General features: G+C 38.1%; 6 protein-coding genes and 1 long non-coding RNA gene across 9 annotated transcripts; 2 read left to right on the top strand and 5 right to left on the bottom strand.

The window, feature by feature from the left end:
* The first annotated feature begins 9,458 nt into the window (after positions 1–9,458).
* Positions 9,459–12,482, top strand: LOC112188880 (3-dehydroquinate synthase homolog). 2 transcript variants are annotated; one of them, XM_024328112.2, is made up of 10 exons: positions 9,459–9,601; positions 9,695–9,919; positions 10,137–10,303; positions 10,413–10,511; positions 10,594–10,662; positions 10,743–10,883; positions 10,983–11,072; positions 11,195–11,362; positions 11,937–12,015; positions 12,129–12,482. In XM_024328112.2, the coding sequence occupies exons 1-10, from the start codon at positions 9,538–9,540 to the stop codon at positions 12,254–12,256; spliced, it is 1,230 nt and encodes a 409-aa protein (XP_024183880.1). In that variant the 5' UTR covers positions 9,459–9,537; the 3' UTR covers positions 12,257–12,482. The 2 variants fall into 2 exon arrangements, 1 of the variants encoding a protein (XP_024183880.1); XR_002931607.2 differs by lacking the exon at positions 12,129–12,482 and having other exon boundaries at positions 10,966–11,072; positions 11,937–12,014.
* Positions 12,483–13,034: 552 nt separating this feature from the next.
* On the bottom strand, positions 13,035–18,853 carry LOC112190003 (probable serine/threonine-protein kinase PIX7). 2 transcript variants are annotated; one of them, XM_024329418.2, is made up of 6 exons: positions 17,885–18,853; positions 16,142–16,476; positions 15,895–16,030; positions 15,233–15,369; positions 15,034–15,157; positions 13,035–13,892 (listed from the first exon to the last, which is right to left on the bottom strand). In XM_024329418.2, exons 1-6 carry the CDS (start codon positions 18,066–18,068, stop codon positions 13,336–13,338), a joined length of 1,473 nt encoding a protein of 490 aa, XP_024185186.1. In that variant the 5' UTR covers positions 18,069–18,853; the 3' UTR covers positions 13,035–13,335. The 2 variants fall into 2 exon arrangements, with proteins under 2 accessions (XP_024185186.1, XP_024185185.1); XM_024329417.2 differs by having other exon boundaries at positions 16,142–16,479; positions 17,885–18,852.
* Positions 18,854–20,568: 1,715 nt separating this feature from the next.
* LOC112190004 (homeobox-leucine zipper protein HAT7) lies at positions 20,569–22,671 on the bottom strand. Its single transcript, XM_024329419.2, has 3 exons — positions 22,235–22,671; positions 21,739–22,157; positions 20,569–21,171 (listed from the first exon to the last, which is right to left on the bottom strand). Exons 1-3 carry the CDS (start codon positions 22,353–22,355, stop codon positions 20,752–20,754), a joined length of 960 nt encoding a protein of 319 aa, XP_024185187.1. The 5' UTR covers positions 22,356–22,671; the 3' UTR covers positions 20,569–20,751.
* A 6,174-nt stretch (positions 22,672–28,845) lies between these two features.
* On the bottom strand, positions 28,846–30,410 carry LOC121051445. Its single transcript, XR_005805740.1, has 3 exons — positions 30,052–30,410; positions 29,804–29,937; positions 28,846–29,543 (listed from the first exon to the last, which is right to left on the bottom strand). It is a non-coding gene; the product is annotated as an uncharacterized LOC121051445 (long non-coding RNA).
* Positions 30,411–38,344: 7,934 nt separating this feature from the next.
* LOC112190509 (uncharacterized protein At5g39865) lies at positions 38,345–40,827 on the top strand. The gene has a single exon (XM_024329945.2). The coding sequence runs from the start codon at positions 38,995–38,997 to the stop codon at positions 40,483–40,485; it is 1,491 nt and encodes a 496-aa protein (XP_024185713.1). The 5' UTR covers positions 38,345–38,994; the 3' UTR covers positions 40,486–40,827.
* A 2,560-nt stretch (positions 40,828–43,387) lies between these two features.
* On the bottom strand, positions 43,388–46,562 carry LOC112190050 (binding partner of ACD11 1). Its single transcript, XM_024329471.2, has 5 exons — positions 46,322–46,562; positions 45,804–45,956; positions 45,121–45,196; positions 44,310–44,423; positions 43,388–44,043 (listed from the first exon to the last, which is right to left on the bottom strand). Exons 2-5 carry the CDS (start codon positions 45,917–45,919, stop codon positions 43,585–43,587), a joined length of 765 nt encoding a protein of 254 aa, XP_024185239.1. The 5' UTR covers positions 45,920–45,956; positions 46,322–46,562; the 3' UTR covers positions 43,388–43,584.
* Positions 46,563–54,387: 7,825 nt separating this feature from the next.
* Positions 54,388–56,069, bottom strand: LOC112185897 (transcription factor PRE1). Its single transcript, XM_024324231.2, has 2 exons — positions 55,480–56,069; positions 54,388–54,765 (listed from the first exon to the last, which is right to left on the bottom strand). The coding sequence occupies exons 1-2, from the start codon at positions 55,600–55,602 to the stop codon at positions 54,610–54,612; spliced, it is 279 nt and encodes a 92-aa protein (XP_024179999.1). The 5' UTR covers positions 55,603–56,069; the 3' UTR covers positions 54,388–54,609.
* Between the last annotated feature and the right edge of the window lie 15,024 nt (positions 56,070–71,093).

Raw genomic sequence — 71,093 nt, 5'->3', positions numbered from 1 at the left:
CGAAACATGCTATCATTCACTGTATAACTTAAGTTCTCCATATCTTGCTTAGTCATATGAATGTCACAGGTTTATTAACCATGGAATTATCTTTGTGATTTTGATTAAGTGTTTAACGTGAAAGCCATGAGTTTGGAGTCTCTGAGACAACAGTTAGGAGCAATAGAGTCATTTACTTGCTTTTTGTCAAGTCTTTGTTCTGTTTTGGATTTTTTTTTTGTTTTGTTTTGCTAAGGGACTAGCAAAAGCTAAGTGTGGGGGAATTTGATAGGAGCATTTTAATGTGATATTTTAATAGTTAATTCCTCACATTTTGCTTAGTTAATTCCTTAACTGAATCGATTTTTAATTCAATTTCTATTTTTAGGTACATTGGAGTAAATGAAGGTGAAATGAGCGTTAGGTCCATAATTACCTGGAAATGATGGAGAAAAATGGAAATGTACTAAAAGATCAATTTTACACATATTCCTACTCCGGCTAGGAGAAACCAAGCCAAGCAAAGAAGAAGGAGCGGCCGTCTGACCAAATGAACTTCAAATGAGCTGAAACCTTCCAGATCCATTCTAGACACCCAAAGGATCATTTCTTATGAAGAGTGCCAGAGAAAAATATGAGTGGAAGGCCTTCAAACAATCAGCCCAATTTTCTACAGAAGCAAAATCGGAAAACTGGACCTGTAAGAGGTCCAGCAGCATTTCCGGCCCAACCACATGGATTGAAGCTCTGAAAATTTGTCAGGATGATCTACACTCATAGTGGAACATTTCATATGAAGAAGTCGAAGGCATATAATGAAGTCTTGTTGGAGAAATAATTGAAGGAATAAAGGGAAAGAAACTGACCTGAAAACAGCTCAACACCACATATTCATGTTTCCCACCCACATGAAGAAAGCTAGATGCTTTTCTCTTTTTCCTTAGATATATTTTTTCTACAATCTCTTTAATAGATCATCATCACTTCCATGTTGCTGCACCTTCATGCTTTGCTTTCATTTCATCATTTCTCTTTCTTTTCCATATTTTACAAATCACTTTCATACTCCACTTTCATTATTTTTCTTCCACTCATCATTTCACTCTTCTTTTTCTTCCCTATATAAACACCTTCTCCTCTCATTCTAAAAGACATTCCTTCATCCATTTCATCTCCTTGTCTCACCATTTCCTCTCCATTTTCCTTAGTTTTCATTTTCCCACAAATTCCTTCATCCATTTCATCTCCTTGTCTCACCATTTCCTCTCCATTTTCCTTAGTTTTCATTTTCCCACAAATTCCTTCATCCATTTCATCTTCTTTGTCTCTCCATTTCCTTTCCATTTTCCTTCTCCATTCTCTAGCTGCAAAGTTATGCGTTTTCAAGCAAGGAGAGGAAGAAGAAGAAGGAGCCGTGAAGATCATATCCTCCATCATCCACCTTGAAGGCTTGCTTCCGAGATTCAAGATCCAACCATCTAGCTCTCCATCTCCATCTCCCCTCACGGTGTAATTCATTCTTTTTCCTTGTAATGATCTTTTGTTTTCCTTGTTTGAATTCATATGAACTTGTTTCTAGTTAACAATAATGTTTAGGGTAAAGTTTAAACCCAACTTCTATGTTTAAATAAAGTTTTCGAATTCCATAATTGTGATTCTAAGTTGCTTATGTGAGTTTGTTCGATTAAATTTGCTTGATAGAAAACTTTTATATGTTTATCTTATTTGGGTCGACACTTATAGGATTTGCATGTAATTGGTGCTAGGTTTAAGAACATGAAATCGACTTTTCGTTTTGTGTAACTTGAATCAAAAGTAGTAAAGGTTCTGGGCAAGAATCGAATTTAATTGAAGAGGATTGCAATTAGGTGGACTTTTCCATAACTAAGTTGTACACTTGAGTTGATAGCCTTTCTCTATGTCTAATGCGTTGAACATGACATGATTGACTAGCTTTCTAGGGCTTGATTGCATGTTTGATAGGATTAATCTAGGTGCTTTCGATTAGGTTAATTAGCATTGAAAAGTAAAATATGGTAAATCATTTGCTTTCGAATGTTTCACATGATCAACTCCTCTCTCATGACTTGGAAGAACAATTATAGGGTTTGAATCGAATTTGATTACATGGAATTGATTTTGATCTTTGTTCCTTGCGTTCCACCCTTGTATATATGTTTTTACATTTTCTTTATTTTATTTATTTTAATTTTAATTTTAAGAATCCTAAACCCCCCCTTATTTGTGTTTACTTGTATATATTTATTCTTTATTTTATTTTTGTAAATAATACTTTTCTTTATTTGTTTCACAATGACAGGTGTACCCTCAATCCCCGGAATAGAACGATCCATATTTGCTTATACTACTAACGATATTTCAGGGTTAAATTATGCGCTTCCCAAAAGCGACATCACCCGTGTTGTGCACGTTGGAGAATGGACGACCACTGTAAATCAAACGATACCTGTGCAGGTTGCTCGCCAGACTGTGGCAACACCACCTCCTCCTCCGGGCCCAGATTATGTAAGACGTGATGAAGTAGAGGAGATGATCAGGTTGACTAACCCTAGGGCCCAACCAGATGGGGTCTATGAAGGACCTTTCCCGCCACATATCATGCTCGCACCTTTTCCCCTGGGATATAAGAATATCATATTTTCTACTTTTTCAGGGGAAGACACTGAAGATGCGGCGACACATCTGGGCAGGTTTAAGGTACAATGCGGCCAACACCAGAACGATGATGTCCTCAAATGCAGAATTTTTGGCACTTCTCTGTCAGGTGATAGGAGCATTTTTATGTGATATTTTAATAGTTAATTCCTCACATTTTGCTTAGTTAATTCCTTAACTGAATCGATTTTTAATTCAATTTCTATTTTTAGGTACATTGGAGTAGATGAAGGTGAAATGAGTGTTACGTCCATAATTACCTAGAAATGATGGAGAATAATGAAAATGCACTAAAAAGTCAACCTTGAATATTTTCTTACTCCGGCTAGGAGAATCAGAGCCAAGCAAGGAAGAAGGAGCGGCCACCTGACCAAATGAACTCGAAATGAGCTGAAACTCTCCAGATCCATTCTAGACACCCAAAGGATCATTTCTTATGAAGAGTACCAGAGAAAAATATGAGTGGAAGGCCTTCAAACAATCAGCCCAATTTTCTACAGAAGCAAAACTGGAAAACTGGACCTGTAAGAGGTCCAGCAGCATTTCCGGCCCAACCACATGGATTGAAGCTCTGAAAATTTGTCAGGATGATCTACACTCATAGTGGAACATTTCATATGAAGAAGTCGAAGGCATATAATGAAGTCTTGTTGGAGAAATAATTGAAGGAATAAAGGGGAAGAAACTGACCTGAAAACAGCTCAACACCACATATTCATGTTTCCCACCCACATGAAGAAAGCTAGATGCTTTTCTCTTTTTCCTTGGATATATTTTTTCTACAATCTCTTTAATAGATCATCATCACTTCCATGTTGCTGCACCTTCATGCTTTGCTTTCATTTCATCATTTCTCTTTCTTTTCCATATTTTACAAATCACTTTCATACTCCACTTTCATTATTTTTCTTCCACTCATCATTTCACTCTTCTTTTTCTTCCCTATATAAACACCTTCTCCTCTCATTCTAAAAGACATTCCTTCATCCATTTCATCTCCTTGTCTCACCATTTCCTCTCCATTTTCCTTAGTTTTCATTTTCCCACAAATTCCTTCATCCATTTCATCTTCTTTGTCTCTCCATTTCCTTTCCATTTTCCTTCTCCATTCTCTAGTTGCAAAGTTCTGCATTTTCAAGCAAGGAGAGGAAGAAGAAGAAGAAGCCGTGAAGATCATATCCTCCATCATCCACCTTGAAGGCTTGCTTCCAAGATTCAAGATCCAACCATCTAGCTCTCCATCTCCATCTCCACTCACGGTGTAATTCGTTCCTTTTCTTTGTAACCTTTTTGGTTTCCTTGTTTGATTTCGTAGGAACTTGTTTCTAGCTAACAATAATGTTTAGGGCAAAGTTTAAGCCCAATTTCTATGTTTAAATAAAGTTTTCGAATTCTATAATTGTGATTCTAAGTTGCTTATGTGAGTTTGTTCGACTAAATTTGCTTTACAGAAAACTTTTATATGTTTATCTTATTTGGGTCGACACTTATAGGATTTGCATGTAATTGGTGCTAGGTTTAAGAACATGAAATCGACTTTTCGTTTTGTGTAACTTGAATCAAAAGTAGTAAAGGTTTTGGACAAGAATCGAATTTAATTGAAGAGGATTGCATTTAGGTGGACTTTTCCATAACTAAGTTGTACACTTGAGTTGATAGCCTTTCTCTATGTCTAATGCGTTGAACATGTCATGATTGACTAGCTTTCTAGGGCTTGATTGCATGTTTGATAGGATTAATCTAGGTGCTTTCGCTTAGGTTAATTAGCATTGAAAAGTAAAATATGGGAAATCATTTGCTTTCGAATGTTTCACATGATCAACTCCTCTCTCATGACTTGGAAGAACAATTATAGGGTTTGAATCGAATTTGATTACATGGAATTAATTTTGATCTTTGTTCCTTATGTTTCATTCTTGTACATGTGTTATATTTTCTTTATCTTAATTTTCAATTCTATAATTCTTAAACCCCCCCCCCCTTTTATTTTGTTACTTGTATATATTTCTATTCTTTATTTTATTTTTGTAAATAATACTTTATTATTTTAATTCTTTATTTGTTTATACAATTGTATATATTTATATTCTTTATTTTATTTTTGTAAATAATACTTTTCTTTATTTGTTTCACAATTACAAGTGTACCCTCAATCCCCGGATAGAACGATCCCTATTTGCTTATACTACTAACGATATTTCAGGGTTAAATTATGCGCTTGCTTTTGAGCACATCATCAGGCGCTGCCTTCAGATGGTTTTCCAAGCTTCGACCAGGAACAGTGGCGGATTGGCCTGCAATGGAACTGCTCTTCCGTGAAACTTTCGGAACTATCGAGCCTGAAGTGGACCTGGCCTCTCTCACCCAAATGGCCCAGCAGCCTACGGAGTTAGCGGTTGCCTACCTTCAGCGCTTTCAAATCCAGAAGGCCAAGCTAAACGTCATCTTGCCCGAAAAAGAGTTAGTCAAGTTGGCGGTCAAGGGTTTGGAACCACGTCAACGAAAGAAGCAGCATGGCAGCATGATTCAGTCGATGGGAGAACTCATCACGGAAGTAGGCAGTTTCGAGCATCTCCTTAGAGAAACGGATGCAAGGAAGAATGCTTCCAAAGGGACATATGTGCCAGGAAAACATCGTACCGTAACAGCCCTGAGCTGCCAGCCGGCTACCTATGACCCTTATTACCATCATAACACTGAAGACACAGTCCAGGATGACGACGAGGAAGAGGAGAATGATGTCGCTGCCTACGAGTTAACAGGAAAAAAGAACCCAACCTTGAAGCAACTGAAAATCTCTAAGGAACCTGTTCAGCTCAAATCGGTGGCCTTCACTAAACCTGAATTTGCGACATATACATATGATGCCAACAAAGCGCATGAAATTCTCAACGAAATGATTGCCGCGAAGATGGTGAAGACTGATTTTGGACCTTTTCCTCGACCAGAACAGCTGAAAGGGAAGAAGTACTGCAAATTTCATAATTTGTGGAATCATAACACCGCGGACTGCGTGAAACTCAAAGACCAGATTCAGGTATGGCTTAATAATGGCAGTTTGCAAGTGGAAGCTCCAGTCACGGCGGCGGCGCTAGTAGACCTGGATCTCTTTCCAGACACTGGGATTAACATGGTCGATGTGAGCTGGACTAAACAGCAGCAACAGAAACCCACTTTGGATTTGGGCTCGAATGAGCGAGATAAGAAACCCTCCGCGGACGGAACACCCGCGAAGGGCAAAGCTAAATCAATCAGTCAGGCCTCGCCTGTGGTCTTATGCTCGCGATGCAAAGAAGAGTGCAGTATTCAAGTGTCGCCTGAAGAGGTCGAGCAGACATTTCGCTTTAGTTCCCTACCACCGATCAAGTGGGCTTCGTCATCGCGGAATTATCAACCTTCTGGCCCAAGAGAAAAAGAGAAAATGGAGTCACCACCACCCCCAAAAGACTCCAATTTGTTCAGGAGGCTGAGAGTGGCCACGGTTGATCAGAAACATGAGGAGAAGTTCATGAAGAAGGGCAGGGATGTGCTGACCGAACCGTATATCCCGCCAGCGCCAGCCGCCACCATCAAGGAAGGAAGGTGGTACACCAGAGAAAAAGGAAAGGCGGTAGAAATAAGCACCTCCAAAAAGAGGAAATTGCAGCGCAGGTTCGGGGAGGCCAAGCAGTTCCGAAGATGGCTGCAAAGAGTTCGTCGTCCCATTGAGCCCAGCAGTTGACGGAGACCTCCTCCCACCAATCTTCGTATCCTTCTTCAGTCCCGTCGACGGGGTCAATAAATCGAGCCCAGTCGGGGAGATCAACCAGTGCGAGCATACTTTGTGCCGGCACAGGCCCGAGGGGGGGCCCGAATCTGCGCCAAGATGTGTTGTAGTTCTAGGCGTCGTACAGGGGAAATGGTACCAATTGGACAAGGCCGAATTGGCCAGCAAAGTGGTTCGGAGCGTAAAGCTCGTAGCTGAGTTCCTCAGCAGCTATCCTGATGTCTGAGCAGGAGATCGTGCGGCGAAAAGCCAAGAGCGAGCGATCAGTGTAGCGTGGATCGCCAGGAAGGAAGCCATATTCAAGTAGAGGTAGGAATCTTCTATCCATTATTATGTCACAGTACGGCATCTCATCCAGGAGGTACAAATAGGAAAAACATTCGAAATACGGAGGGGATGAGTACCTTTCCTTGTGGCTGAACCACTGACCCAAGAGTTGGTCGGCCGGCGGAAGCAGTGGGATGTCATTGTGGCGGAAGAATGGAAAGTAGGTTTGGATCCAGAAATCCAAAATCCAAAAGGGGCCAGACATGCTAGTCTCAAACGGGTGCATGGTGGCTTGATATAACATGCTGTAGAGGGCTCCCAGTACCGGTTGCCCGAGCCCCAAGTTGCGGCCGTTGTAGAGGGCCGTCGCTAGAAGGGTCCAAGTACCAGTGGGCTTGCAGGAAGAGGTGCAGAATATGAACTTGCAAAGCCAATACTCCAGAAAAGCAATTCCGCCGGTCGCAGTGTGCTCCCGGCTGTAATACACCAACCATCGTGGGTAGGAGCCACTGTGGGTGCTGCGACCATGTTGGGCCATGGTTGAAGTGAAATTGACATAATCAAATTGGCCATGCAGATAGGGCTCTCCATCGATGGGCAAGCCAGTGATGGCAAGAATATCCAGCAAGGTGATACTCATTTGACCGAATCTAAAGTCAAAAGTATTGGTGGCGGTGTTCCAGAAACAAAGGAAGGCAGCGAGCGGCGAGCGATTGCCGCCGTGAGGAAGATGGAAACATAAATCGATGGTGTGTGTGATACCTGCTGCGTTCCAGCGAGCTAGATCTCGCACTCGCGTTTCGCGACACCAAGAAGTCTCTGCTGAACTGATGGAGGACGGCCAGTGCCCTATTTTGGCACGATGGTTCTGGGCGCCCCAGCTACTGAAATCTCCAAGGGTCCTTCGAAGGACCGGAATGGGTCGGCGGACTGGTAGGCCATAGAGAGCGATTGCGTCGGCCGGAATAGCATCTTGTGGCGCCGGCCCCAGTCCGGTTTGGTGGTCGGAGAATCGAAGGAGCAGGGGTCGATGGATAGATGTTTGGAGGAGAATGCGAGCACCTATGTTGGTTCCCCAAGTATGGGCAACCTTTTCGTTTAATTCCTCTTCTTGATCGATGACTATTTTCTTTGGGGGAGCCATTTCTGGGTTTTTGTGAATGAGAGATATCGGAAGAAATGGGTTTTCTCTGGGTTTAAGAGACCGTATGGGTTTCTGATGTGACAGGTCTTGCGGCCATGAGTTTAAATAAGGAATTTTGTGAGGGAAACGATACGACAAAAAGGCGTTTTGCAAACTAAAAGACGCGACCTTCATTAATGACATCGTTTCAAGCAACCGGCGCGTCGTTTTAGTCCCCTTCAATCAGTTACATCTTCATGGGCCTGATCTCGGGGCCTGGGGGGCAATGTTTGAGCCCAAAAGTATTTTTGGCAGGATCCTTTGGTGCGTTTGAGCCAGCGGGCCGATACCTGCAGCCCAAAAATAAGCCTACTCGGGTTTGGGGTATAACTTCGCCCATTCCGTAACCCATAAGGAAAACGAAACCTTATTGGGATCGAGTAGCAGAGATTGAATAGGAAGCGTCAATTAATAATCCTTCTAAGGCAAGGAGCAGTCGAAACCCTAGGTGTATAAATACAGGGTTAAGCGGCAAAGTTAAGGACCTTTTTCCGAATCAATCAATCCCAATGATTACAAAGCCTCCCCGGAGCAAACCTTCAACCTCGTTGAAACCCGGGGACCGTACTTCCAGTCCTATTCTCCTCATGAGCCGACTGCAAGTACTACTGCCACAGATACTACTAGCGAAGCAAGGGTAACGCCCTCGCAACCCAGCGAAGCTAAAGATACGCTTTAGCAAACCTCGTGCTTTCTCAGAACTTCCCAGTGATTGCTCTGCTCAACCTACAACGTTGAGTATCGATTTTGGTGACCGAAGAGATCACACCCAAAGTCCTTATCCGTAAGGCAAAAGTCCTTTTCCGAAAGGCTAGAGAAGAACCCTGTGGCGAGGTTGGTGCTCTCCTCGTCCACAGCGTAAGTCAGGTCAAGGGACTACCCCGCCGACTGCACCTCGCGGTGCTGGCACGCCTGCGCAATCACACATTCAAAAGAGACAGTTTGCACACCAATTGGTTTTGGAGCCAAACATGAACAATACTCATGTAATATGTAGCCTTTACGGGCTTTACCTATAAAGATAAGGAAAAACTAAGGTCCCTAGATCCACTAGGAAAAATTAGTTAAAGTATCGAATACAGAGTAGTGATGTATCAGGATCTCAAGCCTCGTCATCTGAACAGTATGGAGTGAATCAGTAGTAGTCACATCTATGTATCATACAAAGACGATTACTTGGTCTAGTCACCGCCAGTGACCATTAATTTTTTAATAATTTATCAGTAGATTTAAGTTCAATTGTTAGGATTAAATGAAAGTGTTTTAATCAGTTAATGATAAGTAACAATGAAATTCTTGGTCACACATGACGTGAACACTACTCATGTAATATATATAGCCTCAGTCCCGATCACCTGGTCAGCAACTGACCAAGGAACATTAGCTCACTTATCGTCCGATTTCAATCGGACGGTTGACAAATATCTGGATTTTGGGGAGGAGCCGAGGAGATCTGTCAACCGTCCGATTTCACTCGAACGGTAAGTGAGCAAATGATCCATGGTCAGTTGCTGACCAGGTGATCAGGATCGTATATAGCCTTTACCTATGAAGATGAGGAAAAATTAAGGTCCCTAGAACCGACACGTCGTTCTTTGTGGATTCTTGAAACAAAGACACAGCCGAGGTTCCTTGGCGCGTATATCCCCATCGGACAAGGAGAAAGATGGCTCAGTCTCTGCTGCACTCTGCCTCTTTGGCCGGAATCCGCTGCTCCACTCCCCCCTCAGGTTAATTACCGCGCCTCAGTTTTCCCTCCAAAACCAAAAAGTAAATATTTTTTAACCTCTTTTGGTTGTTGATTAAAAGATTAATGCTTGCAGATAAATGGAGTAACATTTGCAGATTGATTTCTTCACATAATAAACACCCAATGGAAACCAAGGCCACCCAGAGTTCATCAGTTGCTTCTTCTACGACGTCGTTTGGGAGCTCGAACAAGACGGTGTGGGTTTGGACGGAGAGCAAGCAGGTCATGACGGCCGCCGTGGAGAGAGGCTGGAACACCTTCGTGTTTCAGAGTCAGAAACTCGCCGATGACTGGTCTTGTAAGTTGTTTCAAACTTTCAGAGTCTATTTTGATCTGGGTTTTTGCTGTAAGTGTGAGATTTTGATAAAGGTGGAATTGCATTTGGGTTTTGTTGGGTTTCTGCTGTAGCATTGAGATTTTGATAAAAGCGAAAGCTTTAGGTGGAATGGCATTTGGGTTTTTGTTATGAATGGAATTTGAGTTTCATTTAAGGGTTGCATTTTGAATTTGAGCAGCAATTGCGTTGATAGATCCTCTTTTGATCAAAGAGGGAGGGATTTTCGATAGCAAGAACTCGAGAGTTGCTACAGTTGTTGAGGTTTCCAATCCCAAAGAGTTGGAAGAGCTTCAACCCGAAAACGGGGTGGCTGAGAATGTTGTTGTTGATTTGCTAGATTGGCAGGTGAGGTTTTAGATGACTGATTAGATAATGTTGCTCCTTGCTGGTGCATTTAGCTTGTTTGCTTCTGTTTTCGGAGTGAAGTTTAGCTTGTGAGGTGTTGTTTCTTTAGGTGATACCGGCGGAGAATATAGTTGCAGTATTTCAAGGGAGTCAGAAAACAGTGTTTGCCATCTCAAAAACCCCTGTCGAAGCACAAGTCTTCTTTGAGGTAGAAATGATATGTGCTGAGATCGAACAAGTGAATAGGCATTTCACTTTTGAACTACTGATTAAGTTCAATGTGCTTATAGGCTCTCGAGCATGGTCTGGGTGGAGTTGTTTTGAAAGTTGAGGATGTTCAAGCAGTTCTTGACCTAAAGGTAGATTAGTTATTGTCTAAGGGCTTCTTGGTTGGTGTAAAAAGGGTTTTTGTTTTTCTTACATTGGTTAATATTATCAGGACTATTTTGACAGAAGGGACGAAGTGGGCAACATATTGAGTTTGACCAAAGCCATTGTTACTGGAGTCCAAGTAGCTGGAATGGGGGATCGGGTCTGTGTTGATCTCTGTAGTCTCATGAGACCTGGTGAAGGACTGCTTGTATGCATCACTCTCATTTCTGATATTACATTGCTCCCTTTATTGATATTGCACAATTAAATGAATGTCACCATTCTTATAGCCCGAGTATCTTTCAAGGTTGGATCATTTGCCAGAGGACTATTTCTGGTTCATTCAGAATGCTTGGAGTCAAATTACATTGCCAGCAGACCTTTCCGTGTCAATGCGGTGAGTTTGGTCCGAAAGTTTCCTGCAAATGCTTAGAAGCACTTATAATATCAGGCCTTTCTGTGTTGATATAATTTTTCTCCAATTAGTGCTCCTTTAAATGCTGTTTGTAAAATGAGCAGGGACCTGTACATGCCTATGTTGCTGTTCCAGGAGGAAAAACAAGCTACCTCTCAGAGTTGAAAGCAGGAAAAGAGGTGATTCTGGTTGATCAGAAAGGTCATCAACGAACAGCAATTGTTGGACGTGTAAAGATAGAGACGAGACCACTAATCCTTGTGGAGGCAAAGGTTTGTACTAAATACAATAACATGATGTGATTAAAAGATCATGTTATAATTGAATTTTCATCGGTGTTAGTTTTCTATGCGGCAGCTGGTAGGTTCATTTGTATTAACAACATTACTAAGTTAGCTAGATTGCAAAAACATTGTGTTATAAAACGGAGGACTTTGATAACATCTGTGGTGATATAAGGTGGTAGCTAGATCGTAGAAACTATAATTTATAGGAATATCAGAATAAAGTAACGATACACAGTTCCAAAGACAGATGCGAAAACAAATGAAATCCTTGTAAAGCTATTGCAGAGTACAAGTTATGAATTTTCTAATGTTTCATTTAAACCACAATGATGGCTTTTACTTGATTAGTTGCTGAAAAAATGGTTTGAGGTTTTTCCAGTGCTTTGCTGCTTAATCTGGAACTAATGAACTAACATGAAGAATCGTTTATAATACATTTCCTTATCTTCATTGCTTCGTACCTTCCATTTTCTAAATGTGTCAAATTTGTTAGAACTGCTTACTTTTGCTCTTTAATGAACTTTTTTATTGATATTGGGGTATCTTTTTCATGCTTCAGAGGGATTCGGATGATCAAACAATCTACAGTATTCTTGTACAAAATGCAGAAACAGTTGCCTTAGTTTGTCCCAAAAAAGGTCTACTCTCGCCATCTGAAACTGGTTTTCTGAATTTTTTTTTAATCATTTTCCTTTTGCCCTCCTACTTTGTCTCATAATCATTGAACTTCGACAATTTATATTTGCTGCAGAAAATGGAGGGCAAAAAACTGCAATCCCTGTGACTTCACTTAAAGTCGGAGATAAAATTATGCTCAGATTACAGGGAGGAGCCCGGCATACAGGAATTGAAATTCAAGAATTCATTGTGGAGAAATAAGAAAGGAAAATCTTGAACTCATGTGGAGAATTGATGGAGTTGAGATGCAAATGTGTGTGGCAACATATCAAACTACAAAACATCTTGAACTCATCGGCCATGTAACTGTTCCATTCTGAATCTCTTTGGCTGTCTAATTTTTGGTAGATAAATCTGTTAGAGCTGACTAAAAAGGAAAGTGTATAATTTGTTTTCTTGGTTGCCTAATTTTGAGAAAGTACTTTATTATAACTATTTTATTTTTTTCAGACGCCTTTTTTATTTTTTTTTGAGAAAAAGAAATTTTCATTAATAATCCATCAGATTACATAACGTTGGATCTATAGTTACAGGACCGTCAACATGAGTGACTTTCATGAGCCAACAAGGCCCAACTCCTAACCAAATTTTACGCTCATATCCCAGAACTACACTGAGTAACAACCAAACCCGAACCGATACAACCCAGCCACCAACCTTACAATGAACTGTTTTCACCCGTTCGGACACCGCAACCCTAAACCGCCAGACGCCTTATTATAACTATTTCGATCAATGAAAAAACAGTGGGTAGCCAAATTTTTCTCCCAAAGCGAGCCCTTATACTATCTAGGTGGTCCATGCAGGAATACAAGTTTTATGTATGTAATACCACATGAAACAGTTCGGATGATCTAAAAAGATTAAGACGTTTCCCCTCGGGCATTCCTGAGTTTTAAGTTTGTTTATAATTTCATTTACCAACTAGAAGAAGCAAAGGAAAAGAAAAAGAAATTAAAATATCGAGGAGAAATGCACAGATCGCAAACTATCTACAAAGATAGGAACCGACAAAAGAAAACGTATAAGACCATCACCTTTACATTACAACATGCAGCTACAAGGTTCTTCTCTGTGATTTTGATTAAAAGGACAATGACATCAAAAAGAAAGCTGTAGTCTGTAGATATTTCTTTGTTAATATTCTATGCTATGCTGTGTATGGATTCCTAAAGTCCAGCTGTAACTGCATGGCGAAAGGCATAACCTAGCTCATAGTATCGCCCCTCCAAAGAACACACCACTCCAACACCGCTTCTACATCTGGCTCAGTCTTACAATCAAGCAGCAGCAGGTTTGAGTGATTTTGGTGTCGATTTGGGGTAGTTGGGAGTAGATGGTTTGGGAGATCGGTGAGGATGGTCAAGGTGATATGGTGAGACATTGGGACCAGTTGGTAAAGAGCGGCTTCTAGATGGCTGTCCATTCCTTGGAAACCCACCCGGCACTCCAAGGCCATTTCTAGAATTGAGATTGGAACCAGGACGCTCTGCGGGCATGATTTGGAGGTGAGATGAAGTGGCTAGGTCCTTGAGGTTGAGCAGAGGCTTCAACACTTCAACAACTTCACTCATAAGAGGTCTAGCCTTTGGGTCGCGACTGAGACAGTGGGCAGCCAACTGAAATGCCTTTTGGGCACCTTTGATGGAGAAGCGACCTTCAAGTCGAGGATCTAGTAGTCGGTAGTATCTTCGCCTATCTCCAAGATGAGGGCGAACCCACTCCACCAAGTTCTGCTCCCCATGGGGTCGGTTTTTGTCCATAGATCTTCGTCCAATCAGAATTTCAAGCAGAACCACCCCAAAGCTATATACATCACTTTTTGAAGTAAGGTGACCTGTAGAAGATGAAGACATAAAATTTGGATTAATTGGAAAATACCCTTGAATCCTAAATTAGTTCAGACTTCAGACGTAACACTTTTATACAAGTATATGGATGTACTGTCATGCTTATGGAGTTGAGAATTATGCACAAGAGCATGGAGATGAGAGGATGATAATTATAAGCTAAGGTTAAAAGACATAATGCTCAGAAGTCAGTATAGTTAATTCAACTTGAACGTGAAAGACTGACCCATACATTATAGATATACCTTCCATAAGCAAAAATGTATCAGCTGCATCAAGGGGAAAAAGACAGTAATTCCAATACTATGGTATGCACGTGGTGTATAGTTATTCTTTCCTTCTCATTCTTCATAGACGGGCGGAGTTAATAGGAGATACATTACCTCCAAAGCAGGTATCTAACATATCTAGCGTGTGTTTACTAGAAGATTAAGGCAGCCATGGACAGACCACAAAGGGGAGGTGATAGTGAATGAAAAAAAAAATGTCACTGCTCCAAGTGATGGACTGCAAAAATCGGGACCCAATTTTTTTATTTTAATGATTCTCTTGGTTTTCTGACTTTGGAAAATCATAAAAAATAAAATAAAATTTTCATGATTTTTATTTTAATGATTCTCTCGGTTTTCCGACTTTGGAAAATCATAAAAAATAAAAAATAAAATAAAATTTTCATGATTTAGGGTTGGGGAGATTTCATTTGAGAAAATAAGAAATGCAATTTTGGCAAAAAAAACCGTTTGCTATATATAGTCCACAGTTTTGGGTAGGAAATCATGGTCTCAGATAATTTTTTTTTTCCAGGGTTGGTTCCCACATGGTTGAAAAAGCGTATGACATCTTTCGGTGTGCTTAAAGGTGTTAAAGATTGTCAAATTGTGTTTTGTTAGGCAACTATGGGGGATAATAGATCAACTGTTCTTTAAGATTAACTTCTCTAAGAGGCTAGGGGACAAATTAACAAAACCAAACTTCCCATTTATGTAGTATATACCTAAGACTGTCAGGTTTATCAGATTTTGGGTGCAAGCAATGCCAATACAAAAGCAACACAGTATTGAAGAACAAGCAGTCAAAACTGTTCAGAACAAGGCAAACAAGACAATACATACAGTTTATAATACCAACCTGTCATAACATACTCGGGGGCAGCATAACCGTAAGTGCCCATCACTCGGGTGGAGACATGAGTTTTATCTCCCTCTGGACCATCTTTAGCAAGCCCAAAATCAGAAAGCTTAGCATTGTAGTCCTGGAATAGTATTAATCATTAGAAAACAGGGTGAGGACAAAACAAAGTATTTGAAAGTTCAGCTTAGTTACGCACCGCATCCAATAATATGTTAGATGTTTTAAAATCTCGAAAAATCACTGGTCTTTCAGATTCCTCGTGAAGATATGCAAGACCCTTTGCAGCATCAAGAGCTATTTTCATTCTGATGGACCAAGGAAGAGGCAAGGACCCTGTAATGGATAACAACACTATTACTGAAACATAATAAATCGTCTACCAGAAAATTGTCAGGTAATCATGATATCACCATCTTAACTTATCACCCTAAGAATAAAAACAATATGAGACAAAACTGTAGGGTGAAACTAACATGTATCTATTTTGATCATCATATTGAAAAGTGGCCATAGTGTAATACAATATGGCCAAAACTGTTCAAATACAACAACAAATGTAAAGGAAAACATAATTCTTCAAGAACAAGAAAATATTAGGCTTATTGAATAGGGGTGGAGAGAACAGAACATTTAAAGTATACTGCAGTGATGCACAAGCAAAGTAACAATATAAAACAGGACACAAATATTACAGATGTACCAGCAGTGATTGCAAAGTGATTTTTGTACCCTCTACTTTCATAGGGTAAATTCAGATTTCATGGTACCTCCCAAAAAAAATTACTAAAAGAAATTGCCACTAGGAAGAGCAAATTACAGATAAACAAATTCCTACGAGAAACAGTTTTATTTGCATACTTCTAAAGAGGTGATTCTCCAAGCTCCCTCGAGGCATAAACTCATACACAAGTAATCTTTGATCATCCTCGATGCCATATCCAACTAATTTGACTAAATTAGGATGAAGTAGTTCACCAAGATAAATAACTTCAGCCTGAAATGTGGACAAGACAGAATATTATCCCTCAATCATGGGAGTGAATTAGAAATACTTTTACTTCTCGATCAGTTGTAATGTAGATAAAATAAAAATGAGACACCATACCATCCATTCTTTGTGACCCTGAAGGCCATCATGGTTCAGAGTCTTTACAGCCACTGGAATCCCAAAACCAGGTTTTGCTGGAGCAGTTCCAGTCTCATTGATCCAGCCTTTGAATACACAGCCAAAACCGCCCTCTCCCAAAAGACTCTCAGGTCTAAAATTCTTTGTTGCTGACTTAAGCTCATTGAAGGTGAATCTTTGAAGCTGAGAAGCAACTTTCAGTTCCTCAGGTGCTTTGGGAGTGGACAAAGTACTTTCTGTGTTACTAGTGGCTGAAGACAAAGCACCTGGAGCTACTGCTTGGTCTTGGATTGTGTCAACTGTAGACTTGCTATCTTCTGGTTCAAAGAAAGATAGTAAATTATATCGTCAAATAAATTTTAAGAAAACCAGCTTAGCCCTATTAAATCAGAATTATTTTAGAATATCTCATCAAAAACAGATATCGCCATCCCAGCCCTCATTTGAGCCTTGTAAATGTTTGCATTTAAATGCTCGAGGTCAAGGGTTCAAAGTATGCTGGTGGTGATGATGAAAGTAATGACGATTCACATATTCGATGAGCTATAAGGAGCAGTCACAGACCCTAAATATGGCATGAATGCACTTAAATTGGCAATAGGATAACACATTTCCTAGTTGAGTATCTTGTTATATTTTTTCTTTTTCAAATCACTATTTTCTTTCAACCATAGCATAATTTGTGTCTGTAAAGATTAACTTTTAGAGATTATCAAAAATATGGAACTACAGTTATAAGTTAGTGACCTACAAGCATGAAACACTGCACAGAGCACATACAGACCGTTACTTTTAAGGAAGAGTTTTGCTGTTGTCAGTTGGCACACTCGCACGTGGGCGACTAACGCTAGCATTTGCCATATGACACATGCATAACGGAAGCATTTCCCTCACGAGTCTCGAAATATGCATACAGCATACATAGAATGCATTGATTGTCAAGACAACTCGTAACAATCTTCCATATAAATTGGAGTCAAAATTACTTCATAGCACATAGCCATAACGTATGGGAGAATAACGCTAGATTTGCCTTTAAGACACGTGCACACGGAACGCATCTCATTGCAGAAGATGCATTAATGCCAACACAACGCTCAATCATTTTCCCCAAGAAATTGGAATCAGAATTACTTCATACAGCACACAGTTGAACCAACAGATGCATGGCATCTATTTAAAATAATCAAAGAAAGAACTGGCTCTGTGTCCATACTTCAGGGAGCATCCAGAAAACACAGATCAAAGTTGAAGCTAAATGCTAGAACATTGTTAAGAACTAGAATCAAACATGCTGGAAACATATATGCAACTAAACGCACATCAGTACAATTCTAATTAAAAAATATATGAGAACACCTCATGGTTGAACTTTGAAAATTCCTAACCATTCTTGATTAGGAAACTACACGAGCTATCAACTAAGCAACTGAAACCAATTCCAAGCAACAGATTATGACCATACAAACAAAGTTATATATGCTAAATAGTTAAACAAAGTACTCTATGAAGATTCATAAGCCATAGCACATAACATGACATGCTTTTCAATAAGCACATATATCTGTGGGGGCAACAAGCATGCGTCAAAAACAGTAACACCATGACATTGTAAAGAATCAATATTGAACACCTAACTCCATATAAAACCATAAAAATCAAGCAGGGGAATAAAAACATCGTAAAATAATACGAAAGTTTAAGGAACAGATTGAATTATACCATATTGTGTGCTATTTCCACTCGTAGAACTATCCACTTTGCTCTTTGAAGACATGCAGCTCCCCATGAACCTAAACTTCATCCAACAACCTCTGATTTCATCTTCCTCCTCAACCTTTTGCTTCCCCTTTGATTTTCCCTTGTTCCAAATCCCAACCCGCAAAGCCTCAGGGCCAACTCCCATGTTTTCAAAACCCTAAATCAAACCCCCCACAAGTTCAAAACACCCTCATTCACCAAAAGAACCTATCTTTTCAATCCCCTTCAACACAGACTCACCAATTCAACAAAAATGAAAATGCACAACAATCTCCCACACAAGGAAACCCACCCAAAAACATCAAAATTCAAAAACAACACATCAGACCCTTTTCACAAACAATTCAACCCAAAACCAACACAAACCCATTTGAGCAATCTAGAACATGAGTCTCAAAGAAACAAGACCCATTTGAGAAAGAAAAAAAGACATGCAGGCAAAAAGAAAACCACACCAACCCCAGAAACAGATTCCCTTCTAGTGATCATATGAAAATGATCAGCTCATTTGCAGCTTATAAACACAAAACACACTCACATTTCACTCGCGGAGAGAGAGAGAGAGAGGGGCCACAGAGAAAGACAAACAACATTAAAGAAAGGGCGTCGAGTCTAAGCTAGACCAGAAACCTAAGAAGCACAACCAATGCGGTTTGGTTTTTTTTTTAGGGAGAAGGGCACCACAAACGTGCGTTAAGCATGAAAAGGAGTGAGGATGAGGAACAAAGGTGGTGTTAAAACCACAGGCAGTGATGTAATGTAATGCCTTCCAAGACTTCCATATTTGCCTCCACCCACTTGGCACTCTAGTCTACTACGTTACTGCTTCTTCTTCTGGCAAATCTAGAGCGCTAAACCTCCCCACTCTCTTCTGCAAAATAGGCATTTCAAAAATGGGTCCTTTGGGGGAAGTGGGTGCCCAAATTTGAGCGTTAAAATTGGTAAAAATGTTCTTTTTTTTCTGGGTTTTGGTTGCTTTTTTATTCATGTTGAGAGGACCTTTTGTGTTTTCTTGTCGGGGTTATTTGCGTGGAACTTGTCAAAGTTCTTCTCGGCTTTGCCAATTTCTATTTGGGCCACCTCCAAAAGGGCCAAGAACAGATCTTTCCTTGGAGACTTTGGCACTTTAGCCCAGATGGTAAGAGAACCTTAAACCTTTTTCCTTTTGCATGCTTGATTCTTTAGATAGAAATGGGTTGCAAATTGAATTTTTTTTTGGGCCAGGGTTGGAAATTCATTTATTTACTTTTTTGGTCAAGATTGGAAATTCATTAGAGTCAACAAATTCTAACTCCATTCAAATTACCAAATAAAGTGGGTAGATAAGGTAGTTTGTTGAGTCCAAAGAAGATATGGTAATTTGTTATTTGTTATATGTGATGAAAAAAGTAGGTTAATAATGTGAGCTAATGAACCAAATTTATTGGATTCGCACTCCTAGGAGACCCATCATTTTGTTTAATTCAATCTTCTCATAAAACGTGTAACATTTCCTCTTTCTGCTTCTCCTATTCAATCTTTCTTAATTTCTTGTCCTATTATGGTGCTCCCCATATTCTAGTTTGATGGGATTCCTCAAATTAAGGTCTTATATATGAGGGTACCTTAGGATCCAGTATATTGGATTCCCTTTGGCCTTTGCTGATGTTATGTAGTGGGAATAGTTGAGGCAGTTTTGACAATTATGATAGTGTTTTGAGAGTGTGAATATTACCCGGCCTATGAATATTCACTCTCTTTTACCTGAAAAGAACTTCGGTACCCTCGGGAGATTTAGTACTCGAGAATGATGATTAACCTTTACAATCCAAGGCGGCGAGAACAAAGTTTAAATCCTCCTCCTAATCGGCGCAACTCTACGATTCTAGCTCCTTAATTAAGTCCAATGCAAATCAAGTCTTAGCAAAAAATATATAAGCCTCCCATAATTTCAATAATATACTTAAACTCTTAAAGCATTGTTATCAATAATGTGATCAAAATAGTAACTCTAGTACGTCCCAACCGCTTGTTCTGTACAGATGATAAAAGGCTTAAAAACTTGCTCGTTTTGTAGAGAGAGAGAGAGTTGGTGTTGGGTAGGGTGGGGTGGGGTGGGGTGGTGTTGAATGATAGGAAAAGGATATGGTGGCAGAAAGGTCACATGGTTATATGTGCTACAGAGGGAGTACGCAGTTGGATACTTTCAGTTGTCAGATGCAAATTTACAAACGTCACCTTCAAGAACCTCAAAAACAATACAGTGACCATTTCCTAACCTTCCTCTTCTATCTGGCTTCTTCTTACTTGGACTGTGTGCTCAGAATCTTACCTCTTTTAATTTCCCCTCCTAATGATACTGGTCCTTTCCTCATATTAGCTACCTCTCCCACTGAGATTTTCCTTACACTTCTCCTCAGTTAATCTTCATCATCACTACTTCTGAATTCTGATGCATGAAGTCAGCTTTTTTCTCTTCTGTACTGTGACAATTACTTCAGCGCCCAATTACTAATTTTGATTCCTAAAATATAAGCACCAACAATGCCAGAGCTGGAAATCCACTCACTGGCACATGTGTATATCTTTCTCCAATATATTAATCTCTAATATGATCTAATCCAACAAAGCAAGAAAATGTAGCATAATATATGCACAAAAGAATGTGATATGGAAATTTTAAGTGTATTATTCAGAGGCAATCATTTCCCCATTACTGATGAAATTAGCAAAAATATTGATCTCTGTACATCAATGTTCTACAACCAAAAACTTAAATTGATAATCGAAAACTCATAGGAATCTGAATCCTAAATGAGCCATGGCCGGGAACTGCGTAATGGGTTTGATCAATGAAAATGGTGTGGCTGCTCAGCAGGCCATGGCCAGAAGCTACCTTGGTGGTCTTGGTCAATGGAGCCATTGTTGAACATGGTGCAGAAAGTTTGGTCATCTTGAATCATCTGGTCAACTTTGAGGCAGTGGAGGTCTGACCTTGATGAGCCTTGGAGGAGTTGGGTTATGCTAGCATGTGGTGGCCTGCATAGGGATGATGGGAAGAGATTCTTTGATCCATTTGTGATCTGGGAATTTGATTGTGGGCTGTTTGCTGCTGGTGTGGTACTTCTTGACATGTCTAAGTTGACATGATCAGAACTGTTGTCATCAGTACTGCCATTACTCCATGAACCCTGATCAATCTCTTTCTTCAAATGATTGTTAAGCCCCCCTTCGAAGTTTGAATCTTTAATACCTTTTACAGCCAATAACTGCATCATCAAGAATTTGAACTCAAGTAATCAAGACGAAGTACGAAAGAATATAAACCAGCGCACGCCCGAATTCACTTAATAAGATGAATAGACACGTAATTGTATACACAAAGCGATGATGTTAGGGAAGGAAGGTCATTAACATAACATAGTATTCAAACAGATAAATATATATTAATTACAGCAATCGAAAGCAACCAAGAGTAAAATCCTCTTGTTGATCATCAGATGCACATCTGACAGACAGACTGATCAGACTAGTTAATTATAAGAGAAATCAGGGAATATTAGTATGACTTTTGGATGTGATTATATATATTTTATACTACATTGGATCAAGAGCTCCAACAACTAGTAGAATTAACATGATCTAGTAATAATAATGCACCATAATCAATACTGATCTTCATCTAATATAGGATAAACTACTTAAAGATTCAAACTTTATCAAACTCCATCAAAGAAAAAATCAATTTCTTCTTTTAGTTTTCATCCAAAACTGATCTGGTTATGCATGGAATATGGGATAGACCCCGTAGTAGTACTAGTAGTAGTGTTAATTACCTCAGCCTGAAGTTTCTTGTTGTGAGCTTGAAGGGCATCATTGTCAGCCTTGAGAGCATCAAATTTCTTCTTGAGGACATCATAGTCTTTCTCCAGCTGCTTTGTCTTCCACCTAGCCCTCCTGTTCTGAAACCATATGGCAACCTGTCTTGGCTGCAGACCAAGAGCCTTAGCAAGCTGCAATTTCCTCTCAGGCTCAAGCTTGTTCCCCATCTCAAAGCTCTTCTCAAGGGTCTTAACCTGCTCAAGGTTCAGCCTTTTCTTCTTCTCCCCAATCAGCTGTGACCCATCATCAGACAAATCATCTTGATCTCCTCCTCCATGCAGATCTTGGTGATCATAGTGATGGTGATTGCACTTATCATCAACCCCAGAAAACGATAGCGATCTCTTCATCATGAAAGGCACTCCCCCACCACCTGCAATTATATACAGAATCAGAACACATAACAGATCGATAATTGAATTATAGAGAAATGAGTGAGAAAAAAAAGACCATGGAAGTGTTGTGGTGGACAAGAGGGAAGATTGTTGAGGGAGGAAGAAGCTGCAGAGAGGTGGAGGTCTGGATCTTCATGGGTTTGAAACATGAAACTATGACAAGGTGGAAAGGCCATGGTTCATGTCAAAAATGCAATTGCTCTCTCTGACTCTCTCAGGGTTGCATGTTATTGCTAAAAGGCTAGGTATGAGTACTGTTCATGCAGCTAAGGATATATAGGATATGTGTCCTTGGTTTGGGTGTTGTTTGTTGCTTTTTTGAAGCAAATTTAAGGGCTTTGGGATTATGGTCTGGCTCTCACTCTCATGCTGACAGAGCTTTCAGAAAGAGAGAAGAGGGTGATGGGTGCTGCAGAGACTGAAAGACAGCGATTTTTAGGTGAAGAGAGAGAAGAAAGAGAAAAAGAAAAGAGAGAGAGATCCATATCCTAGGATGGGTCCAAGAAACCTCTCCAAGCTCTACTCTATATTATACACAACTATACCTCCTCTCTCTCTTGCATACAAATTAATTATACTAACAAATCAGCTGGGTTACTTAAATAAAACAAATTTTCAGCCCAGAAAATCATGTAAAATTAAAATCACACAATTGTAAAAAAATTAGATCCCATATGACATTCCATCAGCCCCCAGTTACAAGACTGTTAATCGTGACGGATTCAAAAATTACATTTTATAGAATAAATTTATTGAGAGTTAACGTAAATCTGGCATTGATCAAGAAATTAACGAGAACAAAGCGAGATGAGAAGTGAAACCCTAAATCAAATTGGCATCACATATTTGCTTCCACATGGATCACATCATGTGTGACGAGGAAACTTGGCAACATGAAAACCCAGAATCCAAGGAGAGGAAAATAATAGACAATATATATATAGAGCAAGCTAATGTGTGTTTTAGCAGAGAACGTCTTCCATGCTCGGAGTTTGGAGTGCTCGGGTTGTTTGGGCCCAGTCACGTGAGCAGTACCATGTAGGTGGGAAAGGCTTAGCCTGTTCCCCGGTAGTCAATAACATCTCTCAATCTCTCATCATCTCGTCTTCTCTCTGCTCTCTCACTTTTTGTTTCAAACTGAGAGATGACGAACGAGGACGAATTGCTTGGGTAACTCATCAAATTGCTTGAGTAAATTCTTCTTCTCTTTGCTTCCTTGAACCAATGTTGCTGTGTTCTAATTCCGGTATTGATAATTGGTTGTGCTTCAAACACAGACCAACATCACAAACGATTCCTCTTTCGAATTCATGGCCTTGGACGCCATAACCAATTCAATCCCAACAAAAAGCAAAAGCACGCAACACAACAGAAGCGCCACTCCTACCCCCGAATCGGTACTGCCCAGCTAGCCCACCGTCTTCATGGCACACCGGCATTCCCCCGAACCAGCACCAAACAAGGTTCATGGATCTGAGAATGACTTTCACGAAAAACCCAGAAATCCAAGTCTTCAAAATTAAACCGAATTCGAAAAAAAATTATACCAAAGTGTATAGCATGATGAGTGTATAGCATGGTGAGTAGAAGAAGTTTCTTGCCTCATGCATCCCCAACGTCACCGGATTCACCGGAAAAAGCTGAAGAAGCTTTCGGCCTTCGATTCTCCCTCTTCGGGACAAACCAGTACCAGAGGAAGGTCGGCGACAATGAGATGAATCGAACGGCACCGGTGTGACACCGTGAAGTGGCCGGACGGAGGATTCCAGCAGGTCGCCGACTCAGGTCGTCGGGTCGCGGGGACCGGGTTGGGAGTCCAATGCTTTGATCTAATTTTTTTTTTTTATTTTTTTTTTAGATGATGCATTGATCTGATATGAGCCACATATATAATCTTCATTTATTTTAATTTAGGGCCCTGATCAAGCAGTGGACAAACATGCGGCTTAGATTGCACCGCATGGATTTTTTTGTTTCTTTAAAATCATTTTCAACATTTCGAAACATTCAAAAAAATGTAATAAATAGCTTGGGAGTCCAAAAAATTCTCTGAAAATTCTTATAAACTCGTCACATCGCTTAGTTTATCATCCAAATATCAGTTTCCCTAATTTCTTATGTCTTGAAGGAGTTGCTCTTTGAATAATGTAATTAACAAATATATGGTTATAAAGGTAAATTCGGTTGACGGAATTGATTGAAGTCAAAACGATAACGAAATTAGCTGAATTTTTTCCAATACGCATAAAATATTTTAACTCTCTCATCCAACGGTTAGTTTTTCCAATTTTGTATGTCTTGATGGGGTTGCTCTTTGAAAATTTTGATAATAAATATAGGTTATAAAGGTAATTATAGTTGACCAAATGGATTGAAGTCGAAACGAATGCGAAACTGGCTGGATTTTTTATAACAACACCAAGAAACATTCCAATCTTCCCATCCAACAATCGGTTTCTCATAAGTATGAACTATATCAACTATTGTAAAAATTTCGAGAAGTTATCTCCTCATGATTTAGCTCCCCTTAGGGAAGTATAAGTATATAAAGGGTTGACCGCTTTGTTTGATGTTGAAATAATGACGGATCGGGTTAATTTTTTTGCACATTAGCTATTATTACACTATAAATAGAGGGATAATGTCAAATTTATCAATTTCAAGTTTCAATTTTTTTGGATCGCGCAAAATCCTTATATGTCTACTAATGTAGTCTAACTTCTTTATTAGTTAAATAAAAAAATATACCTTCCATAAGCAACAAGGTAGATGAAATAGATTTTACCAAAATCGACCGTTGGATGTTATCATAATAAGAAGAAATGGTTATGGTCAAAATTTCAGCTATTATCGTCGTCCTTTGGGTCTCGATCTACTAGGTCAACCCTAAAACCCTAAATACCACAAAGAACTAATATGCTCATAACCGCTCACTCGCAACTTCTTTTTTCGATCTGTCAGCTCTCACACTCTCATGGGTATGACCTATATCAAGTAATGTAAAATTTTCATAAAATTTATCTACTCGTGGTTAAGCTCCCCTTATGGAGTTATTAGTGTCTAAGTAGTTGACCGCTTTATTTGACATCTAAATGATGGCGAATCGGGTTAATTTTTTTACACAATACCTATTAATATGCTATAAATAGATGGGTAATGTCAAATTTATCGATTTTCAGTTTCGATTGTTTAGATCCCACGAAATCCTTATATGCCTACTAATGCGGTTTAACTAGTTTATTAGTTGTATTGAAAAATATATCTTCCATGAGGAACAATGTGGAGGAAATAGACTTTATCAAAATCGACCGTTGGATGTCATCATGATAAGAAGATATAATTATGGTCAAAATTTCAGCTATTTTCGAAGTTGTTTGGGTCTCGATCTAATAGGTCAACTCTAAGCCCTAAATACCACATAGAACTAATATGCTCATAACCGCTCACTCGCAACTTGTTTTTTCAATATTTCAGCTCTCACACTCTCGTGGCTATGACCTGTATCAACTAATGTAAGAATTTCATAAAGTTTATCTACTCGTGGTTAAGCTTCCATTAGGGAGTTATAAGTGTATAAGTGCTTGACCGCTTTATTTGACATCTAAATGATGGCGGATCAGGTTAATTTTTTTACACAATACCTATTGATACACTATAAATAAATGGATAATGTCAAATTTATCAATTTTATGTTTTAGATCGCACAAAATCTTTGCATACCTACAAATTTATTGATTTCCAATTTTGTTTTCATCCGCCCTTTTGCAATTTACCCTTTATATATTAAAATAGTTTGAATCAAAATTAATCTATAAGGATAATAAAGTGATTTTATGAAACAAAAAATATAAAAAAAATAAAAATAATGCAAATGTAGCGGAAACGTGGTGGGTTTCTAACTTTCTACGAGGAACCTTCAAACTATTTTTAATTACCTCCCCACACACTCTTGAAAAAAAAAACAACAACAACAACCACCTTCCTAGGCGCTGTAGGCCGATGCTAGTTTATTTCAAATTTTTTCTTTTCATTCCATTTTTTAACAAATTTTAGGTAACAAATTCAATTTATTATATATTGTGAAAAAGAAAAAAGAACCAAAAAAATAAAAAGGTAATGGGGGTGGCTCGAACCTGTGCTGCCATTCCCCAAAAGGCCAAAACTAGTGCCCTGAGCCACTGCACCATCATTGTGCCCATATTTGTTATCTTCAGTTTAATTTAAGATCTTTTGTCTGAGTATTTCAATCTTCTTCGACCTCCTCTAGAGCCTGTGAAATCTTAATTCAATTGCCCATACTGCACAATTGTCCATCTGTTCACCCATCAAATTCAATCGAAATCTAACTCCTAAGCCCATATATTCTAAATCAAACCCGATCTAACTTCACCCTCGACTTCTTGGCCGAGTCCGCCGATGTGACAACAACGACCGGGAGATGATGGACTGCGAGGGATGGTTTTGTTGCCGGAATCGGAACAAATCCAATTCTTTCAATCGTGGGGTTTAAGGCTTCTTATTCATTGAAGCTTTTTTCAGCATCTTGTCATTTTTCTGTGAATTGGGAACTTGGGTTTGCTGGGTTGAGGGTTATGCATCATAAAGTTTTGAACTTATTGTTAAAGTTTTGTACTTGCAGGATGGAGTTTAGAGGATAAATGGTAATAAGTGGAATGCAGGAAAGGTGTTTGTGAAATGTTCTGCGAATACAAAAATGGAAGAGTTACCATGGGAGATCAAAGTTTAACTGAAAGTGATTTCTGATTAAGAGAAAACATTCTAGCAGGTCAGCCGGTTACATAAATGAGCGATCAGGATTATGACAAAACATCTGACGGTTAGAAAGTGTGGTGATGTGCCCGAGCACTCCATGCTCTGAGCATGGAAGAATTTTCGGTTTTAGCAGCCATTTAACTAAATTAACATTCATCTTGGTGGACCTTGCATTATCGATTAATTAAGTAATCCGAGCCTGTCATTTGCTGGAGAATTTTGGTTATTCTGTGTCAAAGATGTGGATATATTATCCTCAGCTGTGTCTCCTTGGGATTTGAACCACAGTTACTATAAAAATTAATTTGACACAGGTGAATAAATCTAAGGCCATAAAGTTAATTTGAACTACTACCTTAGTTCAATTTTATACATGGTTAATGTTCCTCATGTCCTCCGTGATCAAGGCATGCAGCATTGGGGGGTGAGGAAGAAGCTTTTATTTGCTATACTACACATGCACATGAACTCTTTTATAAATCGATCAACACTTCTCTTGCCATTTTTTTAACTCTCACGATGGTTTTACCGTATCAGATGGGGGAAGCCAGGGAATGCTATTACCGTCCGCATCAAATTCCCATTAAGCTATGAAATCACTTAGTATCTATAGCTCCGATGTGTACATTGTTTTTCGGTGCAGGATATTAGATATGGAGGGTGAGAAAAGCAAGTCAGTGTGTCAAGTTTTTCACTGCTTGTTTCTGTAAGAAAACATCTTAATCTGTCACGTAAAATGAGAAAATAACTAATTGAGATTTTTAATGTTATTGTTCACGGTTCAGTGATTAATTAAGAAGATGGAAGTGCTTAAATGTCATACATACAGACTTACCTAACCTACAAGAAACACTAACCATGATTATCTTAGGTAATCACCAACTGCTACCCCGACATATATTGTCCTGAGGACATTATTCATGTGGGAATAGCAGAACACATGAGATTCCATATTGGTTGAAAATGGGTCATCTCTTCCACTTCTTAGCCTCCATCTTCTGCTTTGAAAGCTAAGCAGATATGCCTTCAAAAGGAAAAATGATGGGACTCTCTGTGTCAGTTTTCCATGGATGGAGAAATCAATGGTTGCTTTCACTTTTCTAAAGCCAAGACCTAGAACAATTCTAACTGTGTGAATGTGCTTTTTTCTTTTTTTTTCTCATGTATATATTATGTCTTGAAAGTTCTCAATTGTTTATTTTTGTCCGTAACTAATAAGAACATTACATGAGGTTTTTTCTTTTAGCTAGCTAAACACTTCTTTTCCGGCCAATCCGTTTAGTTTGAAAGTATCATTAAGTTTTCAACATCTCTCTTTATTCTTGTTTGTTGGTTAGTTTCAATAGTTGTCATCATTGTGGGTTTTCGCTAAAATCAATCATTGTGTTATATTAGGCTAGTTGGGCGGTCCGTAGCTTGAGTGTATCATTAAATTTTTAACATAGAGACTTATAAAGGTTTGTCAGTTAGTATTATTAGTTATCAGCATTCTTGCTCTTCGCCATGATCAATCATGTTCATGTTAGATTAGGATAGACTGGCTAGTCCCTTTATCTTAGATGTATCATTAAGTTTTCACTCTCTCCTTATTTTGATTTGTCGGTTAGTTTCATTAGTTATCATCATCGTGGGTCTTCACCAATGTGAATCATGTCTATGTTAGATTAGCTAGGTTAGAGTGCTAGACTAGACGTTAGTAATTAAATGAATAAAATTTTAGTGACGTTCAACATAGAGGTAGTATGGAGCAAAGTATTAAAGTGAGATATTTGATCAAAAGAAGTTTTATGATACATCAAATATACTTAATTAATTCACTAAGTAAACTAGTTCGCTATAGAAATAGAGTACTCCTAAGCTAGTTTGTAGAGTCAATTTAACTCTGCAGCACACTGTAAATATATCAATATATTGATGTAAGAGGTCTCCCGATCGAAATGAATAAAATTTGGTAACACTAGTAATTAATTACGAATTAGCAATCTAAAATCGAGAGGTTAGAGGTGATGATAGCCTTAGACATGGGTTTAGGCTCTTTTGGGGCAGGTTTGTGGGACCCTCAAGGGGATAGTACTGCTGAATTAGCGTGGCCTACAACAAAGCTCCTCTTACAATCACATGCCTTTATTGGAAGTTTAGAGGGTACCCCCCTTTAGAATAGGGTGGATCCATCCATGTCATTGCCCTTTGTTGCTAAGCTTGCCCACCTCACCACCTGTCAACAAATTTGAATTAAAGAAAGTGCTCTTTCTGAATCTTCCCCACATGGCCTTCTGTTTCCATGTGCCCTGCCCTTCAGCTTCTCCTCCTCCCCTCTTCTTTCTGATGGGGATTCTTCAACCACAAAAGTTATTTAAACTTTTAGTTTTATTTCAATACCTGCTTCTTCTATTCTCCAACCATCCCAATATTTTATGGCACTTCCTCTAGTTCATTATGTTCTTGTAGTTATACTTCTGATTCTCAACATTTATCATATCATTTAATCTGATGGGGACCTTTTCTTGCAGAGTCTCCCTTATATGATCAGTTGGCATCACAAGGGAATCCAATTGAGTTTCAATTGCCTTAAGCAGATGGGAGTATATATTCTGGATTGGGAAAGAAAAATAGACGTGTGTGAAAAGATTATGGTGTTTCTCTGTATCTACTAAGTAGACAAACTTGTTAGACATAAGTAAATCACAACAACTGATATGGCATGAAAAGAACTTAAAAATACAAAACCTAGATGGAAAACAACATCAGACGTCTATCAAGCAATAGTCAAGCACTTGTACTAAAATGATCATTGTTATGTATCTATCTCCTTATAAACAGAGATGCCAACAATTAAACATTTTCCTTGTACCTTGAACGTTGCTACATATCCTAGCAGTGGCCAGCACTGGTGTACTGCATAGAGAATCCATTAAAGCAATCAACTTCAATGTCAAGGTTTTCCAAGTTGAAATTTGTAAGATCTTTTAGCCAACCAACTTTTATCTAAAAACACATACCGACAACAATAACAGTTAGTTACTTTGATGGAAATTAATTAGTAGCAGCAGCTCAGGGATCAAAGTTTTCAAAGAAGGATTGCAACTGTAGTTCCATTACCTGCAAAGTTGACGCATAAAACGAAGACCCAGAATGGCAAGAACTCAAAATGTCAAGTCCTTGAATCAAAAAGGTCAAGACCTAAAATCAAACAAACAAACTAACAAAAGTAACTCCAATTCTCCAAATCAAACAAACAAAAGCAAAAGAACAACTTGTACATGTGAATCTGTGATCCCCAAATCGGACTTTAAATCCCCAAATTACGGACGCGGCTTGGGGTCATTGCTCGACGTCATGGACTCATGGGCTCACGGCGATTTCCGGCGGGGGTTTGTGGGTTTAAGTGTTCAACTAAGCAGCAAATGATGTGCCACACTACCATCAAGTAGACGAGGACCCGAGGACTCCAAGGCTCGAGTTAGTCTAGTATCTGAATATACATATACTAAAGGGTTTTTGGGCCAAAATCATGTCTAGGCTACAACTTAGATAACCTACCATGTGGTTACGCGCCTAAACATGAGGATGGGTGAGGGGAAGAGAAACCTTTTTATATGGTGTCTGTTTCTACTAATTAAGCAGGCCCCAGACACAACAATACATCTAGCAAGTAGCATGAGACATTATGAAATTTTTATTTTCACAAACAAGAAATAAGTAATTAATGCCTGTAACTATAATTGGATTGCATCTTTTAGAAAATAGAGAATGACAGAAATGATTGTTCATAAGAGCAACTTTTGTTGATTTTTCAGCCAAGTTTTAGTTAAGGTAGCTAAATATTGTGTCTTCAACAATTTGCTCGACTCTTGCTAGAAGTTACTCGAGATAAAACTCTGATCAAAACCAAGTTCCCATGTCTTTTGAAGAAAATATCGTAGAATTATGATTTCCAATTGCAGCCCATATGATAATGATCATCAGAGAAGGCCTAGCAGATTACAAGACAATTTAAAGTGCTTAATAAAAAGATGGTTATTCTGAAAGGGCCTGGCAAAGCCCAGACTTAAGAAAACCAAATTGAAACTCTAAGATTGAGATGGTTAACTCATATAAATGTAGTCTTAAAGGCTAGGTCGGCCTAAACAGAAGTAAATGACAGATCGAACACAAAGAGAAGCCCAAAAACCAACACATCACAACAACCCAGCCTCAACTGGTGCACATCAACATCCACAAAAAAGAACAATTCTTAGGTTCACCCCTAGGGTGAATGATCATATTCACCCCGTTGTCGATTAATATATTTTTACTTAATAAATTTATAATCCAACGGTCTATATCTTAAATTATTCTTTAAAGATCATCTCTGTAAAAAATCAATCAAATCGGAAATCGTTTAATTATCTAATTGAATCAAACAAATGAATGGTTCTAACAACACTTACTACTACTATGATGAACCGTCCATGTAATTCATAGAAATGAATAACTAAAAGGTCTTCAATTTAATCGATTTTTTACAGAGCTAATCTTTATATTACGTTATACAATATAAACAGTTGGATTAAAAAATTATAAAGTTATTATACGTTAATCACAAGAGAGAGTGAATTTGCTCATTCACCCTAGGGGTGAACCTAAGAATTGTTCCACAAAAAAAAACTTCCTCCTCCCACCAACCTCTCCGCCATCTGACCGACGGGAGGCTTTGCCGGCGATCTCTTCTAGTAAGGATTTTTGAATCTTCCACCTCTATTGACCTTAAACTATCTTCTCAACTTCCCTCCTTATGGCAAAAAACACTTCAATTCTTATTTGGACTTAGCACTTTTGCAATGTGTGAAAATAGAAATGTTTGATTATAATTTAGAGCACCCACTACCAATGTATGAAGTCATGGGTTCAAGTCACCATAGAGGCAGGAGTGAAACTTTTTTATCCTCTTTTTATAAAAAAATAATAATAATAAAATAAGAAAATAAAATAAAATAATGTTCATGTCATATGATAATTTCCAAAGTGAGATAAATGTTCCTAAGAAAAATATTAATTATAAATATTAAGGGTTGAGATCATTTTATAAGTGTTGGGTCATTTGCATGCACCGTTGGTGCATAGAATAATTTCCACCTAATCAATGCAGACGACAATCAATTAACTACACATAGCCTTTTATTATTAAAAAATACATGAAACATGAAAAAAGAGGCAAACATTACTCAACTATCGAAACGGAAATTTCACACAAAAACAGTTAGTCAGTTACATTCCACTCAAAATTAATGACTATATATATATATATATATATATATATATATACTAGACTCCAAACACACCCTATGGGTGTGAATGATTACGTGAGAAGTTATTTCACAGATTGCAGAGAAAATTGCTGCATATATTTTGTTTTTGATTTTTTGATTTTTTTTGTTAAATTTCTTTTATTTTTATTTTATTTGCAAATTGACCATTTTGTTTTTCTCAAATATTTCAATTCAAATGTTTTTAAATATTTGAGGGATATTTTGGTAAAATTTTTCTGTTTTGGCCGACAAACTTCTTCTCTTAATAATAATATATATATATATATATATATATATATATATTAAAAAAATAAATATGTAGGTCGATCAACAAACCTCCTCCACTTGAGCTACAATACATTAATAGTGTAAAATTCACCAAAAAAGACGCTACGTGTTGATGAAGAGATTCAAGGGAGGGATTAGCTAGGATAAGATGAATGCAATCAACCATCGATCGATGGATCGACATGCAACATTCTATGAATAAACATATAGTAATGCAATATGGGTTGTCTAAACATCTCCTTTTAAAGTTTTAATAACCCATCTCAAAAAATTAGACATCCACTAGAGAGCCTCCACCGTCCGATCTGACTCTGAATTGTCTAAAGTAGTTTATTAAGCAGTGGCTTAATTACTTAATTGGTTAGTGGAAGCCATGAAGAATACCCCAACGCAGACAGACATTCCATCCAAGAAAGCCACTAACTCAGTCACCTATTTCTGAAACCCACAAAACGTGGTCAGCTCTACTTAGTTTAATCGTTTCTGCAGCATTAGGGTTTTCTAGGGTTTAAGAGAGAATAAGAGGGAGTGGCATGCACGTAAATTGAATATGGTGGTTCGTAAGCATCAGTATTAGGTTTATATTCATTTCGTTCTTTGCTTCTGTAATCTGTACGCACCTAAAACCATTCATTGGGTTTTAAATTCGAAGCATAATCGATTAGCACTTAGCAGTAGTAATCAAGTTTGTTTGCTTTCATGGTGTTTCATGGTGTTGGGTATCTAGATCTGTGAAGAAGAAGAAGAGTCCACGTGCCGTCACGTGGATGGGTCTAAATCATCACTGTCCTCAGTAATCATTCGAAACCAATCCCCATGAATTGTCCTGGCTGTAAAACTCAAAAGTCTTTCAGATAATTTTACAGCAAACCGATATCATTATGGTTTAATACTTTTTTAGCTTCTCCTTGCCAAAAAGTAATAAAACATTTTTAGTTTCTAAGATAGATTTATTTATTGACTTATTGGTGCTGCGTAGCCATCCCTTTACCAGTTAATTACAGGTGAGGTAACCCTCTCCACTCTCCAGTCTCCGTTGTTCAAATTAATTACAACTGTTTTGAATATTTTATAATAAATGTGACACCTTCATAGGGCTGGGCACAGGCCGGGTCCAACTAAAATTTTGTTGGGCCTGAGGCCGGCCCGTTTCTTACGGTTAGGGCCCAAAGCCCGTTTTGCAACCAATAGGGATCGACCCGTTTCAATTCGGGCCGAGCTTCTGGGTTTTCGGGCCCAAAACGTATATCCTTTTGTTTTCTCAAAATAAACCAAGATTCAAAATCAAAAAACTAAAAAATACAATAAAATCCAGATCCACCAGAAACTACAAGCATATTTCAAGAATTCCAGTCACAAAAACTTGTCATTTCACATTGATCTAACCTAAACACAGGGGCGGACCCGTCATTCGGTCTGACGGAGTCCTGAGCCCCTCAGCTCTTTGGCAGATATATAATATTATATGTCTATTATTAATTAAACTATTGATTTATGTGTATGTGCAATGGCTGGACCCCCCTTCTAAATTGAATTGTACACATAAATATATAATATTCTAAGTTTCTAACCCCCACCTCCCCCACTCTCTAACCCACGTAATTGTCACTTTGTCAGGTTAAAAATAAAATATTAATATTCATTTAATTAGGAATTTAGGATAAGAGAAGAAAGTCAAAACATAAATTAATAAATATTCATATATCATTAGGATTTTGACAGCTTTTATATTATATATTGGGGTTTGCAAATTCTGTAACCTAATTTTTTTTTCTCTCGCACCAGGCAAAGCAAAAAAGTCCGATACCTTTATTTATTTTTTGTTATATTATATTTTTTTCCATTCTTTCATTTTGCTTTGTTAGATTGATTTTAATTTATTTATTTTGCTTATTTTTTCACGATTGATTTTGTTGAATACTCATTGTTTATATGTAATATTTTTTTTTTATTTGTAAGCCATCCACACAAAAGACACTTGATACATGGTTTATTAAAAGAAAAACGCCCAAAAACTCTGAATTTAGTGCTACCTTACTACAATCTGATGTTAAGACTCAAGATTTTTAAATTATTTTTATACTATTGTTTTTTTTTTTTTTGACTTTCAACTTACGTTATGTCTGGACCCCCCCCCCTAAGATCAAATGCTGGTTCCGTCACTGCCTAAACATACATCAAACAATCAGTAAAAACAATCAGCGATCCATTCTTCACTAATCCAACACTAAAAATCGCAAATTTAAAACTCAATTCAAGCAGAAAACAATAGTAAACCCATATTACATTTTGGCCTCATTTTCTCAACACCGAATCTAAGAGCTGTGAGCTTCTAGATCGGACCAAATTCTATGAGCTTCAGATCGGACCCAGATCTAAAGAATGGATGATGAAGCCCTTAACACAAATCGAAGAGCTGTGAGCTAGCTTCTAGATCGGACCCAGATTCTGTGAGCTTCAGATTGATGGATGATGAAGCCTTAGCACAGATCGATGGGTGATGAAGGCACCGCCTAGCCTTCTCCATGCTGAGCCTATAGCATGATCTTGTTGCTATCTTGGAGTTGATAATCAGAGAGATTTGCCGGAAGTCGGATTTGACAGAGGATTGACATGGAGGACTGAACTATATATTGGAGGATTGGAGAAGAAGGAGAAAGAAAGAGGTGGCTTGAATTATGGCTGATTGTGAAGCAATAACTTGTGGTCGTGGGTTTTGGCAGTTGGCACTGAAGATTAGGATTAAGTGAGTTTGACCTTATGATAAGGTTTTTTAGCCTTATCATATAACCAATAAGATGGAGACACATGTCTTTTTTAAGTAATACGGGCCTGGCGGGCTTTTTTGTTTTTGAAATTCAAGGCCCGACCCGAACCGTTTTGACCGTACTGACCGGGTCTTGACAGGTCGGTCAGGGTTTGCAGACTTTCGGGCTAAAATGCCCAGCCCTACACCTTCATGTCATTAATGTTATTGGTTAACACTTCAATTTTAAGATTCATCATCTAAGCTTTGCTTGAAATTCATTAAGCATATGAAATTCAAAATAACAGTTAACATGTTGGATGTGTTTTTTCTCTTACGGGGTTGAACAATTTATTTTATTTTATTCGGGGTGATCGAGGTGGCAAACCATCTTTGTTACATTAAGGAGTTAGTAACACACTCAATCAGTATTCGGATCAAAGTTTGATCCACGAGGGTATCCTAACAAGGTCATTTTGGCTACAAACTGGTGGGGTTGAGACTCAAATGCTAGACATGAAAGGTTTCATGCTAAACCATTCAACCAACCTTACCACACTATATAGTTAGGTTGAACGATATTCAAAATTCGAATCCTATTTAAAGAGAAAAAAAAAAATCCAAATCTGATTTTTTGGTATTATAAAATAGAAATTTAATTTCAAGTAAGTGTCTATAAGAATAGTAGAGAGTGGGGCAATGTTAATGTTACGTTTAATTTTATTTATTTACTTATTTAATTTGTATTATGCAATAGTTTCGCCTTTCACATCCATCAAGTTCGTCTTTCTTTCTCTCTATATGTTTTTCTTTATTAAAATAGGTAATTGCGATCAAGATTCAGTCATCTAATGTCAATTTATATTTTCAGACAAGGGGAGACAACTACATGAGTCGATTATGGCGAGAAAAACACAAGAAAAAGAGAAGTTTAATTAAGAGGTAAATACTTACATGTCGGTGAGTTGTGAAATATTTGTAAATTATAATTTCAAAAAATCATGAATTCGATTCTCACTAATATATGTAAGTGTGGGGTGGGCTAAGATTAAAAAAAAAAAAAATGAAGTATAAGTATCATTTTTTTTTAAAGGATAAAATAGAAAAGATGGATACTAGAGAATAACGGTAAAATAGAGAAACCAATGGTGTAGCTTATCTAACTTAGGATACGAGTTCATTGATGCTACAATTTGGTTTGGTATCCCTTCTAGGGCTTTCTCCGTCTACAATCTTAATGGACTTTCATGTAATTTCTTTTCTAACAGAAAAAAAGGGTAAAATTAATAGAGATTTAGAAATAAAAACATTTGAAATGGAGATGTAGATGGCAAATGCAAAGGACGTGATTCATGATTAAAATCTCTCAGGAGTGAAAAGACAAGATTAGTCATGTTTAAACGCCGTCCCAGGAAAGATTGTTATTCTCCTAATCTCAATACTTAAGTCAATAACCTAAACCCTCACTTCACGCGGCACAAAACATCAAGTCTAACCTCACGTGCCTCCGGTTTGTTTACGAATCATGCTCTAATCTGGAGACAAAATTACAAGAACACGCGGGAACCACAATTTCAAAAATCAAATCACGGTCTTAATTTACTCGAGTCAAGTAGCGATTAATGCTCTGTTTCGCCCTTCATGGATTAGACATTCGTCTCCTACGGTCTGAGAAATTTGTCCATACTACAGTCAAACCACATAGACTTTGCCACCTAGTTTGACCGCCCAATATTTTTTTGACACGTGTATAAAAGAGAAAAATAGTTTAGACCTTATTTTGCCTGCACTTTGTTCATAGATTTCAATTATTTTCTGCAACCATGAAACGATAACACCATGTATTTCATCAATACGGAAATACCTCCATGAAATGAAGTTAGCAATGCGCATCAGTAATCCATAAAGCCTGCAAAAGGGCGATCTTCATTCTATAAACTATGGGAACTGTGTTCAGCACCCAAATGCAAATAGACTGTGCCACTGTGCCCAGTCATTTGTTTACAATTGATAATTAAACAAGAGATCCACTTCATTGCATATGGGGAAAGAGCCTGTGTAGAGTTTGATTCTAATAATTGTAATCGTTGGTTGCTCCTTCAAAATCTCTGTGTCGTTCGCAGACGATGGCCCAATTTTTTTTTTTTATTATTATTTTTTTTTTTTTGAGAATGACGATGGCCCATTGGATATAGAAAGCTTTGAAAAGATTAAGTTGTGATATTCTTTTTCTGTTGGCCACATGTCAATTTATTATTGGCCCGTCGAACCAAGTATGAAAAATTTCTCCCTACGGTCCTACCATATATTGGACTCACTCCTTCTTGAGCCATTCAAGCAATATATCCCGCACTTATTAAATCTATAGATTTAAATCTCTCTACTATTTGAATTGTTTCCCCGAAAAAAAAAAAAGAAGTAGTTTTTGATTGACATAATCTAATGGACCAAGAGTAATAGTGTTTCATCTATTCAAGTACTAATTGATTGAGGCAACATAGAGATTTTATTTTTAAAAGTAATTACAGCGATCGTCGTTATATTTTTGAATAAAATCACAATAATTTTTTATTAATGTCAAGTCAAAAAATCACGTTACATACATTTTCACTTCTATAAACATAGGCAATCATCGTTACATTGGTTACAATGCAATGCAGTTTAATTGTCGATAAAATTGAAACTGTTCAAAATACGCATCTTGGTTGAATAATTTATTTGTTTAGAAAAAAAATGTCAAATCAAAACATATGTAGACATTCAATTCTTGCGTAGTTTGCAGACAAATAAAATTTGTCTGATAAAAGTAAAATCATGACAACTACTCTCGTGTCATTCTAATTTTGGTAGGATAAATGATTGTATGAGGAACGATTTTGGGAGATTATGCCTAAACCCTATAATGATTTTCTCAAGAAATAAAAAAAATAAAAATAAAAAACTGTTCAATTTGTTGTAGTAATATTATAATAGTAAAAGTTGAGGTACTGTTTCATTAGTTTATGAAAAAGAAGCAAACCATGTCATTCATCATGTAAGCACATATAAATTGACACATTCTTGAAAAGCAATTTGCGTTTCCTGCTTCTACCCCATCGCAGTTTTCCTTTTTCTTTCTTTCTTTCTTTCTTTCTAGAGAGACAGTGGGAAGAAGGATGGATCATCAAAGGTGGGAACCAACAACTCAATAGTCTTCGCCCTCATTCTTTGACTTTTGTATTCTCACAACTTTCTGGAATTTCCATCACAGTTCACGGGGATTTCAATTTGAACAATTGGAACCCATCTGAAACTCCACGCCAAATTTGCAGATTGGCGTTGGTTGATGTGGTTCACCATTCATTAAAGGCCAATCGTGCAACTCGGTTTTCACAGTTTCATAAATTTATGAGTTTCCACATTTTTTCTAGCTTGCTCATATTTATATCCCTGTCCCTGTCTCCTCTGTCTCTGTCTGCCTCAAATAAATGCATGATGAGGATCCAAGAACAGACACACGGTTCCTGATCCCATTTCGTAAAATCCCAAGTTCCGGGATTTCAGTGATCTCATCCAAATCCTCCAAACAATCTCATTTCCCGGAAGTTTGTGCCTTCCTCCTCAATCCCACCACCAACCAAAGAATGTTGTTTTAATCCAAAGTTTTCAATTTTCATATAAACAAGGACCAATCTCAATCTCAAGTGTCGCTTGTTTGTTTGTGAGTGGTGTTTTGGGGTGATGGGTTGCGCAAGCTCGAAGAAATCTCCGCGGTGCCGCCACTGCCACAACCACTATTCTTCTCCGATTGGCCGGAGCTACTCAATGCATGTTCATCATCCACCTCAGAACAGAGGCGACAGCTACCATGTTGTTGCCCTCACCTCCTCCACCTTGGGATCTCTCAACAACAATAATCGGCTAGAGTACGAGTTCAAGACGATTGTCAATGACAATAAGGATCACATCCACAAGGTGAAGGAGAAGAAACTTGGGGAGGTGGAGAAGGAGAATGTCAGTGGAAACAATAAGGAATTTTCGATGGGTCTAATTGAGGCTAAGACGTGGTCCAATATGATCAACCAGAAGATTCCCAAGATTATACCAAAGACGCCGACGAGAACGCCGCCGGGGGAGCCGGAGATGATCAATGCTTGGGAGTTGATGGAGGGCCTTGAAGACATTAGTCCTCTGAGATCTTCAGGTCTTCATCTTCGGAGCTTTTCTTTTGATGTTATCAAAAGTCCATGCCCTGTTCCCGTTTCAGGGGGTGTTGATCGTCCCAAGTCAAGGTTTCAAGAAAATGGTGCGGCCTCGCCTAAGCCTCTGTGGCTTCAACTGGCTGATTGTGAGAATTTCAATTCCAATGTTGGGATTCCACAATTTGATCCGGAGGTCCTTTCCGGATTTAGAAAATCTTTCGAAGAGCTCGAGGAAGATGATCCATTTCATTTTAAAGATGGAGAAGAGCTCAATGAGGATATTTCTTTTCATTTTAGAGATAGAAAAGAAGAGCTCAATGAGGATGATTCTTTTCATTTCAAGGATAGAGAAGAAGAGCTCAAGGAGGATGATTCTTTTCATTTTAAGGATAGAGAAGAAGAGCTCAAGGCGGATGATTCTTTTCGTTTCTCGGATGAAAAGGAGGTAAATTGCTTCATTTCGGATTACAAATGTGAAGTGCCTTTTGGTAAGGCGAAGGATAGAGAGAAAGTGGTGTTGTACTTCACTAGTCTTAGAGGGGTGCGGAAGACTTATGAGGATTGTTGCCATGTGAGGGTGATTCTAAAAGGCATAGGTGTTCGGGTTGATGAGCGAGATGTTTCGATGCATTCGGGGTTCAAGGAGGAGTTGAAAGAGCTAGTGAAAGATGGGTGTAGTGGAGTTTCTTTGCCTAAAGTGTTTGTGGGGGAAAAGTACATTGGTGGAGCTGAAGAGATACGGCAAATGCATGAAGACGGGAAGCTCGAGAAGTTGCTTGAATCTTGTGAAAAGTTGAGTGATAGCGGTGTAGGTGGTGGTAGTGTTTGTGAGGCTTGTGGGGATATAAGGTTTGTGCCATGTGAGACATGTTCCGGGAGCTGCAAAATTTACCATGAAGACGATGATCATGATCGAGACGAAGAACATGAAGGCGAAGAAGAAGAAGCAAAAGAGTGTGAGTGTGGATTCCAACGCTGCCCAGATTGTAATGAAAATGGTCTAATACGTTGCCCCATTTGTTGCTATTAGTGTTCTTTCTATGGCCTAAAACCAGGTACTTAGTTTTGACCCCTTTTTGTGCTTCCTTTTCTTTTGGGTTTCCATCTTTGGTGAGTCGATTGTTGTACTTGTACAGTAAAGAGAGTTATGTTACATTTCATAAGAAATGGATGAGAGAAAAAAAAAATGCATTAGGGAAACAATGAATAATGTTTCTAGCAGGTTCCTCAACCCCTACAGTGTCATGAAGGTTGTATAATTTGTTAGTTTTGTTTTTTTTCCAGAAAACAAATGAGAAAGGCCTGTAATGTATATTTGTATGTCCTCTACAAGAATTCAAAGAAACATATGAAATGCACGATCTTGTTAGCATCTTGTTCTGCATTCAGCTTACTTTTGTGTTGTTGGCAAAAGAGAAATTATAAGAGCAAAATTGTCGGTAACAATTTAATTCAGATTGATTAAAGTCAAAAGCTGAAAATGCATTTTTCTAATAAGACATTGATATCGGTGATAACATTAATCTCATTGTACCATCTTATTGTATTGGAGATAACATTAATCTCTCTTACCACATACCTAAAATCTATATTCTCAAACGTTGTAGGTCGGGTACTGAATTTTTTTAGAGATACGTGAAGACTTTCCTACTATAATTAATGAAACAGATATCTGACTTGAAGTTGATTTTAAGCCAGTCACAAAGGTTGTTAAGAACCACCTAATGCTATTATTTATGTCTATCTTCCATATTAACCAAATATTAAGGAAGCTTCAATTGAAAATTCAGTTTTGTAGTGCAATACTACTACACTGTCCTATTTTTTATACAAGAAAACAAGTTAGTTTAATAAGTAATTGTTTATACAACTTCTACTCAAACATCATATTACGCTTACAGTAGTTGGAAACAACCATCTCAAAGATGGGAAAGGTCATTAAACATGTTGATGCAAAAGTTTAGAAGCAAATTAGAAATGGTCATCTGGGTCAATGTCAAAGTCGGCGAGTGAATCAAAGTTGAGCTCAGTGACCTGGTCAATCCACCGTCTTTCGACTTCAGGCCGCTAAAAACAGAGGCTATGAAAACTATGAAAAGAAAGAGTGGTTGAATATTGCTCTTCATCTTCTGAACGGGCATCACATTTTGAGCCCCTAAAAAGGGACTCCAAGCTAATCAATTCCATCCCTTAATTAAATCTTAACCAAATAAACAATTGAGTCCTTAGCTTAGGCTTTGTTGTCAAAGCAAAATGTGTGACCCCCAACTGTTTCAACAAGCTTGAAATCACTTGAAGCTCATGAATATGTAAAACCAAGTTGCATACATAAACCTATTATAATGGCATAAAAATACCCATCTTGATCGTTGAGTGTTGTCATAGTCACCTATTGAAAATATGAAGCCTTGCATATTGATTCACAAGGTGTTAGAACTCGAGATTTGAAAAATTTTAAGTTTGTTGCAAAAAAAAGTTAAAGAGAAGGTTGCTAGCATTCCTCTTACTATCTATTGATTTAGAATTTTAAATACTTAATTTTTAATTCAACAAAGTAGACTCTAGGCCACGGCGGAGATATAAGCGGCCTGAATATTATATTAGGAGATGGTGCCATATAGAAATGGAGTTGCCAAATAGGGGACACCAGCATACTACAAAGCAATGAATGCCATAAAAATGTATCTATCTTCACCTGCTCACAATTCTCGTTCTATGCCCTTAACAATCAACACCAGAAAACCAGAATAGGCTATCACATCTCCATCTAATCAAACCATATCCTTTCATTTCGGTTGTTCAAAGGGATAGAGGGTATTAATGGTGCCCAAAACGAAAAGGAGGGTAATGAACAACTGCTTCTGGTCGAAAACAAAATGCCATTACAGCTGAAATAAGAACATTTCCATTAATTCTAAGGAGGTAACGACATTATCTAAAAAACTTCTTGGGTCCACTCCTCCACTGGGATCTTTCGTCTTTGTAAAAGAAGATTGAAGAAGAGAAATAAGGGTTCAGGTCCGTGTTGTCAGATCAATATCGTTGCTAAATATTCTGCTTGCATGTTCTCTGGAAAGTGATACCCAAATTGTGAAAAGGGAAGCCAAATTTTAGCCTTTTTTAGTTGTACCATATGATTTGAAATGATGGAGCTCTTACATTGCGATGTTTACAAGTCCGTGGATGCTTGTCTGCTTTTGTGGACTCAACGTCATAATGGAGCATAAAGCTCAGATCTTAGAAGCTCTTTGTTTAGTCGATTTCTGTCCATGCCATGAAGCAAGGCATAAACCCTAAAAAAAAGGGAAGAGAAAGGTTGCTTTTCAAGATAATAAAATTATAGAATTAACAATGCGGTTAGAGAGAGACGCATGATTGTATTAATTATTTGTATTTTAAGGTGCCATAAATCTCGTGTTTTTTTTTTTTTTGTATTGTTCTCTTCCGGATGTTATTGTTGGTCCGGAATTTGGGCATCAACATGCTGCAAGAGAAGAATATAATGTCAACATTCAAAATCACGGGGTCGTTGGGAGGTAAAGACTGCTGCAGTACTGAATGATATAGAACGATTGGTTGGCAGATGAGAATAGCATTATTAAGAAAAATTAGAAAGTAGTTGATGGGAAGCAGATAGAATTGTGAAGCCTCCCCCTTAAATTTTGAAAGTAACCACAACCTTGCTGTCTCTCTCTCTCTCTCTCTGACTCTGACTTGGGAAGAGCTTCAGAAATTACTGTGTTAGAAAGAGTTCAGAGATGGAAGAGCAGTTGACTTAATGGTCTCGAAACAGTGACATTCTGTCACAGAGTTGACCACCATCGTTGCGAATCATCAAGGGTGTTTACCTTTCATAAATACTTGGTTAAACAACAGGGTCAAACATCCTGATGAAGAAAGTTGAATGAATCATTTTGATTCATGGTCAAGACTCAAGACAATTTAGACTGACCTCTGTTTTCATTCAACAATTTTTACAAAATTTTCAACATTGTTTTTGATGCACAAATATTCAGATAGAGGATTTAGAGAGACAATCTCTATATACTAGGCTTGCATTTAGCAGATTGTTATTCTTTTGTAAAGAAATTGATTGATACAGATGAACATACTAGAGAAATGGTGTTCCTTATTTACTGTCATGACTGCCCAAATCAGCTGCAGCTTTGCCTGCACGAGTCAACATGTCCGAAACCCAAAGAGCTCCCTTGGCAAAGTAGCTGCTGTTCACTACAGCGCTTCCTGCTGCTAAGGCTGCTCTCCCAGTAACTGTTGCTGCTACCACTACTGCCGTTCCGGTAGCAGTTGCAGCCGATTTGGTGATATCTGAAACATGGAAGTTCTCGTCTAGTGACTTAACAACTTCCCTGCCTTCTTGAATTCTCTCAGTGAGCCCTATTCGATCGCTAAGCTCATAAACCTTGGCTGCTGCAGTAGCTGATACTTGATAGGACTCATCAAGAGCTTTCGCCTTGACTAATGCATCTTGTCCCAGAACATATCCCTTGGCTACCAATGTTTTGACAACTTCCTGAGCAACAGTTACTGCCTCTCCAGGGCTAGAAACGAACTGGCTTGTGTGAATAGCCTGGAATAATATTCAGAAGGTAACTTAGCTGATACAAAGATAGTAGAACAATGGCATTTAAAAAAATAAATTAGATTATCGGAATCTAAGCTCCAACATCATGTATTTGGAGACATTATTTAACCATTCAACTAAAATCTTAAAGCAACAAACACTTGAAGTTCCAAATCACATGAAGAAGTAATTATGCTATGCTTGCACTGTGTTTTAAATTTGGTATGAACCTGCAACTAATCCAATCCAATCCATAGGGATTCATCACATACCGTTGAGCTACTGTGGTTTTCAGAGTTGTATGCGGGACTGTGCCAAGAATCAACCTCATCAACATAATTTCCCCAGCGTGCTATGCATACACATTGATCTACAATCCTGGCTCCCTGAAAATTTTAAACAATGGGATAAGAAAAACTTAGTGGTCACTCAGCACCAGCCTTGGATTCGAGCATCTACACCAGAGGAGGCTTTTCAATATCAGATGAAACCTAAATCATCTTTGTTAAAGTAAAAGCAGACAAACGAATTTCAATGGGGGCTAATTATCAGAAATCAATGAATTGCCATTAATTGCTATCAGATAAATTTCCATATATTAGAAAGAATAAAGAATGGAGAAAGACAAAAGAAAACTTGTGCCTTCCCATTTGATATCCCGACAATGCATAATTTTACCATAACCAAAGAGTCAGGTTAATTTTACAATCCTGGCTCCCTGAAAATTTTAAACAATGGGATAAATAAAACTTAGCGGTCACTCAGCACCAGCCTTGGATTCGAGCATCTACACCAGAGGAGGCTTTTCAATATCAGATGAAACCTAAATCATCTTTGTTAAAGTAAAAGCAGACAAACGAATTTCAATGGGGGCTAATTATCAGAAATCAATGAATTGCCATTAATTGCTATCAGATAAATTTCCATATATTAGAAAGAACAAAGAATGGAGAAAGACAAAAGAAAACTTGTGCCTTCCCATTATATTGAGAGAATGGTACCAAGAGTCAGGTTAATGTAGGTTAAAGAAGTAACTTTATCGACTCAGTAAGCATTTTCAGGGTAAAGAGACCAGCAACTTACACTGAGCAAAATAGCAGTTTCAAGAGCATAAGCATCTCTGAATGTCACATATGCAGCACAGGTATATTCGCCAGATCTGTTTCCAACAATTGAAGCATTCTTCCAATCAGATACACAATCGTTAACAAAATCCAATGCACTTAAACTAAATTAATATTGACATAAGAGTTTCCACGTTCAACCTTTTGGACTTTGTCTTCTCAGTTGAAGATTTCTCATGAATGGCCCTATTTCTAATGAGTTATTATTGATTGAAACCAGCTAGCTGTCAAATGGTAATTGAGAAAATTAGTGAAAGTAACTCCACTACGTACTCCGGTGTTAGTCATGTATAGTAATGCTTATGGTTCAACAAGGCTACAGGTGAGGTAATCATGAATCAAATCAATTCATAGAAAACAACAACAATGAGCAACTAAGCCAACAAAAATTCTACCATAACCGATAATGCAGGCTTCAGTTTCTTTTACACTTAATCTAGACTAAGAAGTGCAGCGAAGCAGGCTTCACAAAAGCTATCTTGAACAAACAAACAGCTTCTGACCAATTCAATGAGTTTATGGTGGACAAACCTATATATAATCAATGACTAAATACAATTTTCAAGAATCAGTTAAATGTATAAAATTAAACATAAAAGGAGTCATTTTCAGCAATTAGAATCTGGGACAGATGAAATCTACCTCATGATTTCAACATGCTCAACTGCACCACAGTGACTGAAGAAATCGAAAACATCCTTCTCAGTAGCTTTAGCGGATAAGCTCGTAACTTCAGCAGTGTAACCACCAGGGTACATTTTCCTCAAACCCTCTTACAAGCTCAACTGATTGAACCTGGGAAAACGAAAGGGTAACAAAAAAACCAGCTAACACAAGCAGCTTAAATGGTATTCTAAGAATCACTAGGGGCAATTTTAGTTGGAGTCACAAAACCATTTCTATTGCATAAAAATTCCTCAATGAATGCAATCCCAATCAATCAAAATCTCAACTTGAATCAAGGAACCACTAATAGGGATAAGGAAAAATATCACAAAATGGATAGAAGCCAAAGCCATCATCTTGTTGTGGTCCCAAGAAACAAAATGCTTCTAACATGTAGTGAAAGCATGTATTTTTATAATTTGATTACATTAGACATAACTGGGATTATGATTCTTGAAAACAAAAACCCAGAGATGAGAGTTTATGAATTATACCTGGGATTGAATGTTGATGAGGGTCGGAGAGAAGAAGAAGGAGCGTTGTTTTAAGGGGTTGAAAGAACGTGGAACTCCGGTTTTTGGCCGCCGCCGGAGTTGTCTGTGATCCGATTGGCGGGGAATCTGGTTTTCAGTTGAGATAAGATAAAGGTGCCAAATGGGTCAGCGCTACTTGTCTCGAACTGAAAAGGTAACACTTTCGAAGCTTTCATTAAATTTTGGAACATTTTTAATGTCTTTCATATCTTGCTTTTAGGACAGTCTAGTTTCATATAAAGGACTCTTGAGTGTAAATGTGTAACAAACTAACAAAGTAGCATCGTAATTGTTCAAAAAAAAAAAAAAAACTAATATTGTAAGAAAGTAACCACCTTAATACTCGAGTCTATGTCTATAATTGAATTTATACTAATTATTTTTTTCGGTTTGATGAGAGCTAAATGAACACACATGAAAAAGAAGCCAACTTTACAAGTAAGATATTTGAAGTTTTGAACCAATGTTAAACAACTGAGAAATGAAGTAATGAATGACGGAAAGAACAAAAAAACAAAAATATTAAGAAAGAAGACATGAAAAATCAAAAATACAGTCAGACATTATTAGAAGAAAAAAAATTGAAAAATATAAGTTTACAACTCAGACATTATTGTTAGAACAATTCTTAGGTTCACCCCTGGGTGAACAAGCATATTCACCCCTGTTATCGATTAACTCACTTTTACTTAATAAATTTATAATCCAACGGTCCATATCTTAAATTAGCATTTAAAGATCATCTCTGTAAAAAATCAATCGAATCAGAAATCGTTTAATTATCTAATTGAATCAAATAAATGGACGGTTCTAACTACACTTACTGCTATTATGATGAACCGTCCATGTATTTCATATAAATGAATAATTAAAAGGTTTTCAATTTGATTAATTTTTTACAGAACTAATCTTTGTATTACATTATACAACTTGAACGGTTGGATTAGAAAATTAAAAAGTTATTATGCATTAATCATAAGAGAGGGTGAATATGCTGCTTCACCCCAAGGGGTGAACCTGAGAATTGTTCTTATTGTTATTGTTAGTCTTGCAGTTACTCTAGTTGTTACCCATGTTACGAAAAATACACGGTTGCTCAATTTTGAAATTAAGATAAAAAAATAGGAACTAAATAATATATAGAATTACAAGACAATGTAAAAAAGAACTCCGTTGTGTAGATTAAAAGCTCAACATTGCCGTCATTCATTCTATGTCAAACAACCGACCCTCTCGACTCTCGAATTTAAGGTTTTGCAGAAAGCGTGATAGTTTATGGTAAATGATCAATAACTAAAAGATCATTACCCTTATTAATCTAAAGCCCAATTTTTCGACCAAAAAGATCATTACCCAATAATTTCAGGTGGGCCGGAGATGCAATAGTCATGGCCGAAGGCCCGAAGGGAAGGTTGAGCTGAGGGACTAGGCCCAAAGAATAAACCCCCGCCAAAAGAAACTGAAAAATTAAATTCGGGAAGGAAATACTTTCAACTTTCTTCTTGCGATTCAAATTTACAAGTGAGGTTCTTTCTCTCTTTTCTTTAAATCTGTAAATAGCTAAATATGCTTGCTCTGCTTACCTTCCCTCTAATGAAAGTCTGGGTTGTTTTTCTTTTCTTGTTTTCCTATATAAGTAAAGGGTGTTGCAAATTTTTGTGAGAACGTCACGCATTGACTGGACTGTGGAGGTATACAACTGCGAATTCAGAAAATGGGGAGGAAACGAAGAGGGAAAAGAGGACGACAACAACGAGGATGACGAAATGAAGACATCAAAACTAAATAATCCATCTTGAATTGGAAAATAAGAGGTATATGTAGCAGCTGTTAAAGAAAATCTCAAAGAAGTAAAGACTAATGTTGTGCTTTTTGTTATGATCGATGTGTCAACATAATAGGAAAACTGTACTTTTTGTTATGATGTTTCTCTTTAGTAGAGTTATCTTTCCGTTATTTCACCCCTTTGTCAAAGCAAATAGAGTAGGTAGTCATGCACTCTTTGCTAACTCATACATATTAGAATATATTATTTTATTATAATTAATCTGGGGTTAAGGCTCTATGTTCCCCCCTGTATACTATGGTTTCATTAATCAAGCCTTAAGGGTAGCCGTACAGGTCCTTAAAACAAAAAAAACAAAAAAAAACTAATGCTGACATTACAATCCTAGCATAAGCAAAGGGAAATGTCATTATAGCACCACTTTCAGTATGTAAATTTACTTACTATTGTATGAACGTACTGGAATTATAGTCTAACTTTGGAGTGAGCGAGCTCCTCCAGTGAAAATGGCCCTTTCTTCGGTTTATAGTCATATTTGTTCTTGTAAGTAAACAGTGAAACTGCAGCAGGCTCCATTTGATGAATGGATTACATCAGAAATGATCAAAATACGTAATAACAAAGGGTTGTGTAGTCACTGTACTGTGTTCTGACTGTTGAGAACCCTAGCTAGCTAGTAACATGCTGATAAATATTCAGTGCAAACAGATTCCCTTCCCTCAAATTATTCCTGATGAAAAATTAGCTACACAATGGGAATGTCAGAGAAGTTTGATCGCACAAAATTACCAGCATTAATCCTCGTTAGCTGGATTAACCCCAATGAGCTTACCTACTTTTTCTGAACTTGCTTTTGTTAATCTGTTATTTCATATGTTTATGTCACTTATTTGATTAAGTAAAATAACTTGTCACTGTAAGCATAACCCCGGACTCTCTGAGAAAGTTACAGTCAAGAAATTAGTCGATTAAATATTTAACTACCTCTTGTTATACCAATTAATATGATAGCTTTAACAGGAATTTTACGTACAATCCAAGCTTAATTTTCTTATGTTTCCATTCCTTTGTTTGTTAGCAACCAAACAAAACTTCATGAGACAAATACTGAACATTTAAATTTTGTTTAAACTACACTTATTGTGGCGTGTTTACAAGGCAATATCTCATCGATGGCCTCACAAATGTTCTTTTAACGTTGACAAGCCTTTGCAGATTTCATTTATTGTTTAGTTTGATCTTCACGTACGTTTCGTCAGGGAAGGAGAGCTAGATGGATATTTCGTGCATCTTCCATTTTCAATTCTTCCTTTTCCTTTATTTTCTATTTCAAAACCTTGTACTGTAACTATCATCTAACAGCCAATAGTTTCGAGATACCTCCTTGGACGCATTGAATTGTCAACCTCACATTTCTCTTTCTGGTGCATTGACCAGAGATTGAGTGAGGTAATGAGTTTGTCCTTTAACCAGTGCCACTTTTCATTAATTAATTTAGTTCTCCTATTGCTTCTACTCCCTTCTAGTACTGTTTGGTCGATCAGTTTCCATATTTAGTCGTTTATATCGATCCATGCACGAACGGTTGTACGTGTTTAACTTATTGGGAAGAACTTATAACATATCATGAAGAGATTAATCAAATGATGTACCTACAGAATAGGTTTTGGCCTTTTGGGTTTTTGAAGTTTGATGTACCAATTAACTGATTAAGTATCTACCTAGCTGAGATCTAGTTTGATCTTGTAATTTGTAATCTCCGAGTTAATGTTGGTATGAATATGATCATCTATAAGTGCCTTCACCAAAAGAAAAAAGAAAAAATATTCAGAAAAAGAAAAAAAGATATCTGTTATCGAGGGGTGACTTTCCGCTATCTAATACTTCGTTATTTGTGTATACACAGTAGAAAATTAGACTCCATGCCCGTGAAAGATTTTAGTGTATCTTTTGTTGTTTTATATTAATTTGTTTAGGGTTTAGGGTTTTTTATACTCCACTAAGTCACTAACCCTCTTTAACTATACTTATTAACCCCATGACATTTTGAAACAAATAAAAAGCTCGATTGCCACTTTGCCAGTCTCATCAACAGATTATGCACTTTTAAGTACCGAACGAATTACACAGGTACCAAGCTAGCTCATCAACACATTACGGCAGATATATGTTTCTAGAATACATACTGAACCAAATAGTTCCTAACAGTTTAGATTTCCAGGTAAACTAAGAATAGGAAGTGAAAGGAGAGATCAAGATCGATGGTATTCAAATTATATAAGCATGCACTTACTCGTACCTTTAATTAAAATCTTCATCATGTAGCCATGTAGATGTATTTCGAATTTTTTCTTAAGGACAACAATACTAAAAGACACGTTCTTGCATATATAATTACAATTCACAAAATCAACTCATCGTATTCTTAACAGCCTCTTTGAGGCATTTCTATTTACATTTTGCCCTCATATAACCTTGAAGAAAACATAAGATGTTGTCCGGATAGCGACTTAGAAAATTTATGTCCGGAAACAATTATCTACCTCTGCACGGGAGAAAAATTCGGCAAATTAGGCAGTCAGGGGGCCTAGCTAAGCTATATCATTAGGTTTTTGTCAAAAGTCCATGGAGAGTTATAGGCAGATGGGGGATGTTTTCGGGATGCAAACGATATATATTAATAATCGATACTGCATAAACACATGTAGTGAATGAGGTTATATATATATATATATATATATCCTATCCAGAGCGAGGCCTCGTTTTGAAATTTCAGAGTGAAGTTAGGGTTTAGGATCACATTTCGGTCGCATATCCATATCTTGACCGTTCAGTTTTTAGGTACTAATGTATAGATCACCTCTGCAAAATTTCAACCAAATTGATGGTAATTAAGGTATCTAACTCGCTTAAACCAATGGACGAACTGAATTTGTCCAACCTGAACCATATTAGCTTTATAGCAGTTATCAATGTCTTAACGACCATCAATTTGGCTGAAATTTTACAGAGGTGATCTATACATTAGTACCTAAAAAATGAACGGTCAAGATGTGGATATGCGACCGAAATGTGATCCTAAACCCTAACCTCACTTTGAAATTTCAAAGTGAGGCCTCGCTCTGGATAGGATCTGTGTATATATATATAAATATATATATATATATATATATATATTCCACTAAGGGATTCCTTTTTTTTGGTTTTTTTAGGGATAGGACATTAGACCAATTTTTCGATCACATTTCCGCATCTCAACCGTTCAGCTTTTAGGTCATAATGTATAGATCATTTCTACAAATTTTAAGCAAAATCGGTGATCCTTAAGGTATTAAACTATATTAAATCAACAGACGAACCAAATCTGTCAAACTTGAACTGTTCATACTTATAATCTTAAACCTCCATATTGAATGCCTTAACGATAATTTGGTTGAAAATTTGCAGAAGTGATCTACGTACACATTAGGACCTAAAAACTGAACCATTATATATATATATATATAGGGCTTCCACTAAGGGATCCCTTTTTTTGGTCTTTTCTAGGGATAAGACATTAGACCAACTTTCCGATCATATTTTTTGCATCTCAACCGTTCAGTTTTTAGGTCATAATGTGTACGTAGATCACTTCTGCAAATTTTAAGCCAAATTGGTGATCGTTAAGGCATTCAAAACTGCAATTTACACAAACGGACAGAATCTGTAGAACCGGAACCATTCGTGTTTATAATGGTAAATTGCAATTTTTGATGCCTTAACGATTATCAAATTAGCTGAAAATTTGCATAAGTGATCTATACATTAGGACCTAAAAATTGAACGGTTAAGATGTGAAAATATGATCGAAAAATTAGTCTAATGCCTATCCCTATAAAAGACCAAAAAAAGAGATCCCTCACTAAAAGGGCTCTGATATATATGCATGTGGCCAAAGGAGGAGTCAGTTATCAATATATATATATATATATATATAATATTATATATGCATGTGGCCAAAGGAGGAGTCAGTTATCAGCAACTGTAATTGTTCACGTTATAATTCTCCAAGCATGGACGGTTTCAAAATAAGCCAAAGCAACCATCCCTGCATAGAAAGTTTCTTAATTTCTTGCACAAATTAATCGACAAACCCATGAGAAACCTAGCTTGACGCAGACTCGTAGAGTACTACTGAAACCAAATTAAGACAGATATGACAGGGAATTTGTATGCATGTGAGTAGTAATTTTATAATTCAATACACGTATTAAAGACACATCAATCAAAAATATTATTTTATGGGTTTTTTGTCCATTTACCCTATTTTTTAGAGATTTTTTTTCCACTTACCCCATAAAGTTTTTTTAATTCTCTCTTACCTAAAACACTCTAAGAAAGCCACCGACTTCGTCGAGAACCTTGAAGGCGTCGCGGAGCTGGCGATTGAAGGGCTTAGGCTTCATGTTCATCCCCATCAGCTCCAGGAAGCATTTGAAGTCAAAGGGGGCAGTCAGTTTCTCCTCGGCGACTATGGATTTGAGTTGGGCCTGGGTCGGAGTGATAGTAATCCTTCCACGGTTCCATTTCGCAAACCTTCAACAGAACAGTTTCTGCAAAATTCAGACCTCGAAGAAGTCTGAATTCAACGAAGAAGTCGCGGTTATCGGGAAATCCTCGTCCTAGGAGAAGGCGGCTTTGCGAGAGAGATTACATCGACAATGATCTGCAATCCGAGCCCATCTCTGTCGTCGAAACTCTGAAACAGCTCGCCGGAGAAGGTGGCGACGTAGATTCAGGCAAAGGGAGGAGGTACAACAGGACGCCAGCGTCGATATGGAGAGAGAGAGAGGTCTAGAGAGAGAGAAAGAGGAGAGAGGAGAGAATAGAGTAGAGAGAGAGAGATCGGGATGAGAGAGTGTGGCATGACATGTAATTCATTAATTAGATTGAGGGCAAAATAGTTATTTCCTTTTAAATTAGGTTAGTGGGTATAAAATCTCTTGCTCGGGTAAGTGGGATAACTTTAGCTCATTTTGGGGCTTTTGGTCAATGACCCTTATTTTATATTTTTTAATTTGAAGATTGCATTGTGCATTTTTCCAAATAGTAACAAGTAGCGAATGAACTTCTTTAGCTTGCAGTTAATTTGAAATAATATTGGTTTAGAAAGATATGTACAAACCATGGCATCCTGTACTAAGTAGGCGATAGAGGGCCTTTATAGTGAGAGATTTCTTTTTTTGGTCATTTTAAGGGATAGCTCAGTAGATTAAATTTTCGATCACATATTCACATCTTAATCATTCAGGTTTTAGGTATATATGAGTATATCATCTCTGCAAATTTTTAGCAAATTGATCATCATTAAGGCTTTCATGATTGTGATTTACAATTATGAACACGAATGGTTCAGGTTGGACAGATTCGGTTCGTCCATTGATTGAATCTAGTTCAATACCTTAACGATAATCAATTTAGCTAAAAATTTGCAGACATTATCTATACATTAGGACCTAAAAACTAAATGGTCGAGATGCCGAAATCTATTAAAAAAAAAATCCCTTAGTGAAATGACCCTCTATACACACACAGTACTATATAATCAAATCAAAGTATTTACGTACTATATTTCTGATTCGTCTTAAGCCTTCAAATATCACCGGCCGGCCCTAATAAGGAGCTCAAACTTCTATAGTTTCGAGGGTTCATAAAGTTCATAAGCCAGGCAACAAATTTAGGTATACGTTAAAGATGAACAGAGATCGATGCATGAAGCCAATTTTCGTTGTTTTAATAGTATAGTGGTTACCAACTTACTTACCACATTGCAATTTGAATGCTATTCACCCTGCATATTTAAGAATAGTGTATCGACAATCACATATCGATCGAATTATTATCACGTGAGTGTTTGGTGGGCAGGTGTGCTGACATTTTACGACTTCTTGTCTTGGCCACTTTACCAAGAGGAGAATAGGATTGATCATATCATATTAAAGTAGACAATCAGCTTATTACTAATTATATTACATGACAATTGACTATTGGGATTTAGCTCAGATTAATAGTAGAGATATCTGTAAAATCGAAAAAAAAAAAAAGAGTACTTGGTCTCTCACATGAAAATCATAACCAATTAAAAGAAAAAAACTCCAAAGATTGAAAAAGAGGAAGGAGATTGCACGCAAGTATGAATTGACTACATATATACTAGGGTTTAGCCAAAAAAAAAACATATATATATATATTATGGTTTTTCTCTATATAATAGCTAATAGCTAGGATTTGCTTGCTAGTGCAAGTCCTTTTTATTAATCAAACAAACATGATCCATTACACGAGCCCTTTGTCTAAGGGGGTAGATGAGTACGTAGTAGACGTTCTCTTAACCCTTTGTTTGATAATCATGGTGACCAAAACCTAGAAAGTAATTAAGATGTAGTGCGACTATATAGATATATATAAATTAACTAACATAAGTCTACTGCATAATCAAGCTCCTAATAATGGCGGCCTCGGCGCTATCAGCATCAATTGTAGCGAGCAGTTGGGAAAGTCTCTCGCTCAAGTCGTCAACCTCTCTGTGTAAGTTTCTGATGTAGCTGCAGGTCTCTTGTAGGACCTTCGATGCTGATACCTGCACAACCAAGTAAAGTCGACAATTAGATCCCATCCCCATTAGCTAGCTAGCTAGAACAACAACATGTGGCTTTTGACGTAACAATCTTTCTACAACAACCCTTTTTTTTTTCTCGATGAATTTCTACAACGACCCTTAATTTGTTTCGTTTATCGATAATACAACCACCATTTTATTCTCGGTCTTTTGAGAATTTTTGTTGATGTATAGACAATGCTATGAATTATGGGTAATGAATAAGATTGTAGAGTACGAGTTTCGTTGAACTTGATATTAACTAAATCTTAAACTCGCGAGCATACGACATATAAACAACAATTGGTAAATATACGCCACTGGACGTTGCTAGAGTGTATCGATGACCTATATGACACTGGATATACTCAAGCCATACGATAAATACACACACACACATATAGGCGAATACGCCACCCTGATGGAATAGTTTTTACTACTACCACGGTCCCAACTCAAACCACGAGACACTGTTTAGCATCTGTAATAAATGGGGGTCAATTCAACGAGAAGCCTATAATTAATTGAAGCAGCTAAATATTTCTAAGTCATAGGCTTAATATCCGGGTCAAGTTTAGCTGCATTATATTTAATTTAATTACATCCATCTGTCTAACCCGGCCATTTTCTATCTTCTGCTGGCCGGCCTGAGTTAGTTAACAAAATCCCAGGGGGAGACCGACGTGGCTTACGTACCTTATCGGAGCGCCTGTCGCGAATCTCAGGAACGAGCTGGCGCAACTTGGAGACGAGCTCGATGATCTGGTCATCTTTGATCGATGGACTCCCCGATGACTGCCTTGACCTTCTGCTAGACATGACCGATCGGAATATCTATTCCTGCTGTATGTATTAGCTCAGTAGCTAGATAGCCACCTAGTTTTATATACCAATCTTGCTTTTGTCAAAGCTTATGAGCTTGCTAGAGTATCTTATATAGTAGTGGTAGTAGTAGTGGAGGAGGAGAAAAACCTAGCTAAAAGCAGAAAGTGGGGGAGAAGCAATTTCTGAGATAGAAGAGGACGAGGAAGAAAGAGCTATAGAAGAAGCAGAAGGAGTAGGAGTAGCAGTGGTAGTTTGTCTTAGAAAATTGTAAGATGGAGTGATAGATATATATGATAATCAATGGGAAGGGGGCGACAATGATAAGAGAGATATAAAGAGGTTTAGCTAGGACTCGAAGGACCACAGAGCTAATTCATAAAACGTACAATAAGATAGACAGCGATGTTGGAGGTGAAGAAGACAACTGCATTGGAGAAAGCAAATGGGAAGAGGACTAGGCCACCCTCCCCTCAGTCTCTATCTCTCTCTCTCTCTCGTTTTATTTTCTCTGTAAGCAAGTAATTGAGAGAGAGAGAGAGAGAGAGTTGTTGTGTTGTGTGTGTGTTCCCAAGTTGGGGTTTGATTTCAAGTGGGCTTGGAGAAATGTGTTTGTAATTGAGCCAACAATGGGTGGGGACTCGCTGTACATGTCTCAATACGCATCTCCATGTGATCATCATAGGATACTCATTACCCTAAGCCCTCTCTCTACTTACACAACTATAGTCCCTGGATTTTATCCACCAATTGCTGATTGCCACGGTAGCCCTCTTCCCTGTCCCTGAGCGTTTTAGCTTTCACAACTACTCCTATGTTTCAGGGCAGTTAGTATAAGCTGGAGGGAGACGACCTGGTTAGTTTTCTCGAAGATCCTGACTTAGTGTGCTGTGGTTGGCTCTTAATCCTAAAGATCCACAGGTCTGCTTGACATGCAGGTGATCGAATATACTTCATCTTCATCGCTTTAATATATGAGGACCGTTGACTCTTCTGTTGTAAATATGACAAAAGAAGGACCGTATTGTTAGAGATTTACTCTGGAATTTAATTAAAAAAACTCATTTGTTTGAACCTTCTAGGTAACTTGCAAGCATCACCTGAGCTTCAAAGAACGACAATTAAGCATCGTATTCTTGTATGATAGTTATTTTATATTGGACCGTCTTCAAAAAACCTAAAAGTTGAAGGATTCGTATCTTTAATTAGATTACCGAATGGTGTTTACTCTTTTGTCTTGAAAAAGAGGCACTCTTGGTTGGGATGGGATCAAATCTGTTTTGATTTTCGCTTCTGCTTATGTTCAAAGAACGTTGCTTTGGGATTTAGAAGTTTGCTTGAATTTCTTTAGCTTAGTGGTTAGTAGTACTGTTTAAGATCAAGTAACAAATTTAAAATGATGTAATTTAGATACAAGCATAAACTTAAAACAAAACAAAACAATAGAGCACTTATATTTCTTTGTTGTTGTTTAGGAAGACTATATACAAACTGAGAAGCTCACCCGTGCAAGAAAATTTTAACAGATTGATGCACAAAACTAGCTATTCTAAGAAATTTTATTAGACTACCTTCATAACCATGCGCGTGCATCTCGATCTTTCCCTTGGCCTATGATATCATCCTATTGAAATCATATTTGTAAAAATTTTAGGGGAGTGAAATCCGCACTCCTCATTTTACAATATCCACACTTCTCCTTTACTTTTTTAGTAACTTAGATTTTGTGTTTAGTAACTTAAATTTTTTTTTTTTTATAAGAAATTCAACAAAAAAAAAAAAATGGGTGTGAATTGTAAAATGAGAAGTGTAGATTTCACTTCCCAAACTTTAATATAAATTACACAAGTTTAGATTAAACATTTCAATTTAGATTGATCAACAAGCTAGCTAGCAAATCCCCACACTATCTGATCTCCTTTGATCCGCCCATGTTATTAACTTGTACAATTGTTTCTTCCTTCCTGTGAATTTGGGACACAACTACGTGATGGCATAGAGCTGTACTACTTCTAATTTGTCAAAGCCCTCGCTCGACCAGTCTCAGGCGTCACATGCCATTTCCCTGACACTCACGACATGCCAAGTGGCATACCATACGCCTGAATACATCAGAGGTGGGGAGCTAGGGTTTCTAAAACAGGCAAATACTTATCAAATTAATTTCCAAGCTTTTGTCAAGCACTGTCACGTGAGACTATCACGCTGGCCGGACTCTGGACGACCCCCTCTTTGTCTCTCCAGGGACCCCTCCACCCCTCTCTCTCTCTCTCTCTCTCTTATATAGATGTTCTCTGCTGAGTTTGTTCTCGATCATGCCTCAGATCCTAGCTTGTTGCAATTACCATAGGCTAGCCAAGTTCGGTTTTAGCCAACAACCAGCAAGATCTCTAACTAAGATCGTTTTGGGCACCCACCAATGAAATAATCTCTGGGATAACAATAATATAGTGTTCAGGGCCATTTGGGTATCTTTCACATTTTTGTTGTTAGATATTTATTTCTCAATATATTTTCATGTCTGTAAATTTAACATGTTATGTTATGAACCGCTCAATATAGACTATTGATCATTTTTAATTTCAATAAAGTTAATATGGTTGTGGTGCGGCGCCAGTACTTCAATCATTCTTGTATTTGGTTTAATAATTTTTTTGGTGTATAAAATTTCTAAGGACGAGATTTTCTTTTCAACATTGTAAAAAGGATTGAGAGATAGATCTCTAATTTTCTACCTTTGTACGTGCAACCAAAAAAGATAAATGTATAATATGCGCACTTTGTATATGCATATATATATACAACATGCATTACAAACCGATTCACATGCATGGCTTATTGCTTGGAACTTTTATTGGTAACAAAATTGACCACCATATCATCTTATCACATTGAATGTCGTATTGTCCTTATACCTGGTTATGTTATAGTCCATGCATGTGATGCTGCTGTAAAAATTAAACAATATAGAACGTACGTACCTACATTTTACGTTATGTACAAAGCAAACTCTCACTTAAAGCAAAATCAAACTATTTTTTTCTTTTTCTAGCTTCGTTGTTTATCTTCTCTTCTTTTGAAAAAAAAAATTCGTGATTCAGAAACCAGAATCAATCACGAGGTCCCCTCCCAATTGAAGAGGTGTTGCCAATTTTTGGGGTCCGCGGAGGGCCAGTCGTGTTCCTCCATGTTTCTGAAAGCTTTATTATTGGTTTGTTGGGGGTCTTTCTTTTATGCGTAAAGGACATCAAGTTTAAACCAAAAGTTCAATGATGGGATACGACTCCATGAATCTTCTTGAAAGTTATGTATATGAACGTAGGAAGTTTCAAGTTACGAGTGCAACAGGTACCACAAGTATCACAATATCTATTACATGTCTATCTTGTTAAACAATTTCACATGTTATACTGTTATTTCGTTGTCGTATTGATATGGAATAAGGTGCTTAATATATGTGTAAAAGAGGTCTAAGAAAAATAAATTAATTTGTTATGTGGAAATGACTGATAAGTTCGCAAAAAGTTTTATGTAAAGTGCTAATAAATTACTTGAATAGAGGTTTTGATGAATTAAGAATAGAACAAAGAAAGTGTGTTGGCGTCTCTCAAGTCTTGTTAGTGTCCCTAATTAACAAGAAAATAATCTAATTCATTCCCATCGAAGTTCCACCAATAGTTCAATTGGAAAATCTGACATTTTAGATGAGATAAAGTTTCACAAATCAATATATTATTACTTAGTATCTAACATTTTGCATATGCTTTTCCAAGTAGCTAGTATATCTTTGTTCCTACACCGACGCTTGCGCCATGTTTTGACTTATTTGAGCACACCTTAGATGAAATGAACTCGATCAGTTTCTGTTAGATTAATGATGGTTTCTGTCTATATAAACCTCATCAATTGGTCAGATTCAGTTTGTTAGTTAGAGATGATGATGACTGATGAGTCTCCGACAAATCAGTTCCTTGATTCACGTACTCATTTTTAATTTGAAAAACCAATTATAGGTATAAGCATGCTCAGATCTCCACAAATTAATCCTCTGATTTGGTGTTTGCAATTTTGTAGTTCACAATACTCAAACCCTTATGCTTTACTTTTTTTGGTGGTCGAAGTAGTCACGAGTGCACTTGACTTTCATATATAATCTACAAGTCCAAACTCATCATATTCTGGAGTTTTGAATATGCTTTCAATTCAAAGTAGGTTTGAATCTCCGACAAAACTTTAATGATGTTCTTAGTTGAATTTTCGTTTTCGAATTTTCGTTTTCACAATCAAGTTAAGGAATTTTAATTAGTAGTACCCCATGAGTGCACTGAAATTCCTTAATGTGTAAACAAATACGATAGAGCAAGGATGCCTTACCGACTAGCTTGAACACAGTTGCTTCCTAATGAATATAAATATGGCGGCCTTCCTACAAGATCGCAAAGAAACACAGACTTTTATACCAATTAATTCATGAATAAGACTCTTCAAAGTGATCCAATTAATTTTGATGGCTCTCTCTCTTGAGGTTCTCTAATAGTATTCATTTTTTGGGTTAAATTTGTCAAAGAACTAGCTATAAATTGTTTGGGAGCTACATGTAGAGAGCCATACAAACGTTGCTCAAGCATGGTTAAAATAATATATTCTCTACTTTGAAATTAAACATTTATTCACAACAAAACAGAAAATAAGAAGAAATTGGAATTATGAAATTCATAAGATAGATTATTCGGTGCACCACAGGCCATTATGAGACGCTATTGATCTATCTAATCAGATTAACAGCTCCAAATGATTTTGCAATTCTAAGAGCGTTGTAAGGAGCATGGTCGGAGTAATTTTTTATATTTTAATTTTGCTTAAATTACGAGAACTTTCTCTCTTACTCAACAATTTTTTTTTTTTTTTGAACGGGGTTTGGAACCCAGCCTAGCTGGGAGGCTCAGCCCCACGCCCGGATCCATTTATTATAGTAATATTAAATTATTAACCTAGAAACTGGTTATTAGGATTCAAGAGCCTATTGAAGATGCTTATTACGTGAATATAAAGTAATATACGTGGACAAAACTAAGCATGGAATGCGAATTTTTTTTTTTTTTTTTTTTTTTTTTTTTTTTTTTTTTTTTTAAGGAGAAAGGGATTAGGCGATATTAGTTCCTCGGAGACAGACAATGTAGGGCACAAGTCCCACCCTCAAACCCGAAGGTGAAGGGTCTGCCCCACTCTGGGAACCCACCGCCCGTCCCCCAACTCAATTTATTAAAATAAAGAAGAAAAATACATCGTCCAAGAGATAAAACACAATTAACAACGAAATAAAAGAGAGGGAAACTTCCCCCTCATGAACAAATCTACAAAAAGAAAAAACCAGCCACATAAGTGAAAACTGGACACACGAAATATGCCAGAATTGTGGTTGCGCCTGCATGTAGATGCATATGAAGCTAACTTTGCGCACGACCTCCTGGGAATAAAGGCCTCTGAGAAGGAGCGGGCAATAAAGGCAGACGAACATAAACATCTCAGCAACCTGTGAAGCGATAACTTGGGAGTCCCAAAAAATCCGCCTGCAAGTACCTGTGAAGCTCTGCAGGAGGGCTAGGATACCAGGTAAATGAGTGTTTTGAAACACCTAAGTTTGCCATCTTATCTGCAGCTGCATTCCCTTCCCTAAAAATATGAGTTCTACGAAATTGCATTTGCTGAATGTTCTTCAAGCAGTTTTGCCATCTAACTCTCAAGTCCCATGGAGGAGAGAAAGAGTTGGAGGAGAGAGATGCTAAAACACTAGTAGAATCACTTTCCAACCACAAAGTAGTCCAACCTCTAGTGAAAGCAACTTCAATAGACACAATAACAGCATAAAGTTCAGCATAAAAGGAAGAATTGCAACCCAGAGGTTGGCAAAAACTCCCTAAATAAACCCCAGAAGCATCGCGAAAAACTCCTCCACAAGCTGCAGGACCAGGATTACCTTTCGCCAGACCATCAGTGTTAACTTTAACCCAAGGAGGGAGGGGGGATGCCATAGGACGCGTTGAATCTTGGGCGCTTTACGAGGCTTGGGGCACACCCCAAGGGAAGAGAGAAGGCGGGAATCCAGGACGCCTTTATAGTAACCAGGAACAAGGGAACCGAATTGCCGAATCCATGCCATAATTGAACAACACAGTGTAGAAAAAGTAGGGGAACGATTATCAAACCTGAGTCTATTTCGCGCCTTCCAAATTTCCATGAAAGTAAGCAAACCGGCTGCCAACCACAAATTATAAAGCTGAGGGGAAAAACCCTTGTGACAAAAGCCAACCCAAAAATCCAACAGAGAGTCATAAGCAGGAAATGAGGTTCCAAACTGAGTTGCCAGCCATCCCCAAAGGTGTTGGGAGAAAGGGCAGTGTAAAAATAAGTGCAAAGTTGACTCTGCCGAACTGTTGCATAATTGGCAGATGGACACAATCGGAATCCCACCTCTTTTCAGCCGATCATCAGTGGGCAAGCGATCTAAGAGAATCCTCCAAGCCAAGAAAGAAAATCGTGGAGGAATGAAAGAATGCCAAATAGTAGAAGCCCAGTCTCTCGAAATAAAGTGTCGTCTAAGCAAGTTATAAGAATCAGTGAAGGATAACTCTCCAGAGGCTGTAGACTCCCAAATGAGCATATCAGGTTCAGTGTCTAAAGGGAGACAGATATCAGAAATTTTCCTGTACAAGTCTGGAAAGGTATCTAGGAAAAAAGAGGGAAACTGCCAAGAATGATCAGAGATGAAATCAGCCACACGTAGATCACTGAATCCTGACCAGTCGAAAAAACCCAACATATCCAATATTGGATCTTGAAGCCATTTATCTTTCCAAAATGACACTGAACGACCATCTCCAATAATCCAACGACAATTGTGTGTGATATGAAGAGCAATAGAGCGGAAACCTGACCAGATTGAGGATTTGCGGTAGCTCACTTTGGAACTAGATAATATAGGATAACGAGTTCGCATATAATCACCCCATTGGTTCAAAGAAGTGAAAGAGTTCCATGCAAACCTTAAAACAGCTGCCGAATTAAGAGTTGCCAGGTCACGAATACCCACCCCGCCCTCTTTTTTCGGAGCGCAAACTTGAGTCCAAGTAACAGTGACAATTTTCCGAGTCTCAATATTTCCAGACCATATAAAATTACGCGCCCATGTAGATAACTTCTTCACGAGGTATGCAGGCCAATGATACACTGAAAAGCTATGAAGAAGCATACTTTGAAAACAGATTGCACAAGTTGAGTGCGTCCAGCCATAGAAAGAAGCCTCCCCTGCCAACCCATTAACCTTGACTTAGCTCTATCGGCAATAACTTGGAGATGGCAGCTGCGGGGTTTTCCACAAAAAATAGGAACTCCCAGATAAATAAAAGGTAGGCGCCCTGCATGAAAACCCAATATACGTTGAACTGTACCTTTCCTGTGACGAGACCTAGCTCCAAGATAGAAAGTGCTTTTCTCCGCATTAATGAATTGCCCTGAAGCTGCACTATAACGGTCAAAAAACCCACGCAGCCGTTTAAGAGAGTTTTTGTCCCCACGGCAAAACACCATGAGGTCATCTGCATATAACACATGAGACGGTGCAGTGCATTTCCTGGGAAAAGATATTGGCTTCAATTGACGGGTTTGGAGAAGTAAGTGAAGGCCCCGGCTAAGAGCCTCCTCAGCAAGACAGAATAGAAGTGGAGAAAGGGGATCTCCTTGTCTAACACCACGAGAACACGTAAAGAAACCTTGAGGAGAGCCATTGATTAAAAGAGATAGTCTTGCTGAGTGAAGAATAGAGCTGATCCAACTAGTGAAAGTGGGAGAGAACCCAAAATTACTTAAAACTCGGAGCAGAAAATCCCAGTTTAGAGTGTCAAACGCCTTTGCTATATCCACTTTGATTCCCACATTTCCACCATAAGCCTTTCGGTCCAATAAGTTAAAGCATTCCGAAACCATACCAATACAATGATTAATTCGCCTACCAGGCAGAAAAGCTGATTGCTGAGGAGAAATTATACGTGTAGCAATAGACCCCAAGCGAGAAGCCAAAATCTTAGGTATAATCTTGAAGAGAAAATTGGCTAAGGCAATTGGGCGAAACTGAGTAATAAGCTGAGCATTTGGGACTTTTGGAATGAGAACTAAAAAATTGCAATTCATGTTGGGGAGAATCCAGTTTTGAAGAAAAAATTGACGAACACATGCCACCACATCAGAACCAACAATATCCCAACAAGCTTGATAAAAAGACCCTGAAAAACCATCAGGCCCTGGAGCACTAGAACCATCCATAGAAAAGACTGCACTTCTAATTTCCTCTGATGTAGGAATTGCAGATAGCACCACATTTTCATCGTCAGTCACAAGAGATGGAATAACTGAACAAACCTCATCCACATTTGTAGAAGGGGAGGAAATATCATAGAGATTCTGATAAAAAGCCACAGTATGTGCTGCAATGTCTGAAGGGTCAGTAAGTATCCTCTCCCCCACACGGATAGAAGACATTTGACTTTTGGCTGCACGAACCTTGGCGTAAGTATGGAAAAAAGATGTACTTCGATCCCCATCAGTAAACCACTTAACCCGAGCTCTATCTTTCCAATAAGTTTCTTGCATCCTCAGAGCATCTAAGACTGCAGACTTTGCAGCAATCTCATCCTCAAACCTTTGATCAGTCATGCCACGGGTCGCGATATCTTGTTGAATGTTGACTAAATTTTCACGAGCAGTAGCAACCTTTTGATGGACATTGCCGAAAACCGCTTTGTTCCAATCACGCAAACAATGTTTCAAAGCCTTTAATTTCTGCAAAGTAACAAACATTGGGCAGCCACAAAGTTGAAAGGAATTCCAACAATTAGACACTACTGCATGAAAATTTGGATGCTGCAACCACATAGACTGAAACTTGAAAGGCTTGGGACCACTTGGGGAGAGTTTCGAAGCAGAGAAAATCAATGGAGAATGATCAGAAGCAACGCGGGGAAGAGCAACACAACTAGTAAAAGGCCAAGCTTCAAACCAAGTGGTATCACAAAGACATCTATCCAAACGAAGCTCAACATGTCCACGGGTGCTCCAACCATTTGACCAAGTAAAGAACAAACCGGAAGTATCTAGATGAACAAAATCACAAGTATCAGACATACTTTGAAAATCTGCACAGGAGAGGCGAGAGGGAGATGGGCCTCCTGATTTTTCATGGGCTCCTAACACAGCGTTGAAGTCCCCGATTACCATCCATGGGATAGACGTTTGAGGACGAAGAGCATTAAGATCTTGCCATAAATCCCTGCGTTTGATATAAGAGGTAGAAGCATATACAAAAGAAAGTTGACTGGGATCATTGTCAAAAGGAACCTGTATTGTAACCTGCTGTTCGGAGTTGGAAATAATCGCCGGATTAGGAATATGAGAACCCTTCAACAGCCAAAGATTTGGAAGAGCCGCTCCACAGTCATTAGTTGCAACAAGATCCAAATTCAAAGAAGACCAAAAAACTGCTGAGATTGAGGTGAACTTAATCTTTGGCTCAGCAATGCAAACAAGATCAGGTTTGTGAATATGGCAAATATTAGAAAGCTCGGATTGGGAGTCATTGTTTCCTATTCCCCTAATATTCCAATAAAGGACCTTCATTGATTGTACTTTTTATTCTTTCTTCTGTCCCTCTTTGGATAAGGAGTTTCACGATCAAGAGCTAGAGTAGCTTGTCGTCTTTGTTTTTTCTGTTGAGACTTTGAGATAACCGGAGTGAAACCATTTTCAGTATTTTCATTAACTCCTTGACCAGTAATTAATGCGACATCCTTGGCTAAAGTTGCAACATGTTCAAATCCCGGGGGAGCACCCGCAGGTAAATCAACCAGATCAATCAGACTTTCCTCTTCCACCATATCATGCCAACTCTGACCACTATGTGAAGAGAGGGGGTTGGTTGGCTGGGCACTGTATGTCTTTTGCTCCATATTGGAGTTCACCTCTTCATCGCACATTTCATTATCACTGTCAACTTCATCATCTCCATCAGTAATGTGAACCGTAGGGTCCTCCAAACTAGTTGTTCCAACAACTGGAGCAAATTCATTAGGAATAGTGTCAACCACTGCTTCAGTTTCCTTGCTTGCAAGGATGGTAAACTTATTCTTATTGATCAGAGGAGACATGTTGCCTTTACAACTTTCAGGCTTCCTGTTGACTATGGGTTCATTAATGACCAGCTCAGCAATACAATCCAGTTCCTGGTCAACGGCCTCAGTGAGAACATCTTCTACAAATTTAGTAATCTGATCATTGTTTGCAACCTCAGGGGAGTGTTGCACCTGAGGGGTAGTGTTCAAATTTTGGTCAGAAACCTTGTTTACCGCCGTCTTGGGACGATACTCTTGACGCCCAATGCGAGAAGTTTTTTTAGCAACCTTATGTTCTTGAGCATTTTGCTCATTGTTAGAGCTCTTCAAGAACCTGCATTGATCAACCATGTGGCCAACCTTCCCACAATGAGTACACACATTCTCATAGACCACTTCAATCGGAAAACAATGAGTTTCCCGCTCCACCATCAAAGAAGGTGGTAGGTCACCTGCCAGATCCACATCAATCAAGACTCGAGCAAAATACCCGAATTGCCTTTCCCTTGTGGCTTTATCAATTTGCAATGGAGTTCCGACACCCCGAGCGATTTCCATGAGATGTTGTTGGTGCCAATAATCTTGACTCAGTCCATAAATCCTGACCCAAATTTGGGCATGAGTTTGAGGAAATGTATCTCCTGGTACAAAGTCCGGTTTCCACTGAGTTAGGCGAAAAATTCCATCAGGAAGAGTACAAGTACCTCCACTCCATACCCTACGGAGATCCTCTTCAGTGGCAAAATGAATGTCAAAGTAGCCTTTACCGAGAGGTACAAGACGCCATGGCTTTGAGGGCTGCCAGAGAGCAGCAAGCAACCCTTTTAGGGCATCAGCCTTAAGAGGTTTAGAACCCTTACGAAGAAGAAGACGACCAATAAGATTGGTTTTGAATTGCTTTAATTGCTCTTGATATAAGGATTCATTGATCCTGACATAAATTTTATCCCCACGAACGACCGGAGGTGGAAGTTGGCTGAGAGATATAGCAGCCTCTGTTGAGTTAGCGAGGATAGATGCAAAAGTGCGTGATTTTGGGGCTGTTGGAGGAGACTCAGAGGCCGTGTCCACGCCTCCCAAGAATGCCCAGGGGCAAACAGCCATCTGATGCTTGAATACTCAAATATATAGTTTTCCCAATGCTTCCAGCAGTACAAATGTCATTCGTTGCAATTGCATGGAACACGAAAAACATCCAAGAAAAATAAATTTCATCCGGTCACCATCTACACTAGCCTATGCGCACGCCGGGAATGCAACTAGAGTTCTTGTGATCATCAAATAATAGAATACGAAATTGAATCAAGAATTTCTGAAAACTGACCTGACTGTGGTAAGCTATGTTCTGACCGTTTCTCGTTCCAATTCATCGAAACCCGCAGACCATCACCGATGCAAGGAGAGCTTCCTTATGCAATGCCAGGAACTGAGTTTAATCTAAGAACCATCAATAATTTAGGCCTGGAATTTCCACACTGCTTAATTTACTGCCAAATTAGACCTGGAATTTTGGCACTAGTTATGGGATCCTTTTTCTACTTTCTGTTAGTCCACTGATCATGATCCCATGATCCTGCATATGACCTTTTTTTTTCGAGGGCTAGCTTCCTTAAAAATGAACTTACAAATCAGGCCGATCATATTGGTTAAAATCTCTAAGCTAATTTACGTTAAACTAGAAATTAAGTAAAAACAATTTGTTTTTTAGAAGAACCAGATTGGTATAGAGTCCGAAAGACAAGTTGAATAAGAGAGTAGAAAGAAGAAGAATGAAAGAAGTTCTTTCATGAGGAGTGAGATGCGAAATTCGCAGTGTCAATTGAGAGGCTTTATAATATTAGGGATGACTGGATGAGCATGAGGATTGGGCTTTACATTAGTCAACGATCTTTGGGCCAGGTTTGTATAATCATTAAAAGTAGCAATTTTGTTTTGTTTTCGGCAATTGACCCAATACTTCAACAAAAGCCCAAAACCAATTAATTTCATCAATTTAGAAAAGAATTGAAAGAAAGAGAAGGAGGTATTTGGATTGACAATAATGTTTACCTGGTGAGTTACTGGCCAAGCTTCATTAATTTACATCCAATGGTGGGAGAATTACTTTTAAGTTGAGTTGTTTTGTTTTCAACTATTGGATTTACATATGAGAGTGATTGAGCATAATTTTTTTAATCAATTACTGACAAGGTGAACACCAGTGTTTGGATTAATTATGATTTCATTATTTAAAAAGAAGATAAAAATTGTATTGGAACAACCTTTACCAACTCATTACTACTTTGTTTGCACCGTATCTCGCAAATGCAATTTAAATCTTCTCATATTTTTAGAGAGGGAAATCATTTGGCAGTTGCACTTGCTAATGTTAGTTGGTCATCGTCAGGCTTGGTGTGGTGGAATGGGGCTCCTCCTTTTCTTCTGGATTTTTGTCGACGAGACTCACTTGGTCTTCCCAATTTTCGGTTTATTTGAGTTGTAATTTTCTTGTCGCTTTTAATATGTTGATCGACTAGAGGTTAGAAGCCCTTTAGCTTTTTTGTTTTTTGGCTAGGGGTGTGGGCGATGTCCTCACTTCTTCTATTTGTATCATCCAGCACTTTTAATGAATCAAGTTGGGAGACTCTGCTCTCTCCAATCATATTTTAACAAAAAAAAAAAAAAAAAAACCTTCACCAACTCATTTGTCCCTAAAAGGTTTTCCCTAATCTCTTTTTTTCTTCTCTAAAGATTAATTAAAACAATTCAATTCTCGACCGTTAGTTTGCTTTGGCTGTAAAACGAAAATTGGAGAGGAAAGAGGTATTTGGATGCAAAAAGTGATTAATTTTGTTAGATATTCAAAATCAAAATGTCTATTTGTCCAAATTTGAGCTATACTGACCTCACTTACCCCAACATCTCATAAGATTGCCCACTTACCCAACAAATTACATATTTTTTTACCCTAATACCTAATTAAATATTATTTATTTATTTTTGAGACAATTTTGCCCTTCCTATTTTTGTCACTTAAAGAGAGAAGTCATGCACAACATTTACTGATGACCCATTGGTCCACAAGAGATTGTTCCCCAATTTCTTTTTTCTTTGTTTGAATATTAATTAAAACGATTCAATTCGTTTTGAATGAAATGTTAGATGGAGTTTGGATAGAGTGTGATTAATTTTATCAAATATTAGAAAGGAAAAAATAGTAATGAAATAAAGCTCCCTAATTTTTCTTCATATCTTGAAGATTACTGTACATGCATGTGCAGGATTAATTAAGACGATTCAATTCTGATCGAATTCTCACCGTTGGACGGTCCTGTTGTTGTGCAAACTGAACTTTAGGAATCAAATGAAGGAGGGAAGAGGACTTTGGATGAATTATGTGATTGATCATAAGCTCTAGATTGTTATAAGTTTGGGTTAATTTGCAGCTAGATATAGTCTGCCAAGCTCTGAAAATTACTGATCAACAGTTGCATATTTGGTTGGCCTTGGCCTAATATTCTCTGGTTCATAGACAGCTAGCTGCTTATATATGACTGGTCTTCATGACAATAAGTCAATAATTGTTAGCGCTGATGTTCCCCTGGTCAGCTGCTGACCAGGGATTATTTACTCAACTACCGTCTGATTTCAATCGGACAGTTGACAGATCTCATCTCTTAAAATCTAAATACCTGTCAACTGTCCGATTGAAATCAGACGGTAGTTGAGTAAATAATCCCTGGTCAGCTGCTGACCAGGGGAACACCACTCAATTGTTAGTTCTCTTCTGTTGATTTTAAAGCTATGAATATATATTCACTATATTGCCCCTTTCAACTTCTTTTACACCATCTCAATTATTGCTCCTTCTCAGTTCGCTTCCCCCCCCCCGCTCTCTCTCTCTCTCTCTCTCTCTCTCTCTCTCTCTCTATATATATATATATATATAGATATATATATATATATCTATATATATATCCTATCTAGAGCGAGGCTTCGCTTTGAAATTTCAGAGTGAGGTTAGGGTTTAGGGTCACTTTTCAGTCGCATATCCACATTTCAACCGTTCAATTTCTAGGTACTAATATATAGATCATCTCTGCAAAATTTCAACGAAATTGATGGTCCTTAAGGTATCTAACTCGCTTAAACCAATGGATGAACTGAATCTATCCAACCTGAACCGTACGAGCTTTAAGGCAGTTATCAATGTCTTAACGACCATCAATTTGGTTGAAATTTTGCAGAGATGATCTATACATTAGTACCTAGATACTGAACGGTTGAAATGTGGATATGCGACCAAAAAGTATCCCTAAACCCTAACCTCGCTCTGGAGAGGATACACACTGACACACACACACACACACACACACATATATATATATATAGAGGCCCGATCAGGAGCGGACGTCCGCACTTTCGCTAAAGTGCGGACGTCGATGCAGCAAGTGGCTTCCAGGAGGTGGCGGTGGCGCGGGGCTGGCCAGAGGAGTCCCAGACCTCTTCTGGGCGGCGTTTGAGGTCGAAGGAGGTCGGGCTTGCCGGTTTCTGGGCAGCCACCTCACCTGCAGTTGCAGGTTCTGTGCAGCACCGCAGAACCGTCGCCAGCCACTCCACCGGACCGCAGACCCCTCCGTACGACCTCCAGCGTTCCTCCAGCAAGCCGCGCGGCGCCGTCGCCGCTTGATCGAGGCCGGAGGAACGACGTCCACACTTTTTATGGGTTGCGGACGTCCGCTCTCGAACGACTATATATATATATATACAGCCCTTCTTGGCTATGGACGTCCGTTCCTAAGCTAAGGAATAGATTTTCATTTTTGACCCACTTTTCGATAACATTTTCACATTTTAACTGTTCAGTTTTTAGGTATATATGAGTAGATCATATCTGCAAATTTTCAGCCAAATTGATGATCGTTAAGGCATCCAAAACTGCAATTTACCATTATAAACACGAACAGTTCCGGTTCGTTCGTATAAATTATAGTTTTGGATGTCTTAACGATCATCAATCTGGCTGAAAATTTGTACAGATGATCTATACATTAGGACCTAAAAACTGAACGGTTAATATGTGAAAATATAATTAAAAAGTTGGTCAAATATGGAAATCCGTATCTCTTGCTTAGGTACGGATATCCGCACTTGAGCAAGGGTGTGTGTGTGTGTGTATATACACACACACAAACACATGTATATTAAGAGGCTATGATATGATCTAGCTGAGTGATTAATAGGGAATGGACCAGCCTCTAATTGTGCGCCCAACACTATTACGTGCCTCTGCTATATAGATTTCAGGCTAGCCAAAACCTAACTGCTAGCTGGCAAAATCAACAGCAA

Source organism: Rosa chinensis, chromosome 2, assembly GCF_002994745.2.
Source record: "Rosa chinensis cultivar Old Blush chromosome 2, RchiOBHm-V2, whole genome shotgun sequence".
Classification (NCBI taxonomy): domain Eukaryota; kingdom Viridiplantae; phylum Streptophyta; class Magnoliopsida; order Rosales; family Rosaceae; genus Rosa; species Rosa chinensis.
This window is presented reverse-complemented; position numbering and strand designations above follow the sequence as displayed.

Coding starts and splice junctions, on each gene's coding strand:
- LOC112188880 (XM_024328112.2), top strand. CDS start 9,538: ATGGCTCAGTCTCTGCTGCACTCTGCCTCTTTGGCCGGAATCCGCTGC. Junction 9,920..10,136: donor ACTCGCCGATGACTGGTCTT/GTAAGTTGTTTC, acceptor GAATTTGAGCAG/CAATTGCGTTGATAGATCCT. Junction 11,073..11,194: donor GACCTTTCCGTGTCAATGCG/GTGAGTTTGGTC, acceptor TAAAATGAGCAG/GGACCTGTACATGCCTATGT.
- LOC112185897 (XM_024324231.2), bottom strand. CDS start 55,602: ATGTCTAGCAGAAGGTCAAGGCAGTCATCGGGGAGTCCATCGATCAAA. Junction 54,766..55,479: donor GCGACAGGCGCTCCGATAAG/GTACGTAAGCCA, acceptor TTGGTTGTGCAG/GTATCAGCATCGAAGGTCCT.
- LOC112190050 (XM_024329471.2), bottom strand. CDS start 45,919: ATGTACCCTGGTGGTTACACTGCTGAAGTTACGAGCTTATCCGCTAAA. Junction 44,424..45,120: donor AAACTGCTATTTTGCTCAGT/GTAAGTTGCTGG, acceptor TAAAATTTTCAG/GGAGCCAGGATTGTAGATCA. Junction 44,044..44,309: donor AAAACCACAGTAGCTCAACG/GTATGTGATGAA, acceptor ATATTATTCCAG/GCTATTCACACAAGCCAGTT.
- LOC112190509 (XM_024329945.2), top strand. CDS start 38,995: ATGGGTTGCGCAAGCTCGAAGAAATCTCCGCGGTGCCGCCACTGCCAC.
- LOC112190003 (XM_024329417.2), bottom strand. CDS start 18,068: ATGGGAGTTGGCCCTGAGGCTTTGCGGGTTGGGATTTGGAACAAGGGA. Junction 16,480..17,884: donor TGGAAATAGCACACAATATG/GTATAATTCAAT, acceptor TCTTTGAACCAG/AAGATAGCAAGTCTACAGTT. Junction 16,031..16,141: donor AGGGTCACAAAGAATGGATG/GTATGGTGTCTC, acceptor TCCACATTTCAG/GCTGAAGTTATTTATCTTGG.
- LOC112190004 (XM_024329419.2), bottom strand. CDS start 22,355: ATGGCCTTTCCACCTTGTCATAGTTTCATGTTTCAAACCCATGAAGAT. Junction 22,158..22,234: donor TCCACCACAACACTTCCATG/GTCTTTTTTTTC, acceptor ATATAATTGCAG/GTGGTGGGGGAGTGCCTTTC. Junction 21,172..21,738: donor ACAAGAAACTTCAGGCTGAG/GTAATTAACACT, acceptor TTGATGATGCAG/TTATTGGCTGTAAAAGGTAT.